This window comes from Cyprinodon tularosa, unplaced genomic scaffold (genome assembly GCF_016077235.1).
Source record: "Cyprinodon tularosa strain WSP-4 unplaced genomic scaffold, ASM1607723v1 ctg770, whole genome shotgun sequence".
In the NCBI taxonomy this organism is placed as follows: Eukaryota; Metazoa; Chordata; class Actinopteri; order Cyprinodontiformes; family Cyprinodontidae; genus Cyprinodon; species Cyprinodon tularosa.
In genome coordinates, this window is record NW_024039530.1 from 352256 (window position 1) to 418563 (window position 66308).

The window sequence follows — 66308 nt, forward strand, 5'->3', positions numbered from 1 at the left end:
CTCCCTCAAAACCCTGCCCGCTTTGCTTCCAGAAATTCAAAACACATCTCTTCGTTGTGATTGGCCCGCCAGTTCTAGGGTCTGGGGCATTGATTGAGGCTAGACCACTCACAGGCAAAAATTATGTTGGCCGCTGGTGGGTGGGGCTAGTTTACTAGGCTACATTCTTCTAATAAAAATAGATGACCTATTTAAATTTTAAGCAGGGCTGAGTATCGATTCAAATTTCAAGAATTGATTCAATTCAGAGCCCTGCATTGGACTGGCGATCTGTCCAGGCTGTACCCCGCCTCTCGCCTATAGACAGCTGAAGATAGGCACCAGAACCTGTCGCAACCCCGCTTAGGATGAGATGGAGAATGGATTAATTCAGTTCGGTTCCACTCAAGTCTGATCCCAAATTGGATTGGTGGCATAAAAAACTCTTTTTACGTGTTATCTAACAATACATGACTGAGATATACTGCAAAGTAAAACTAGTTTTATATTAGCATTCAACAGAAAATCTGTTAAGTAGTTAATAGCAGCTGTAAGAGCACTGGAAACCTTTGGTTATATAAATCCATTTTTAGGAATTAATATGAGAGTCAATTAACACAACTTTAATTCTCAGGCTGTAACACTGGTTATAGCGTATCCTAAAGATGATGATATGGATCTATACTTTAAATCTGCATCATCATTCAATTGATATCTCAATATGCATTAATGTAGCTACCGTTTCACCTGGTATGGAAACTTTATCCCCCACAGTTTCTGTGAATTTAATTCAAACAATTATTTTGAAAATTGTTTGAATGGGTCAACAACAGGATTTTGTACAAAACACATTAAAACCATGTGAACTTTTAACAACAAACAATTGATGGCAAACATAAAAGTACATAAAAGCTAATTTATCCCAAACACTAAACTTTAAAGAGACAATAATGCCAGCCAGAGAAATTATATTAATGGCCATAAAACCTCCTCCTGTTACCAATATAATTGAACAACAACCACAAACATTTATCTAACCTGCTTTGTAGCATGAAGGGTGGGAGGACTCGGGTTTCTTGAAAGTTTTTTTAAACGTTATTTCTAAGTAGAAGAGTAAAGATTAGACCTTAATCAATGTACCCATTTCTGACCAGCTCTTATTTTTTAGATTGGCAGTTCAATTGCTAAATATTTAGATTGTGTTTGTAATCAAGCATTCTCAGATTCAAGAAACTGAATTAATATAATTTCACTGACAGCTTGAAGCAGGCAAAAAATTATCAAAACACCTGCCCTGACTAATGTGATGGTCATGTTATTGTTATGTTAACGGTTGGCCATTTTCAGGCTTTGGGATAGTACTGAAACACAGTACACAGAATTTACAAATTAAGTGAAAAGCATAGCAGTAAAACCTTGACATGATAGAACTAGCAATATTAGAGCTAAACAGCATAGATATCTTATCCAGAAGGAAAAAACAGAAAAAAAGAAACTGGGGAAACTCCTTCTTACCACTCTTGCCACTAAAAAAATAGATGTTTGCATTCATCAATATAAAAAAGACTGGTTCAAAAGTAGGGATGCACGATATAATCGGCCCCCTATCGGTATCGGCCTGTATCGTCCTTAAAACTGAATATCGGACATCGGCCACCCCACCGATATTTAACCCGATATTTGATCAGCTTCTGAGTTTCTAAAGTCTAAAAAAAAAAATAAAAAATACTAATTCTTCTTCTTCCTCAAAACCTTATTTTTTACAGACTTAAAAACTTTTAAAGACGAGGGAAAAAATATTGATACATTAAAATATCCCAATATCTTCATATGCTGATATATTGCCATTTAAAAACACCATATCAATCTCTTTTACTAATGAAATATTGCTATATGTCATCGTTATGCTACGAAATCCCCCGAAAATTCACGAAATGTTGCCATATTTTTATATGTTGATATATTGACTAGGTATCGATCTATTTTACTAACAAAATCTCACAAGAATTTGCAAAAATCATGAGAGTTTGTAACAGAAAGATGAAATTTCACGAGATTTTAACAAGTAAAATAGATCCATACCACGTTTTTAAAAATCAATTTGATATCAGCATATGAAAATATATTTGAGTATATTATTTTTCAAAGTGTCAGAAATGGATAACAAAACTGCTATTTTCAATGACTACTTATTTTTGTCCAGCTTTAAAATCGGTATCGATATCGGCTACATGAGTTTTAAAATATTGGCATATCGGATATCGGCCAAAATCCCAATTTCGTGCATCCTTATTCAAAATGTCAGCCACTGAAAAGTTCACAGGAAAAAAATCCCTGTTGATTTAAAAGCAGACAAAAGCCTGCCTCAAATTAAAAAAGGATGGATGATCGCTTCTGAAAAAATAATACTACGTACACTTTTGAAAAAATAATACTTTAACTTTATGGTACCTGTGCATTCTATTACTCCTTGCAGAAATCTAACCCCATAGGCAAGAAAGAACATCAAACAGAGTGGTGGCAGTATGATGATATGGGATGCTTTACTTTTTTAGGTCCTCTCCTGACTGATAAAACTATGAATTCTCAGTATTATCAGTGTGACCTTAAGCTCAAGGACACTTGAGTTATGCAGAACAATGATCAGACGCAAATCAGCAATTCCACCTCTATACGGTTAAAAAAAATTCCAGGGCTTTGATTGCCCTGGTCAAATATACAAGGTTTGTTCATGATATGCAGCATGTTCATGTTACTATATATATATATATATATTATATATATATATATATACACACATATATAAATCCAGCAATTCAAACTGGTAAGTACTAAATAAACTAACTTCAAACTGAAATCCAACAATATGTTGTTTATGTCTAAATTACTTCTATAATTGTATTAACCTGCTCTGTTTGAAAGGTATTTACTGATATTTCAATAAGCATTCAAAGACATCTATATTATGTCATTTTGTTCAGTTAAATATTTTATTGAACATGCAGGAATATGAAAAATGACTTGTAGGAAATGAGTCTGCAGAACAAATGATACAGAAACTACCAGCTGCTGAAGAGGCTTCAGCCACAGCTTTCTGTCAGTGTCTGAAGTTCAAATCAGAGGTTTTAGATTAGTTGGGATGACATTTAATTCTTCCAGAGGTCATAAACTCATTTGATAGTTTTCCTCACGTTCTGAACAGGATTATTATTATTTTTTTAACCTAATGCTGTTATTGATCTATTAGTTCCAGCAGTGGGGTAGGTACTGTCAGAGGAAATGTGGTGTTAATGAGGAATAAATCTCCTGTGTCTTGTGTTGTGGAGATCACGTCATCTCTTGGGCCTGTAGACCAGTGTGAAAGGCCTCATGCATTATTTATTGAGGCATTTCTGTGCAGAGACAAGCGGAGCCGGTAGGATGGATGAAGCCCAGTTTCATAATCTGCTTCACACCAACCATAGACGCATAGAGATATTCTCCAAACAACGTGGCGCGCGCTGGCGCTGTGACGCGGTCGGTGTCGCACAGACCGCACACAGGCCCTGATGGATGAAGCAGCAAGCAATCAATCGATCGCCGTGTTTACTGAAGGATGTCATTACGGTAATGGGATGGGAATAATATGGCAGCAGATGAAGCGCTCTGGGCGTCGTTGCTGCGATCGTTTAACTCACCAGATATGCGCCAACGGTGCCCTGTGCCAGCATGAGCGCACATTCCGCCACCAGGAAAATCTTAATGTTGGAAAAACAGGAGGTCTTCTTCTGATTGTCACCCTGCTCCGGGTCGTCCGTGGTGCTGCTTCTCTCTGTGCAAATCTGGCTTTTAACCTGCATCCTTCAGGCTCAGGCTCCGCTGGGGTCGGTCGGCGTGAAACTGAAGGGGTCCGGCCCGGCGTGGAGCATTTGGTTCGGGTGGTGATGAAGCTGTCCTACCTGCGGGAAGAACCAGACCGAACGGAAGGTCTCAACGGGGATGTAGAGGAGAGCGCAGTCCGCTCAGGAGTACATAAACACAGAGACCGTCAGAGACATCGCCTCCTCCTCAGCAGTCCTCTCAGTGAATGTCAGCCTACGTAGCAGCGCGTGTATGGATGAGAGTCCGACACGCGCAGTGACTGGATGCTGCTTCCGGGAGGCTGCATTATTACCGCGCAGAAAGGATGCTGTTATCTATGGAAGCAAATCGTTACCATATTTCAAATGAAAAAGCATTTTCAGAAATGCTTTTTCATTTTAAGAATGTGGCTGCATTATTTGACTTATAAATGAAATTAGTAATAAATAATCCTGTTTGCATTTTCATTTTCTTCTTTAACATTGCTCATCCTTTTACTTAATTAAAATGAAAAAGAGACATTTGAGATTTATTTTTCAAAATTTACCCCAGCAAATACATAGCAAAATTCTATTTGAAATGTAAAATTTGAAAATGAAAAAGCATTTTCAGAAATGCTTTTTCATTTTAAGAATGTGGCTGCATTACTTGACTCATAAGTAAAATTAGTAATCAATCATCCTATTTGCATTTGCATTTTCTTCTTTAAGGCTGCACATTTTATGCCATAATCAAAGAGAAAACACAGTGGGGAAAAAACTGGAGAATAACTATAACCAGGTTTATTTTAAGGAATAAATAATTAAACCTGTAGAGACTCACATGAGGAAAGCTGCTATTACAAAATATTCAATTAATTTATACAGGTAACACAATCATATTCTTCAAAAATATTTCTATCTAAGAAAAACCAGCATGCAAATAGTAACAGTGGAGAGGAAAAATTCCTTTGAACACGAGGGAACCTCCAGCAGAACCATCTGCTGAGGCCAACTGGGGTTCTTTTGGGATCTGGAGATTCTCCAGCAGAGTGCGCTGTGGATCCTCCTGGGCTGGAGCCCTCCAGCACAGCTGACGCTCATCAGCTCATCAGGAGACCGGCCTTTATTAGCAGCAGCCAGACCTTGCTTCGACGCCGCAGTGTTAGCCAAGTTTGGTTAGCGAACCTGAGCCTCTGAATTTACAGTTATTTTCCTAGAGAAACCTTATTCTAATTGCCTCTGTCTTCTCGCTCCTAGGAAATCATTCTCTCGAGAGAAGCTCTGGATGAGCTTAACCTGAATCTGCCTGCCTGCCCTAGAGAGCCAAACCTGAAGACTACATTCTGGAATCCACCTGCTGCTCTTGGGAAAGAGCTAATCACTTCAACCAAGGTCTGTTCACTGGAAGTCAGAAGTAAGACGCTGCTGCTGCCAAAGCACTCTGCTGAACCAACAGTCTCTGGACCCAACCGGTTCCCTCTCTCGGAACAAACCTGGACCTCTTCTAGGTATCCACTGAAATATCTGAAAACCCATTTAACTTATCTGCATACCCAGCTAACCAACTATCCGTCTCTGCAGAAGCCAGATAATCCTGCCCGGACAGAACCTGAATCTTGTCTTGTTTGTGTGAAACTTTAATAAACTCTGTTAAACCTTTTACCAAGTCTCGGTGGTGTTCTGCATGTGGGTTTATCTCTAAACCGATCATGACAGGTTCAAGGAGACAGAAGCAGAAGAAGACATAAACGCAATAAGTTCTTTGGTGCTCTGGCCCCGGCAGAAAACTTCAATGCTGTTAATCAACATATGCTTGGATGAGACCTAGACCTGGACCTAGAAGAGGATTAGAGTCGTCTTCCCCCGGGGCCTGGGCACTGGTGGTGGAATAAGCCAGAGGCTGAGTGGGACTGAGAATGGGGGAAGAGATGGGGTCGAGGTGGGTGAGAGTTTGTTAGCATTCGGGAGAGAGAAGCTGGGACAGGAGCTAAATGAAGGGGATCTTGCAAGATGGTTGGCTTCTGTCGAGGTGCCGCCCCCGAGCTGATAGACTGGAGTAGAAAGATGGACAATGCAGGTGGTTCAGGTGAAAGTGATAAGAGTCTTACAGATTGAATTTACGCTTAAAGTCGTAGAGAAGCGGCTGTTCCAAGGTTGCATTTCGGAATTCCCCCGAGTGATGCACGACTTTACACGAGTGAATAAAGTGAATGTGATTGGTCGTTTATCAAAGGGGTGGGATTGTTGTGGCGGAAGGTTCGCAAGCAAGTTTGATTGTGGCCATTTCCTCTGAAGCATCTTGCTAACAAGTTAGCAACGTAGTGCTAGTAGGTTCCCAATGGGAAATTCCATTGGGACCAAGTAGCACTAAATTGGTGACTTAGAAACGACACTGTCAAGGAACGCTATGGACAGCGGAAATATGCAAAAGGAGGAGAGTTTAGTATCGTAGGTCGTGGATGAGTCTCCTCCGTCATCCATTTTTTATTTAGAAAAGGAAAGCGGGGACGAAGATGTTGTGGAAGAGGACGCCAGGGCGGCAGAAGCTTGGTTTGGTGTAGAAGGCTTCCAGCCGTACATGTTTGAGCCCTTGCCTCGCAACGCTGCCAGTTCTGTTAGCTCTACGCCTGCCGAAGACACAGACGTCCATCCCCGTGAACACTGGGACGCAACTCAATGGGAAAGGAAAGGATTCTGATTTCAATCCATGCGTATATTAGCTGCGACATATGAATCAAGATGCTATGACCGAAAAAATTTGATTGACAGATGACCGTTGATATATGATTGGCCGAATTTAGGTGTTCAAGCTGACGTATAACTAACTGGCCTGTATAAGATAACGAAAAAAAAAAAACAGATTTTAAGACAGGATTTTATTTTTTTTTTATAGTGATTTTCTCAATTTTGGGACAATATGGTCTGATAAACAGTAAATTGACGTAGATATTTAAGCCAGAATAATTTGACATTTAAATATGATTTCCCTAAGACTTTAAGTTTCATTACCAAAAATACTGAAAAGAGATGACAGGGAGAGGTAAAACTAAAAAAATCAAAAATGATTGAAATCTTGTCAAAAACACAGAGTAAAATAAAATAAAGTATAACTGGGAACCCAAAATAAACTCTAAAACAGAACCAAACAGTCCAGAATGGCAGATCATGAGGGGGAAAAAATACACTGGCTAATATATGGAGTTTTCAGCTTTGCTATATAAGCTCTTTGAATAGATAGAGATAGGTAAGAGTTTCTTTCAAGTCTGACAACCGTGATCTTAATATCTTTCCAAACCCATGTTTTTGTTTTTTTACTTACTAGGGCATATCGGTTGTTTACAAAGCCAGAAGCTTATCTACTAAGCTATTTTCTTTGTGTTTCATAAATGAATGAAGTAATGAATGAGTAATTTTTATTTCACACAATTAAGTAAAATAGCAAATGTAACATATCCACACATTAAGTGTAATTAATGATGCATATAATTACTACAGTACTGATTTTTCTTTAAAGGACTATGAAGTAGCAAAACTGATCCAATCATACCACTTTTACTATCTATAGTCCTTAACACCAACAATTTTCTTAATATTCTATATACATGTAACCATAGGTATAAATTCACACGTGGCTTAAACACATCTTAGACAGATTTATTTTGTCTTTTTGTAAACACGAGTGTTCACAAAAAGACATTTTGTTTAAAACAGCTCTAGAGAATATCATCTTTTTAAAGGGCAGCATTGAAAACAGTTATAAATACATAAAAAAGTAATATGAAAATATTACTGTATATTTACATTTCTATCATAATTTTTTATATATATATAATAAAATAACCATGAAATTAAACATTAAATTTAACGTCTTTTCTCCATTTTATGTTTTTTATAAGAAAATCAGTTTGAGTCTTTTTTCTAAACAGCCTCATGCTTGGACATTGATTTAATTCAACTCTTTCACACCACGTTTTGAAATGCACATTAATCTCATGTTTGTTAGACTACGTACAATTTATAAAAACAGATCATCCCTCTAACTATACCCTTACTCTCTCTAAAAAAAAAAATCTTTGTATGCCATCTGATAGCTGTTTATTTCTAGCATTATAAATAGATTGTGAGAGGTGAAATTCTACCAAATTAGAAAACGCAAGCAATGAATGAAAGTTAAATTAGTGTGCTCATGATAGCTGGCTTTATGTCCTGGGTTATTGCCTGTAGGTGTTACCTCAGCTTTTTATACAATACCTTAAGGTATGGTAAAATCTGTAAATAATAATATATATATATATTATTTTTTTTTTTTTTTTTACCTTATGATTCAACTGTACTTTGTGAAACTTCCTCTCAACTCCTTTCTGCATCTATGGAGCTCAATCACAGTTATCTTTGGGTTCTCCTTGATCTCTCTCACCAAGGCTCTTCTCCCACCATTCCTTAGTTTGGCTGGACGGCCAGGTCTAGGAGGAGCTCTGGTCCCAAACTTCATCTATTTCAGGATAATGGAGGTCACTTTGCTCTTAGGAACCTTGAGTGCTGCACAAATTCTTTTGTAACCTTGGTCAGATGTGTGCCTTTCCACAATTCTGTCTCTGAGCTCCTTGGACAGTTCCTTTGACCTCATGATCACGAGCTGTAAGGTCTTATATAGACAGGTGTGTGCCTTTGCTAATCAAGTCCAATCAGTTTAATTAAAAACAGCTGGACCCCAATGAAGGAGCAGAACCACCTGGAGGAAGGACAGCATGTAAGTTAAATATGAGTCACAGCAAAGGGTCTGAATGCTTATCCCAGAGTTTAAAAAATGTATTCATAAAAGAATATCAGATCAATTGTCAGTTTTTACAGCAGAAATGGTGGCAGTTATATTAAGCTTGCAATGGGTGGAGGAGATTCGACCAATCAGGGTGGTGGTGTGCACAGATTCTAAAGCAGTAGTGGAAAGTATTAAGGGAGAAGGAAATAATAGAAAAGATTTGGTATTAGAAATTCATCATATTTTATTTAGATTATATAGGGGTGGCATTGATGTTTGGTTTTGTTGGGTGCCAGCACATGAAGGAGTAAAAGGCAATGAAAAGGCAGATAAATTAGCTAAAAGGGCTTTAGAGGGGGAAATAACAATTTCAATTCCTTTTGGAAAAGGGGACGGGAAATCACTTATTAAAAGTAAAGAAATGGAGGAATGGCAAAAAATATGGAACGAAGATAGGAAAGGAAGAAGATTATATGAAGTGCAAAAGTCAGTTCGAATTCGAAGCATTAATGAAAGAAACAGAAGAGAAGAAATAATAGTTAGTAGATTAAGAATAGGTCATACCTACTTAAATGACATGCTTTATTTAATAGGGAGGAAAAATAGTGATAAATGTGAGAAATGTGTTGAAAAAGAAAATGTAGAACACATACTGATGAACTGTAAGTTATATGAACACGAAAGGGAAAAATTAAAGAGAATAGTTAGAAGTATAGGGCATGAATGGAATCTTAAAGGAATATTAGGAAATGAAGGAAACATAACAGATATTCATAAACTAAGGAAAGCATTGTTTATGTATCTTAAGAATACAAAATTAAAAAATAGAATCTAATAGATGTGAAGTAACGCTACTACACACTCATGTACAGTAGGTGGCGGTATGCACCTTAAAGTTGCTTGTGATCCGCCATAATAGGAATAAGAAGAAGAAGAAGAAGAAGAAGAAGAAGAAGAAGAAGAAGAAGAAGAAGAAGAAGAAGAAGAAGAAGAAGAAGAAGAAGTAGAAGAAGAAGGGTCTGAATGCTTGTGAGCATTTGATATTTTAGTGTTTTTTTTTATTTACAAAAATTTTCTACATTTCTCTTTTTTCTGTCAACATTGCTCTGCAAAAAATAGAAATCTCAATAAGTTAGTTTTTCTTAAAATAAGTGCATTTTTCCTTGAATTGAGGAGGTAAGTGAGACACTTTGCCAATGGAACAAGAAGATTTCCTTTTAAAATAAGAAAAAACAATGTTATTGTCTTATTTCAAGTGCATAGTATCTAACTATCTTATTTTAAGAGTAAAAATACTAATTCCATTGGCAGATCATCTTATTTACCTGCTCAAATTAAGGGTAAATATACTTCATTTAAGAATTTTTTACTTATTTCTGGATTATTTTTGCAGTGTGGGTGCTGAGTCTACATTAACGCAGGAAAAAAATCCAAATCTAGATTAGTCATTTTTTCTTAAAATAAGTGCATTTGTTCTTGGATTGAGGAGGTAAAACAGACATTTTACCAAACGGAACAAGACAATTTACACTTAAAATAAGAAAACACAATTGCATTGTCTTATTTCAAGTGCATATAGTCTAATTATCTTAATTTAAGAGTAAAAGTACTCATTCCACTGGCAAACTATCTCATTTATCTACTTCAATTAAGGGTAAATACGCCTACACATATTTCTAGATCGTTTTTCCATTGAACAAAAAATAAAATTAACTTTTTTGATTTTAGCAAATGGCTGCAATTAAACAAAGACTGAAAAATTTAAAGGGGTCTAAAAACTTCCTGTATCCACTGTAAATATTCTTATCACACCAGGATGATAAAGATTATAAATTTAAAAATCTCAGAATATTACAGAGAAGATAAACAAGTATTTTAGCTTGCTTTATGTTAGCAAACTGCTGCAGAGTCTTGGTTTATGTAGGGAAACTTGTAAATATCTTAGCGCTGAGTCTGACAATGAACAGCTGCAGAAAGTCTACCTCTTTATGATTAACTGTACACTCTTTAATGGTGTAAATGTGAGACATGTGACTGAATTACAGTAGTGAAATCAATTAAATGCAGTTTATAGCCCCAATTCACAACATGTCATCTCTAGGCATTTTACTTAGACAATTCAATCATCCAGTCAGATCGCTGATTGCATCGAGTTGACAATCCATCACATGTATTCATACAGCAACAGTGGAGAGGAAAAAACTCCCTTTTAACAGTAAGAAATCTCCAGCAGAACCAGGCTCAGTGTGATCAGCCCTCTGTCAAGGGCAAGTGGGGCTTCAAGGAGAAAGAAGCAGACATGCAAACGAACAGAACTTATCTGTAAAAACTTTCTATTCTAGAAAGTACATTAGTAAACCAGGTCCTCGGGTAGCTCAGTCTGGGAGAGAAAGAGTTAAGCAGAGGAGTTCTAAGCCAGTTTTCCTGTAAAACTGATGAAAGAGAGCATATACAGCTATTCAGTAAAAGTTGAGCCAATAGCTATGTCTGGAAGGGAAAAAGAACTAAGCACTAAGACACAGGTCCAACAGAAGGTGTTGGATGACAGCCGAGCTGATATTTTTCCTTAGGATGGTGTCACAGCCAAACAGGAACAGACCCCAAGAAGCTACTATGTTGTGAAAAAAGCAGAAAGAACATAAAGTTAGTTGAGCTAACAAATAGCTCAAAAAAGGAAAACAAAGATAGAATAAAGCAGAATGATGTGAAGATGTCCCTATGTCTTCTAGGAGTCTTAGCCTATAGCAGCATAACTACAGAGATAGCTCAGGATAACCTGAACCATTCTAGCTTTATCAAAAAGGAAAGTTTTCGTCTAGTTTTAAGAGCAAACAGTGCTTGACATGTTGGAAGAAAATTTCCAGACCCACTTGCAGAATCACTCAGTAGACCGGTTAAAGTTTAGAAGATTTATTTACAAGGTTTAACAGAAAACCAAATCCTCTTTCTGGCTTGTCTATGGAGAAAAGAGGCAAATTAATAAAGTTGATTTTGGCGTGGGAAGTTAGTGGAGGGAGGAAGGAATTACTTGACTGTTGTTGGAAAAAGCTAGTGATGGGTCCAGCAACACCGACGTGTCGGTGCATGCGTCGATCCCATAGAACAAAACACTGTATCCGTGCGTCAGTCGTTTAAAGAAAGTTATTGATACAGGAGTTGTTTCTAACTGACTGGGTGTAAAAATGTATCTGTCAACATGATGCATGTGCTAAGAAAATGTCTCATCTTTTGCGGTTCATCAATAAAATTATTAAGAATTTTGGAGCAGCCTTAAAGGAATAGTAACTTCCGCCATTGCGTTTTTGTTATTATGTTATTTTTATTTTCTTGTTTCTTTTCCTCTGTTATCACCCAACTTATCTGAATTAAACCTAATTTCAAATTGACACTAAGTTTATTTAATGAAATTTATTTTTTGCAAGTATTTACTGTTTTTACTGTACTTATTGTTTTAAAATTATGATTTAAATGCCTAGTCCACAAGCATCCTCATTCACATTTTCCCCTAAACTATCATGTTATATGTTTATATTATTTATTGGCTGCATCTAAAAATAATATATATTTAATATTTTAAATTTAAACATATGAAATAATACAATATAACCTACAACAACTTCAATGACATCATTGTCACAGGTAATCAAATCAATTCAGTTCAGTCTGTGATATAAGCTGCCTGCAGTGTCTTTAAAGGTCCAGCAGGTGTCAGTGTTCTATGAGACAGTATCAATACAGTTTGGCAATGTGTAGAAACGCATCATTAACCCATCACTAGAAAGAGCTGGGAAGGAGATCTGGATCCTGAGACGATTTTCCTGGTCGGAGAGAGAGAGAGTGAATTCCAAACGATGTTGTTTCTCTGTTGATCAATATGCTGGAGAGTGGGCAGGCAGATGAGGGAGACAGAGGATGCCACAAAGCTGCAACCGGCAGCAACACAAGTCATTCTTCCTTTCAAAGTTTTCAGAGAGACACTGTAGATCAGAAAGCCCCCATAGATAATCATGCAACGGAGAGTGATGATTCTTCTATCTTCTTCTTGTGAGGTTTTATGGCGGTTGGCAAACTTGTGAAGAACATTACTGCCACCAACTGATATGGAGTAAAGCAAGGAAACAGGAAACGATTCACCCCAGAAACAAACAGCAAAAAAAAAAAAAAAAACTGTGTAACTTAACCCAACATAATAAATACTTAATCACATTTGCCCTTATTTTACTTTATCTTTAAGTCATCGTCACTTTGCCAGTTTCTGATGGTCCTATTGGTTTTCCCATCATGCTTTCAACCATTTCCCAGTTTAAATCTTTCAGTTGCAGATATTTTTCTAACAGCTTTCACTATTATTTTGATTTTTTTCAGTTTTTCTTGTCTGTGCACTACAATTGATCACTTCAACTATGAATAGAACTAAATCTTTAACAATTAGTGAGTCTTCTTCAATTTTTGGACATTTCTCCAGAGGTTTTTAATTTGCCATGTGTTGAACTATTGGCTTGTTTTTTTTCTAACTGAGATGGGATCCTTTTTGCAGCTTCAGCGTAAGTTATTCCAAGCTCAAATTTCAAATTTTTTATTTCCTCAGACCTTTTGCCTGCTTCACAGCCACGATAAGCAGCAGTATGTTCTCCACCACAATTACCGCATTTTATTTGAGCTTCTTTTCCACATTTTCCGTATTCATGTTCTCCTACACACCTTCCACATCGCTATTTTCCTTTACAAACTGCTGCTATATGTTCAAAGTTTTGGCATTTGAAACATCTCAAAGCTGGAGGATTGTAGATTTTAACATTATATGTGATATAACCGATGAAGGAGAGTGATGATCCTGCAGCTGCTCCTTTTTCAACACCAATCAGTCTGATGAGAAGATTGCCACCAGGTGTGCAGCTATCAGAGCTGATAGGACTCTCCAGCAGAGATCTTTTCTGTAAACAGGAACTCTCACTCTCACACATTAAAAAAAAGCAAACTCCAGAATCCTAACCCCCGGTCTCATTGACAAAAACTGGTAGTTTGTTCCACAAGAGAAGAGCCTGGTTACTAAAAGATCCACCTCACATTCTACTTTTAGGAATCTAGGAACCAATAGTAAAACTACAGATTGAGATCAAAGTTCTCTGTTGGGACTGCAAGGAATGATCAAATCTCTGACATAACATGGAGCTGGTTTCTTCAGAGCTTTATATGTGGTGTTGGAGCTATTTATTCTTTATTTCTTTATCCATTTGAATTGTGTTAATTTATTCCTAAATTTATATTTTTGGATTATTTATAAGATTTATTTGCAGGTTAATAATAGTTGATTCTATTTATCGTTTTTTTTTTTTATTATTTTTCTCATTTATTTATTTATTTATTTATTGTTCTGAGGTAAGACGTAATGTGGATCAGTCCACTTCCTGTAAGTGTAGGGGCCTGGTACGGTGGCCCAGAGGTGTCAACATTAATACAAAAACCACAACAGAATAGCTGCAATTAAAATATAAAACTACAACGGTAATAACGCAACAGCTGGTTGTTATACACATAGACATTATATACGTAGACGCCTCATTGGACGCTGGCTGATGTGCCTAAGGGTGGCCATTTTGGATCAGTCCACAGCTCAGACAGCTGCTGTCAAAAGGAAAGGGAGACTCCTTAGATCTCATTTTAATCACATGAAAGACGAGCCTAGAGATAATATTACAATAATCTCTTAAATGGCACAACCCCTTAAAAGACGAAAAACAAATTCTGAAATTACCTTTCAGTTAGATTACACATATTAATTCAGATAAAAATACTTTAAAAAAATTTTAAAATGAACTCAAACTGGATGAAATATATGTTTATATATATTTTGCAATAAAATATCAATATGATAAACACAAAGCTTTATGTTAATGTATGATCATGTTTAACAAATATGATATATTTATAAAGTGTCTTAGAAATAAAATATTATTCCGTATTTTTAAGGATAGCTCTTTGATAATATTATGATCTACAGGGGAAACTTAGTTGTAATGTGATTTACAAAATAGAGTGATTGACAGTGATTGACAAAAACATGTTTGTTTTTTTGTTAATTTTTATTTATTTTTTCTTGCATCTAACTGAAGTGTTTTTGTCCTTATAAATTTGTCTAAACTTCAAATGTGAACATTAGTTCTTTAATCAGTTAATGTGTGAATATATATATATATATATATATATATATATATATATATATATATAAGTCCTCAAACTTGGAAGCAAAGTCCAATGGTTTGTTTGTTCACTTTTTACGAGTGAAAACATTTACAAGACATTTTTTGTTGCAAATACTGTTAAGAAAGTTCATGAAATTAGTGAAAACAATAAACAACATTCAATGTTCGATCCTATATTTACAAACAGAATATATAAGGAATATAGCAATTAGAAAACACCAAGGATCAAATTCTTATAAGGAAAGTATTGTAACTCTATGTGCAAAATTAAAATACCGTATGTGCTATCCAGCTTCTTTCCTTTCTAATGTTCCTTTAAACAATTAAGATGCCCATCAGAGCTGATTTGCTAGAATCTGAGGGAAAGACAATCCATCAGGAGAAGTGTGGACTCAGCAGACAAGGCGTCCATTTCTCACTGCGCCCCTCGGAGTAGCAGCAGTGATTTAAAGTCCGTCACGATGCCTGCTGATGCAGAGCAAGCCCCCCTGAGGACATTATTTTAGGAGGCCTCTTAATCACAGGGTTCACTGAAAGAAGAGGTTCATAACGCTTTTGTACTCAAGAAAACCAATAAATATTCAAACACAGATGTAGATGCAACATAATCTTGCAAGCCATTCAGTTAGATGTTTCATTTTCCATGAGATAAGCTGTGCAATAAGCCAGGCTATGTTTTACAACTACACAACAGTAAAAGATTTTGAGAGGAAAAACACAGTATTAGCTGTAGGTGTCAATTGTCAGAAAGATTAGGCAAACAAAAGTTGTTTTTGGAATCACTCTTTATTGTTTTAGATAATTTTTAAGACCTTTAAATAAAAGTGTCACATCTCACAGTACCATGTCTGCATACAAATGTAATGTCTAAACATTTTTCTTCGAAACTTAATAACAGCAATTAATCCTACTGCTTCTAAGATGATATGCCATTGATTGTAAGATTTATAATCAAAGAAAAAATAACTTATTTTTGTGTAGCAGAATTGTGGGTTTCATTAATGAGACAGACAGACAGGATGGATAGATACTGCAGATGTCTATATGTACTTTGTTGAATAAATATAGATGTACCCTGGACCCCTCCCTGAGCTGTCACCTTATCGTGGTGGAGGGGTTTGAGTTTCCCAATGACCTTAGGAGCTATGCTGTCTGGGGGCTATATGCCCCCTAGTAGGGTCACCCAAGACAGACAGGTCCTAGGTGAGGGATCAGACAAAGAGCAGCCCAAAGGCCCCTTATGACGAGTAAAATAAATGGACGCGGGTCACCGGACCCCCACTCTGGAGCCAGGCCTGGAGGTGGGGCACCCTGGCAAGTGCCTGGTGGCTGAGCTTTTACCCCTGGCGTCCAGCCTGGCACAGCCCGAAGAGGAGACATGGGTCCCCCTTCCAATGGGTTCACCATCTGTAGGAGGGGCCATATGGGTCGGGTGCGTGTGTGTAATGGGTGACAGTCGAGGGCGGGGACCTTGGCGTTCTGAACTCGGCTGAAGAAGCTGGCTCTTGGGATGTGGAATGTTTCCTCTCTGATGGGGAAGGAGGTCTATGTTAGTGCGCAAGGTTGAAAGATTGGGACTAGAGACAGTTGGACTTACCTCGACGCATGGCTCTGGCTCTGAAATCAGTCTTGTTCACACAGGCTGGACATTCTTCCACTCTGGAGTTGCCCCTGGTGAGAGGCGCCGAGCAGGAGTGGGCATACTCGTTGCCCCCCATCTTGGTGCCTGTACGTTGGGGTTCAACCCAGTGAACGCGAGGGTTGCCTCCCTCCCAAACGTGTAGGGGGACGGGTTGTGACTGTTGTTTGTGCTTACGTGCCAAACAGCAGTTCAGATTACCCACCCTTTTTGGAGTCTTTAGATGGGGTACTGGAGAGTGCCCCTCCTGGGGACTCCCTTGTTCTTCTGGGGGACTTCAATGCTCACGTGGGCAATGACAGTGAGACCTGGGTTGGCGTGGTTGGAAGGAATGGCCCACCTGACCTGAACTCGAGTGGTGTTCTGTTGTTCTATGCTCATCATGAATTATCCACAGCGAACACCATGTTCAAGCATAAAACTGTCCAAATGTGCTCTTGGCAAAAACTCGAGTGTGGGAAGGGTTCAGAGAGGTATGGAGAAAGATTTTCCTATGGCTTCGAAGCGATTCTGGTCCACAATCTGGCATCCCAGGACTTTATTTATTTATTATTTATTTTCATATCTTTGCAAAGAGAGAACACTTCATCATATGGCCCTTATGGGACAGTATTCAGCCCTGTTCTGCCTGGGCAGCATTTGTTCCCCCTTACTTACAACAATGGAAAGTAGTCAGAGTCAAAAAATTACAGACACTTTGGTTTACAGTAACATGTTATGAATAAACCTTGAGAAAGAATCTGGCTTGTTTTGGGAAGAATCTGTCTGGTCTACAAACACCCTCACACAGGGGAATTATGTGGCATTGCAGGTGAAACAGACTGAGTGAAAACTTTTATAGTGATTAAATTGGACAAATTAATATGTGAAATAAGAGACATTTTAATTTTCCGACCACACTGCTAATGTTTGGACATTCAGAAACCAAAGATCACAAACCATGTTTACAGACTAGGCTGGTCTGCAGAGTCCTCCCTTCAGAGGTTTATTTAGGCTGAGCAGTGCAGACCCCAACCCATAATCCTCTTTCAGACACACCTGTAGAGGAGAGTATAAATATCCTGAGCTGAACAGAGCCAGACATCAAGCTTCAAGGAGTCTCTCCACAGCAGTTCTCTCTAGAAGCTCCTGAGTCTTTGAGTCGAACCCGAAGATGATTTCCTCCACCAGCCTCCTCCTGCTGCTCCTGCTCGGCTTCTCTCGGGCTTTTCCTGTTGAAGAGGAAGGACCCCAGGAAGAGGAAACCCAAGAAGGAGAAGACACCGTGGACTTGACCACCAGAATTTTGAGCGCCAACAACGGCTCCGAAGAAATGCTGCTGGGAGGAGACATACTGGTTCCCAAAGACAGGAATGCAATGAAGTGCTGGTACAACAGCTGCCAATGGGGAAAAGCCTCCAATGGCTATGTGGTGATTCCTTATGTAATTGGGAGTGAGTTCACCAGTTATGAAAGAGGGACCATCGAGGGCGCCATGAGGGCCTTCGCCAGTAATACCTGCATCCGCTTCGTGCAACGTAGCAATGAACGTGACTTCATCAGCATTGTAAGCAAACAGGGCTGCTGGGCTCAGCTGGGGAGAACCGGAGGCATGCAGGAGGTCTCACTCAACAGGGGGGGCTGCGTGTACGGCGGAGTGGTCCAACACGAACTCATCCATGCTCTGGGCTTCAATCACGAGCAGACCCGGAGCGACCGCGACAACTACGTAAGGATCAACTGGCAGAACATCATCCAGGAGTCCGCCTACAACTTCCAGAAGCAAGACACCAACAACCTGAACACTCCCTATGACTACTCCTCCATTATGCACTATGGAAGAGACGCCTTTGCTGTGGCCCCCGGGAGGGAGACCATCACCCCTATCCCCAATCCCAACGTCCAGATCGGCCAGAGGCAGGGCATGTCCTCCTGGGACATCAAAAGGATCAACCTGCTCTACAGATGCTAGAAATGTAGAAGAGGAACGTAAATGTTCTGAAAATATTTCAGAGGTTCAGGGGAAAGAATGAACACCTGAAATAGTTGAAATAAAGGCAATGTAAAATCCCATAGTTGTTCTGTTTTTGCTTGGGACATTTTTACAAGTACACAATCTGATTTTGAGCAGGCGTCAATTTATGGCTTGGTTATATAAAAAGAAAAGTTCTCCAGAGTTATATTTTTGGATTTTCTTTTTTTTTTAAGGGTTCTGTTTACTTTTAATTTTAGTTTTCTCGTTTCATTAACGAGGTTTTCTTCTAGTTATCACTTACAATAAAGCAAATTCTCTCTAAAAGAACTAAAATAAAATCATCACATCTAGGGCCCGACCAACCCAAGCTGCTATGTGGCCCTAAGCAAACTTCTATTGTTTCGACCTACTAATTTCGCTAATTATGTCTATTTCTGCAATCAACAATGATAAGATCATACACATACGTGCTATAAACTCAATGCATCTATGTCAGAGCTTTTTACATTCTTCAAATTGTGTCCATCATCTAGCGTTTCCTAAATTTATGAAAGAAACTAGTTTATCTAGCCCAGTGATTCCCAACCGGGAGTAATCCTACCCCTAGTGGTCAGTGAGTACATTGCAAGGGGTATGTAAAAATATTTTATTTCTTATAATATTAATAATAACTGAACTTTATTGATCTCACCTTGGAGAAAAGGAGATAGTTCTCTTTGTAAATTATTGAAGTTTATAAGCAATCTAGTACTTGAGTAAATATGGATAAAATATACAGCAGTTTCCTTTAAATTGTGGATGTGGGGACTGAGTGTAGAATCACATCAAATGGTTTGTTTTCTCTGTACCTGGTGCTTTTTTTACTCCCAGTTTCAGTCCATGTTAAAGTTAAGTTAACTAATCAGACCTCAGTCTAGTTGAATAAACTTCTGTAGAATTTAGGAGTAATTAACAAACCCAAATCTTAAATCTTGTAGCTTTCAGCTATGCCTCACAAACCTATAGGAGGTCCACAAAAATAAAATAGAACCATTGCATTTTATTTTTCAAAAGATCAGCCACCCAAGAAAGGAGCACCACATACAGAGAGGATGTGCAGAACAACTCAGTTATCCAGGATTGATGGGAGGAACCACAGGGATGTTCTCATTTTTATATTTCTTATATTATTTATTTATCCTTATTTTGGTTTGTTCAATATGTTTAAAAAAGGTAATTTCCATCACATTTTCCAAAATGAAACATCCAGAGAAGTGCTGTCTTATACCATGGTAAGTTTTAATAAAATCTTCAGCCTCCTAGAAGGTCTGAATTGTTTTGCTGTTTTGTCAACTGTAAAAAAACTAAAATAAAAAACTAATAACATAATCACTTAAGCTTTTTAATCATTAGCCATTAACAAAATATTCAGTCACAGTGTAATTTGCATAGGATCTGATACATTTGTTGCTGTATTAGTGCCAGTAATCCAGTATTAGCTTATTAGTTCCCCATTGTTTATTTTACTTGAACTTAACAGAAGAATTACCGGTAATAAACAAAGTTGTGAAATTCTTAGTTTACAGTATATATAGGATGTAAGTATTTTAGTAGGGCCCATTCCTCTTTACTTAAATTCTTTGAAAATCACCAGAAAATATGTAAATTGTGAGAAAAATGTTCCATATAACTACAGATCAGCTATTGTGACTCAGTAACATTTACTGTTCTATCAAGAATTCCACATTTTGCCACTTTGTTTCAGTTAAATCCTCTGAAAACCTCCAACCTATAGCTGCAATTATCCTCAAAGCCTTCACTCTAACCCTGACATCTTTTGTAGGAGCCTAAATTAAGTTTATTTGAGTTTGAATGTGTATTTTTTATTTTATCTAAAAATATGCAAATTCATAAGTAAGATATTGTTTTTGATTTAATGATTCAAAGGGATTTAAAAGGTTTTAAAAATGTTATTTTTATATGTTCAGTTCATTGATATTCTGAGTAAAATATGACTTTTATTGTGACATTTCAAAAACCCATGAAGGGGAGTGGTTTATCCTCATGCCAGGTGAGAAAATGCAGTGGGAATCAGAAGGAGATTGGAGCTCAATATTTTTTTGACCTCACCTTTCCCAGGCTCCGTTGGACTTTAAAGGATTTAATTTAGTGGATGCATTTTATGTTTTCTGTAATGTTGCGTTAAGTTTTCAAGTAAATCGTTAAAATCAAGAAGTGGACTCGTGGATTTATTTTCAGAGTGTTTTTTGATACAAGGGGGGTCTGACGAGCGTCAAGCTAAAGCTTCAATAAGGACAGTAAGAACCTACATCTTTAAAAACATCTTTATTTATAGTGGCAATTACTGCATTGTTCTCATTTCTAGAATATAACATACTTTTATCATTACGAATTAGCATCGATTTTGATAATTTAGGGAATTGAAATTTGTTGTTTGTGTTTTAGGTTCAGCTGGAGGTTTCTTCCTGTTCAAAGGGAGTTTTTCCTCTCCACTGTCGCTACAAGCATGCTTAGTGTGAGGGATTGCATTCGAGTCAATGAGTCGATGCAATCAACTGGTTTTCCTTAGATAGAAAACTTTGAATCAATTTGACTGGATGATCTGGTTGAACTGTAAAGTGCCTTGAGATGACATGTGTTGTGAATTGGTGCTATAGAAATAAATTTAATTGAATTGTTTATCTACATACTACGTGATCTAGGACCCAAAACTGATCCCTGGGGGACTCCACAAACAGTCTCCAAACACTCAGATAAATTAAAACCCATTTTTACAAATAGTTTTCTCTCAGATAGATAACTTTTAAACCAGTGCCCCTCTCCTAATGCTGTAATGCTGTAGCTCGTTAACGAATAATGAGTCGTTGATTGTATCAAAATGCTAAAATCATCACATGCTTTCTTAACATGCATAAATACAGCAGATGTATATTTTTCTTTATCACATGCCTCTTTAATTTCATCTGTCGCTTCCCATCATTGCAAATGAGGTTGTACTGCTTGCTTTGAATCCATATTGACTCTGGTTTAATATTTCATATTGATGTTTGAAACACAGACAGTAAATTGATGGAGTTTTTTAAGACAGTACACAATTACTGCTTGTAGTGGGAAAAAAGTATTCAACTATTCACCCTAGTTAAATAAACATAGATCGAAGGATTTCACTCAGTCTGCCATTTTTTTCATATCTTTGCAAAGAGAAAAAAGTTCATCATATAGCCCTTATATGACAGTATTCAGCCTCACTCAAGGGAATTTTGTGGCCTTGCAGGTGAAACAGACTGAGTAAAATTTTTATAGTGTGTAAATAGGACAAATTAATATATGAAATAAGAGAAATTAAAATTTTCTGACCACTCTGCTAATGTTTGGACATTCAGAAACCAAAGATCACAAACCATGTTTACAGACTAGGCTGGTCTGCAGAGTCCTCCCTTCAGAGGTTTATTTAGGCTGAGCAGTGCAGACCCCAACCCATAATCCTCTTTCAGACACACCTGTAGAGGAGAGTATAAATATCCTGAGCTGAACAGAGCCAGACATCAAGCTTCAAGGAGTCTCTCCACAGCAGTTCTCTCTAGAAGCTCCTGAGTCTTTGAGTCGAACCCGAAGATGATTTCCTCCACCAGCCTCCTCCTGCTGCTCCTGCTCGGCCTCTCTCAGGCTTTTCCTGTTGAAGAGGAAGGACCCCAGGAAGAGGAAACCCAAGAAGGAGAAGACACTGTGGACTTGACCACCAGAATTTTGAGCGCCAACAACGGCTCCGAAGAAATGCTGCTGGGAGGAGACATACTGGTTCCCAAAGACAGGAATGCAATGAAGTGCTGGTACAACAGCTGCCAATGGGGAAAAGCCTCCAATGGCTATGTGGTGATTCCTTATGTAATTGGGAGGGAGTTCACCAGTTGGGAAAGGGGGACCATCGAGGGCGCCATGAGGGCCTTCACCAGTAATACCTGCATCCGCTTCGTGCAACGTACTAATCAACGTGATTTCATCAGCATTGTAAGCAAACAGGGCTGCTGGGCTCAGCTGGGCAGAACCGGAGGCATGCAGGAGGTCTCACTCAACAGGGGGGGCTGCGTGTATGGCGGAGTGGTCCAACACGAGCTCCTCCACGCTCTGGGCTTCAATCACGAGCAGACCCGGAGCGACCGCGACAACTACGTAAGGATCAACTGGCAGAACATCATACAGCAGTCCGCCTACAACTTCCAGAAGCAAGACACCAACAACCTGAACACTCCCTATGACTACTCCTCCATTATGCACTATGGAAGAGACGCCTTTGCTGTGGCCCCCGGGAGGGAGACCATCACCCCTATCCCCAATCCCAACGTCCAGATCGGCCAGAGGCAGGGCATGTCCTCCTGGGACATCAGAAGGATCAACCTGCTCTACAGATGCTAAAAACGTAGAAGAGGAACGTAAATGTTCTGAAAATATTTCAGAGGTTCAGGGGAAAGAATGAACACCTGAAATAGTTGAAATAAAGGAAATATAAAATCACATAGTTGTTCTGTTTTTGCTTGGTACCATTTTACAAGTACACAATCTGATTTTGAGCAGGCGTCAATTTATGGCTTGGTTATATAAAAACAAAAGTTCTCCAGACTTATATTTTGGGATTTTCTTTTTTCTTTAAGTGTTGTTTAGTTTTAATTTTTGTTTTCTAATGAGGTTTTTCTTCTAGTTATTACATACAATAAAGCAAATTTTCTCTAAAAGAACTAAAATAAAATCATCACCTCTAGGCAGCTGTTCTGTTTTTGCTTGGTACCATACATTGACATAATTTTGATTTCAGAAGTGGGGGGATGCAAGTGTATTTCAAGATAACTGTTAAATATTAGTTCTGCATGTTTTCTAGTGTTTCTTCTTTGTTTGATTCTTCCACTGTCTCTTGCATCGCTGCTATCCCTCTCTTCACAAAATATTTGGATGAATGACATGAACAACTGGACAATTTGGATTGCAACAATCAATGTAGATTTCCTAAGACTAGTGAAACCCAACTAAACTAAACTACTATGTACAAAGAGGAAGGGAAACATGGTTGAAAACCATATCACAGTTTAAGATGGATTTTGAGATTGAAAACCAAAGTTTATCTGGAAGAATTTGGAATATGATCAAATTAGCTTTTCACTAATTTAGAGAAATTGGTATGTTTTCAGACCAATTCACAATGCAAATCCATGAAGTGAATAAAACATTCTTTGGCCAAATAATGTTTTATTTGATGATTTGCTTAATAAAGAACCAATAACCTTTAGTTAATGATTATTTACCCTAACACCAATGTTATATCAGTGTTTAAACCCTTAGTGAACTAAAGCTTGTGTCACGTTGGGTCTAAGGAGCTCAACCCAAATGCAGAACACCACGAAGACAGAGTAAAAGTTAACAACTGTTTATTGAGAGATTCACACAGTAAAGTTATTTGCACTGATACTGGAACGGGTCCGGGACTGGAATCACAGGGCTCTCTGCAGAGAGGGACAGTTTGATTAGCCAAGTAGCAGAGGAGTCTTGACAGAACTTGTAACTGATCTGTACCTGACGGTAGTTCAGACTGAGCATTGGAGAGAGGGAACCAGAAGGGTCCAGAGACTGAGGGTTCAGCAGAAGGTTTAGCAGCGGCAGGGCTTGACTTCAGACTTGAGAGGTTCAGACCTTGAGTTGATCTCCTAGTTCTCTCCTGAGAACTAGCTTGCAGATAAAGACTGTTGATCTTCAGGTTTGGCTTTACAGAGCAGGCAGGCAGGTCTTTGAATGTCAGCTCCTACAGAGCTCCTGAGTCAATAAGGTCTTCCTAGGAAAGTAGAGAGGACAAAGGCAGGTTAGAATCAGGTTGGCCTTTAAATTAGTCAGAGATTCAGGCAACAGGTTTGGCTCAGGCTTGCTAACCATAACTGTTTAACACTCTGGCACTGAAGGGAAGTTCAGCCGCTGCTTATAAAGCTGGTCTCCTGATGAGATGATCAGGGACGCCCTCTGCTGGAGAAAGGTGGCAGATCTCCAGATCCCAACAGCTTGTCCAAGCTTCAGCAACAGCTCAACACATATTCCGGTATCATAGCGTAGCATGCAGTCCATTCTGTTAGCATTGCTTTTACTCATCAGTAAACACATGAAATTTATTAACATCATCAAAGCACATATTGTTTGACGGTCGCTAATTATGCCAGACCTGCAAACCTTTTAATCCATGTCCATTGGAAGGCTTGAGTTTCATCCAGCTGCAGCTCAGCAGTGTTGGGATCTGGAGATCTGCAACCTGTCTCCAGCAGAGAACTCTGTGGGTATCCTGGGCTGGAGCCTCCAGCACGCCTGAGGATCATCAGCCCATCAGGAGACCTCTTACATAAGCAGCAGACAGACCTGTCTTCGGCGCCAGAGTGTTGACCAGTTTTGGTTAGCGGGACCTGAGCCTCAGCTTACTTGAGAATCTCTGTCTACTCTAGAGAGTAACTAGATTCTAACCAGCCTCTGTCTTCTCTGCTCACAGGAAAGCCCGACTGAAGTCTGTAGCTCTGGAGGAGCTTTGCTTGGAAATCTGCCTGCCTGCCCTAGGAAGCCAAACCTGAAGACAATCAGCCTGGATTTCCTCACCAGCTCTCAACGGTGAGCTAGGACATCTACTCAAGGTCTGAACCTCACTAGCCTGAAGCTAGACGCTGCTGCTGCTGAGCTCTGTGCTCAACCCACGTTCTCTGGACCCAACCGGTTCCCTCTCTCCATTGATCAGACTGAACCCCATCAAGGTACAAACCAGAATTATACTCCTGGCAAGTCATCATCGTTGCCTGGCTAACTAAACTTTCCATCTCTGCAGATACTCTGTGATTCCAGTCCCGGACCAGTACCAGAAGCTGCTCATAAATATTATTGTTTGTTCTTCCTAAATACATCATTGAACTCTTTATCAGTCTCCTGTGGTGTTCTGCATGTGGGTTAAGTCACTTAAACCTATCATGACAGAACACTCCGGCCAACAGATTAACTCAGCATTTCACCTCCGGAGGCTGATAGGAGATAACGCTAAGCAGCTCCGAGGACACGAACAAACCTTCAGTGAGTTTCACACATGTTTGAAAAACCAGACTCAAACTTTACAGGAGCTAGCAGGCTATGTGAAAGACGCTAACGCTGTGCATAACCATATTCCTGTTCCGGAGCCACTTCCGCCTCAAGGGTCCGAGACAGTCACATCACTTCCTGAATTCCGTCCGAGCCTCCCTGAAAGATTTTCAGGTACTCAAAGCAAATGTAAAGGATTTTTGTTCCAGTGTCGATTAATTTTTGAACACTCACCCGCCAGTTTTTCCAATGATAATGAGAAAATTGTATTCATTCTTTCACAACTCACTGGCCGAGCTCTTGAATGGGCGAGGCCAGGTTTTCCTCTGAAACCAGTTTTTCATGTACCTTTTCTGAATTCATAACTGAATTTTCTCAGGTTTTCAACCAAGATTCTGACAAAACTATTGACTCCCGAGCCTTGCTTAGTTTAAAGCAGGGGAATCAGACGGTGTCAGAGTTCTCCATAGACTTCCGGGTTAAAGCCGCAGCCTCAGGCTGGAATGAGTATGCACTTAAAAGTGCCTATTTTAAGGCTTTAAATTAAGACATCAAAGATGAACTCGCTACAATTGACGAACCAGCTAGTTTGGAGGATCTAATCAGGTTAACCATCCGGTTGGATAACCGACTTCGAACTAGAAATAGTTCTAGGCAAAGAAGCCTAAATTTTTCTGTTGCTTCTCCTGCATCTAACAACACCTCTGTTTGTTCTGGATCCCCAGAGCCCAGTACCAGGCCAAGGATTAAGAGTCAATCGTCTCCAGCTCCTGTTCATCCCACTCACTTTTTCTCCTCGTCCTCAGAAGGAGCGAAGATCGAACCCATGCAGATTGGGCATACAAGGCTTTCATATGAAGAAAGGCAACGAAGATTCAAGGGGAATCTGTGTCTGTACTGTGGTGAGCCTGGCCACTTTATTGCTACATGCCCGGCTAAATCAAAAGCCGGGGTCTGTCAGAGGATGTCCTCACTTACTGTTACCTGCAACCTTATTTGCTTCTGATCAGACTGTCACTTTGTCAGCCTTCATAGACTCTGGTTGTGAGAGAAACCTCATTGATTCAAGCCTGGTTCAGCAGCTGAAGATTGAGACTATTCCATTGAAGAAAGCTCTCAGAGTTTCAGCTATTGATGGGAAGAAGCTGCATCAAGTCACTCATCTGACACGACCATTAGAGCTTCTTATCTCTGGAAACCATCGTGAGACCCTAACATTTTTTGTTTTTCCCTCAGCATGTTCTTCCCTGGTGCTAGGATTTGAGTGGTTGGAACGTCACAACCCCCATATCAACTGGGCTGAACGCCACATCGAGTCTTGGTCCACTTCCTGTCACGTCTCATGTCTACGTTCTGCGGCTCCTGCTATTCAGTCCCCTAGAGGTGGGGGGGAGATGGACTCTCCTGACCTTTCTTCTGTTCCTCCCCGAGTATCATGATTTGGCACCAGTCTTCAGTAAGGTCAGTGCGACGTCTCTTCCACCTCATAAGCCATATGACTGCGCCATTGATCTATTACCAGGAGCTCCCCTCCCCAGCAGTAGATTATTCAATATCTCTAAACCTGAGCGTGAAACCATGGAGAAATACATCAATGAGTCACTTGCTGCTGGTATTATTCGACCATCTTCATCCCCTCTTGGTGCTGGTTTCTTTTTTGTGGGAAAAAGGACGGTTCTCTCCGACCCTGTATTGACTACAGAGGATTGAATCAAATAACCGTCAAGAATAAGTATCCCTTACCACTACTAGCATTAGCTTTTGAACCTGTCTAAAGAGCGACAGTGTTCACCAAACTTGACTTACGAAACGCATACCATCTCCTTAGAATAAGGGAAGGAGATGAATGGAAAACAGCATTTAAGACCCCCATAGGCCAATTCGAATATTTGGTCATGCCTTTCGGTCTTACTAACGCTCCTGCCTGTTTCCAAGCTCTAGTCAACGATGTCCTCAGAGACTTTCTGAATGTTTTTGTTTTTTTATACATTGATGACATCCTGATCTATTCAAAGAACCTCTCTGATCACAAGAAACACATTCGTCTGGTCCTTCAGAGACTGCTAGAAAACAAAATCTTCGTAAAGGCTGAAAAATGTGAATTTCACCAACCTTCTGTTACGTTTCTGGGGTTTGTGCTCGAGGGCGGGCAGGTGAAGCCATCTAAAGACAAAATTAAAGCAGTTCTGGACTGGCCGACTCCCGAAAACCGTAAGCAACTTCAAAGATTCCTGGGGTTTGCCAATTTCTACAGACGTTTCATCCGAAATTATAGCCAAACAGCTCTACCCCTCACGGCTCTGACTTCTGTGAAGAACACCTTTCAGTGGACACCAGAAGCTGAAGCAGCATTTAGGAAACTCAAAACTCTTTTTTCCAGCGCACCCATTCTGATCCAGCCTGACCCCTCTAAGCAATTCATCTTAGAGGTGGATGCATCTGACTCCGGTGTAGGAGCTGTTTTATCTCAGCAATCAGATTCAGACCAGAAAACTCACCCGTGTGCTTTTTTTTCACGCAGACTCTCACCTGCCGAACAAAATTATGATGTTGGAGACAGAGAACTACTTGCCATCAAACTAGCCTTGGAAGAGTGGAGACATTGGCTCGAGAGCGCCGAACATCCTGTCTTGGTTTGGACAGACCACAGAAACCTGGCCTATTTACAATCGGCAAAAAGATCCAACCCACTTCACTCTCGATGGTCTCTGTACTTTTCCAGGTTCAATCTTATCATCTCTTACAGACCCGGTTCCAAAAACATCAAGCCTGATTCTCTCTCTCGTCTCTACTCCTCTGATCAACCTGAAACACCCGAGCCTGTTCTCCCTGCCTCGTGCACGGTTGGAGCCGTTTCCTGGCAGATCACTGATCTCATCAACCTAGCTTTGGCCTCTGAACCTGACCCAGGTAATGGTCCTCCAAACAAGACCTACGTTCCATCTTCTGTAAGATCTCATCTCATCCAGTGGATGCACGCAGCCAAGTTCTCAGCCCATCCTGGTGTGAGTAGAACAATCGCCCTCATCACACGACGTTTTTGGTGGCCGTCCCTTCACAAGGACGTGAAGGAGTACGTGCTGGCCTGTCCCATCTGTGCCAGAAACAAACCCACACACCAACCACCTTCTGGGCTGCTGCGTCCTCTACCTGTTCCGACTCGTCCATGGTCCCACATCGCTGTGGATTTTGTTACCGGTCTCCCTGTCTCCAGAGGTATGTCAGCCATTTTAACCATTGTTGACCGATTTTCCAAGGCCTGTCATCTGGTTCCCTTCAGGAAATTACCCACTGCATTTCAGACCGCCCAGCTCCTTGTGAAACATGTCTTCCGTCTTCACGGCATACCTCAAGAAATACTCTCTGACCGAGGTCCCCAGTTCATCTCTCAGGTCTGGAAAGCTTTCTGTTCTGCTCTCAACTGCAAAATCTCTCTCACCTCAGGCTATCATCCGCAGACCAATGGGCAAATGGAGAGGATGAACCAAGAGCTCGAGTCCACTCTCCGTTGCCTCTCTTCAAACAACCCGACTGACTGGAGTCAGTTTCTGGCTTGGGTTGTATACGCCCATAACTCGCAAAGATCTGCTGCAACCGGTCTGTCTCCCTTCCAGGTATCCATTGGTTACCAACCTCCACTTTTTCCGGCAGACAAGAGAGAGATTTCAGTCAGGTCCGTCCACCATCACATCCGCCGTTGCCATAGAACCTGGAACGAGACCATCACTGCCCTCAACCGCACCTCTGTCACCAATAAAAGGTCTGCTGATTCCAAACGTCGCCCTGCTCCGAATTATACCCCTGGACAAGAGGTATGGTTGTCTACCCGAGATATCCCTTTAAAGTCAATGTCTAGGAAGCTCTCTCCAAGGTTCATCGGCCCGTACAAGATCGCCCAAGTAATTAATCCATCTGCCGTCCGCCTGCACCTGCCATCATCTCTCCGGATACACCCCACCTTCCACGTCTCACAAGTCAAGCCTGTCCTCACCAGTTCCTTGTGCCCACCATCTGACTCCCCTCCACCCGCCCGGGACATTGACGGCCACCCGGCTTTCACTGTTCGCCGGATCGTGGACTCCTGTCGTTGAGGTCGCGGTTGGCAGTACCTCGTCGACTGGGAGGGCTACGGTCCGGAGGACCGCACCTGGGTTCCTGGTTCCTTCAAAGGGAGTTTTTCCTCTCCACTGTCGCTACAAGTATGCTTAGTGTGAGGGATTGCATTCGAGTCAATGAGTTGATGCAATCAACTAGTTTTCCTTAGATAGAAAACTTTGAATCAATTTGACTGGATGATCTGGTTGAACTGTAAAGAGCCTTGAGATGACATGTGTTGTGAATTGGTGCTATAGAAATAAACTGAATTGAATTGTTTTTCTACATACTACGTGATCTAGGACCCAAAACTGATCGCTGCAGGACTCCACAAATAGTCTCCAAACACTCCGCAATGCTGTAGCTTGTTAATGAATAATGAGTGGTTTATTGTATCAAAATGCTAAAATCATCAAATGCTTTCTTAACATGCATAAATACACCAGATGTATATTTTCCTTTATCACATGCCTCTTTAATTTCATCTGTCGCTTCCCATCATTGCAAATTAGGTTGTACTGCTTGCTCTGAATCCATATTGACTCTGGTTTAATGTTTCATATTGATGTGCGAAACACAGAAGGTAAACTGATGGAGTTTTTTAAGACAATACACAGCAAAGAAACACAAGAGAAAAACTTCACCAATGAAAAAAATCATAGTGGGAAGTGCACTACTTCTGATGAAAGTGCCAATCCTCTTGACCTCATATCTAACCAAAGCACTACACCCAGACTTTACTGCTTATAGTGGGAAAAAGTATTCAACTATTCACCCTAGTTAAATAAACGGAGATAGATGAATTTCATATCTTTGCAAAGAGAGAACACATCATCATACAGCCCTTATGGGACAGTATTCATCCTCACTCAGGGGAATTGTGTGACCTTACAGGTGAAACAGACTGAGTAAAAACTTTTATAGTGAGTAAATAGGACAAATTCATATATGAAATAAGAGAGTTTTAAATTTTCTGACCACTCTGCTAATGTTTGGACATTCAGAAACCAAAGATCACAAACCATGTTTACAGACTAGGCTGGTTTGCAGAGTCCTCCCTTTAGAGGTTTATTTAGGCTGAGCAGTGCAGACCCCAACCCATAATCCTCTTTCAGACACACCTGTAGAGGCAGGGCCGTGCAGAGACCACTAAAGGGGCAGGTGCTCAAAAAAAAAAAGGGCACATCTTATCGCATTTTAGGACAGAATATTAACAAAGTCACATAGCTTTCAGAGTTTAATGAACAATGATAAATTACAAAATTGTGAGACATACAATCAAAGCTAAGGGAAATCTCTACATAGAACATAGAACTATGCATATGTAAAATATTTTATTAGTAATTTCTTTCTGCAGGTCTATTTTGTTATAGGAAAGTATTACAATATTCAAACCTGCAATTTAGCCAAAGATGTAAATCAGAGCTGGACCACCAGACATATTTTGTCTTTACAGAATTAAACTGTTAAAAATGCATACAAGGGCACAATGCAACCTTTTAGTGTACTGTAATCTATAAAAAAGAATGTCTGCCTGGTTTGCTGTACTGATAGTGGAGATGGAGACAGTCCATTCAGAAAAGCAGAGCTGCTGCATCAAACTTTAACTAGAACTGCAGAAAAAAAAGAACAAAACAAACATTTTATTAATGCATGTCACCATGAGAAAAGCCTACTCTGTTTGTGTCTTAGTGTATTTTGTAAGTACCTATATACATTTTCTTCAATCTTTCCTCTTCGTTTTTTCTTGCCAGTTTCTCTTTTCTTTTTTTCCTCATTGTCTCATCTTTTCTGTGTTGAGTGAAGGTCAATGTCTTATTTATTTCAGTCTCTTGCCTTTCTTTTTCCCCCAAACTAAATCCAAGATTATGATCCAAAAACTTATTTTCCGTCATGGTGATTTAACTGTTTAAAAACAAATTCCCATCTTTTAAGCATTTTTGCTATTTTTGTTCTCTTTTGTTCACAGCAGCAGTTTTCTGTTAGCCATGTCTTTAAAAATGTTAATAACCTCACTGTGAATGATTGGCACATCCTTCTCGATTGCCAACAAAAAGGTCTGACAACCGATCCTCCTTGCATAAGCTGCACAGTTTTGTTTTCACCAGCTTCATACATTATATCTATCATATATCTATCATGGTAGTTTTGGATGAGTTCTCCTTTAAGATACATTTACCTAACGCTAGAATAAATGAAATGTACATCATGCAGCAAAGGAAATTAGAAAATCAGACATATATCCATTATGGAGATGATAGGTTTTTGACGGGCGATGTGCCCCTATTGCATAAGTAATACTGAAGAATGTCCTACTGTCATTAACGACACAGGGAAGCTTTTTAGTTATCTTGCTTTGCTAGCAAAGTCATTAGCTAGCAGCTAGCTCATAGCACAAGAACAACAGCCTAATGTCTGTATGATACAAATACTGAATCGATAGATAAGAACAGCTTTTCCTCACCTGGCTGTCTCCTCCCGCTCAGTAGTTCTTCAGAGAAAGAACTACTTTCCTCCGTTTAAACCGCTACTCTTTGCTAAAGTAGAGAAATTATACAACGTTCAAAGTTTTCCGTTGTCTGACAAGTAGGAAGCCTACTCCAGTATTTTCACCAAAAATTATGTTTTTTAATTCACAAAAAAACTGTTCTGTAATCATTACAGAACAGTTTTTTGTGAATTAAAAAACATAATTTTCAATGTAAAAGACTAAAAGCACAGAGTAAACAGTGTTTTAGATCAAACAATACTGCATCATCCAAGGGGCTCATTTGGTTTCACTTACATGTCTATTCAGGTTGACATTGGAGAGGCGGTGCAGACTGAAGACATAGCCATCCGTCCGATCATGGTTGATCTTGCTTAGGGCCAAATGAGCAGCGGCCACAGTGTAATGTGGAATATCCGCTACCTTTAGCTCCGCAGTTAGCCGCCTTATCTGACTGTGCGAGAGGCAAGTGCGTCGTCACCGGCAAAAGGTCAAAGGTAACAATGTGATCGGAGGGCTTATTGTATTGTTTATCTTGCCAAAAAAGAAAAGATAATAATAATAATTTAAGTACATGTGTCAAATAAATAATAAATTATAATAAAAAAAAAAAAAAAAAAGGGACCAAAAGGGCACATTGGGATCATGGAGCAAAAGGGGCAGGTGCTCAAGCCCCCTTAGCCCCCCCCTCTGCACGTGCCTGTGTAGAGGAGAGTATAAATATCCTGAGCTGAACAGAGCCAGACATCAAGCTTCAAGGAGTCTCTCCACAGCAGTTCTCTCTAGAAGCTCCTGAGTCTTTGAGTCGAACCCGAAGATGATTTCCTCCACCAGCCTCCTCCTGCTGCTCCTGCTCGGCCTCTCTCAGGCTTTTCCTGTTGAAGAGGAAGGACCCCAGGAAGAGGAAACACAAGAAGGAGAAGACACTGTGGACTTGACCACCAGAATTTTGAGCGCCAACAACGGCTCCGAAGAAATGCTGCTGGGAGGAGACATACTGGTTCCCAAAGACAGGAATGCAATGAAGTGCTGGTACAACAGCTGCCAATGGGAAAAAGCCTCCAATGGCTATGTGGTGATTCCTTATGTAATTGGGAGTGAGTTCACCAGTTATGAAAGAGGGACCATCGAGGGCGCCATGAGGGCCTTCGCCAGTAATACCTGCATCCGCTTTGTGCAACGTAGCAATGAACGTGACTTCATCAGCATTGTAAGCAAACAGGGCTGCTGGGCTCAGCTGGGGAGAACCGGAGGCATGCAGGAGGTCTCACTCAACAGGGGGGGCTGCGTGTATGGCGGAGTGGTCCAACACGAACTCATCCACGCTCTGGGCTTCAATCACGAGCAGACCCGGAGCGACCGCGACAACTACGTAAGGATCAACTGGCAGAACATCATCCAGGAGTCCGCCTACAACTTCCAGAAGCAAGACACCAACAACCTGAACACTCCCTATGACTACTCCTCCATTATGCACTATGGAAGAGACGCCTTTGCTGTGGTCCCCGGGAGGGAGACCATCACCCCTATCCCCAATCCCAACGTCCAGATCGGCCAGAGGCAGGGCATGTCCTCCTGGGACATCAGAAGGATCAACCTGCTCTACAGATGCTAGAAATGTAGAAGAGAAACGTAAATGTTCTGAAAATATTTCAGAGGTTCAGGGGAAAGAATGAACACCTGAAATAGTTGAAATAAAGGAAATATAAAATCACATAGTTGTTCTGTTTTTGCTTGGTACCATTTTACAAGTACACAATCTGATTTTGAGCAGGAGTCAATTTATGGCTTGGTTATATAAAAAGACAAGTTCTCCAGACTTATATTTTGGGATTTTCTTTTTTCATTAAGTGTTCTGTTTAGTTTTCATTTTAGTTTTCTCATTTCATTAATGACATTTTCTTTTAGGCCTGATTATCACTTACAATTAGTGTTGCATACTGATACCAGTATCAGACGGGGCCCCAATCCAGCAATAAAATGGTGGTATCGGTATCGGCGAGTACCAACAAATAGGGCACTGATGCCATTTTGAGTGCCAAAAGTTTATTCAACGATTGTCTTTTTCCTGCTTCACAAAGGTAGGCAGCAGCTTGACAAACCATGATGGCAATTATTTTACATCCAAGTAGTATGCAGTTCTTCATATATACACACACGCATCAATTTAAACAGATGGTATATGTATGGACCGATATTGCACAGCCAGGTATCGGGGCAAAAAAATGCCATCGGCGCAACACTATTTACAAATAAAGCAAATTCTCTCTGAAAGAACTAAAATAAAATCATCAACTCTAGGCCCGACCAACCCAAGCTGCTATGTGGCCCTAAGCAAAATTCTATTGTTTGGACCTACTAATTTAGCTAATTATGTCTATTTCTGCAATCAACAATGATAAGATCATACACATACGTACTATAAACTCAACGCATCTATGTCAGAGCTGTTTACATTCTTCAAATTGTGTCAATCATCTAGTGTTTCCTAAATTAATAAAATAAACTAGTTTATCAAGCCCAGTGATTCCAAATCGAGAGTAATCCTACCCCTAGTGGTCAGTGAGTGCATTGCAAGGAGTATGTTAATTCAATTCAATTCAGTTTATTTCTATAGCGCCAATTCACAACACATGTCATCTCAAGCTACTTTCCAGTTCACCAGATCATTCAGTAAAATTGATTCAAAGTTTTCTATCTAAGGAAAACCAGCTGATTGCATCGACTCATTGACTCCAATGCAATACCTCACACTAAGCATGCTTGTAGCGAAAATTTTATGATTTTCTTGTGATTTCATGAACGTTCATTAAATTGTAAAATTTCAAAAAACGTATTAAACTACATTTACTGGAAAAAAACATGAATTATATTGCTAATAAAAGGTTTATATGTAAATAAAAACAATATTTGTGCATATTTTCCTGCAAAAGTTGCAAAACCTAATTCTTTGGTGCCAAGCTTTTATTCTATCAAATGTTCTGTGATGCAGGGATCAGTGGATTCATAGAAAAGTGTCATTTTTTCTTGCATAAAAAAAGCCAAACACTGCAACTTGAGCCATCTGGTCCTTCTAACTGTGTCATCTTGACAGTGAAACGAACTTCATCTTTTTGTCATTGTTGTTTTAGTGAATCTTGACTTCTTTAAAAAGCAGCTGAAGACATTCTCAAACAAATTAGCTTTTTTTTCCTTTATTTTTTCCCTCCAATATTTCAAAATATTGTATTTATTTAATCACATGTTTGATTTAACTTAACACCAAATGGTGGCATAAAAGCACTCGCTTTAAGTAGTTTTATTTTTACTTCTACAGGCTTTTTTAAAATTCTTTTTACCTCAGTAAGGTTGTTGGATCTTAGATCCAGTGTATGGAACAAAATGGCAGATCCAGCCACCAGACCAGCAAGAAAGAGCAAAGAATACTAGAATCAATCAAAAAGTTTGGTCCTGTTCACTGTTAGATGGACAGAAGCAAATAGCTGCTGGGCCACACAGAGTTCATCATTCAGTTTACAGAAGGGAAATGCTGCCCTCTGGTGGAGGTTTGAACACAAACATGTCTCTTGCTCTGTGGTTCTTACCAATGAGAGTGATTGAGTCATGAGAAAGGTCAAGAAAGTCCAAACCAGGAGCGCCGCTTAAACTGTGGATGGATGCCATCTTGTTATGAGCGAGTCGAAGAATCCTCAAACTGCTCATATTTTCACAATCCAATAATTATGTGTAATCTTCCTGAAACATTCAATGGAAACACTCAGTTACAAACTGTATTAACTGTAAAGTCTAGATTCAGTGTTCGCCCTTAAATCAACTTAGGAGAGCTGCTGCAACTGGCTGATGCCATAGAGAGACTGGAGGCCAAAGAGCTAAAGCAAGATGCCTTTAAAGATAAAAATTTTACAGACAATTTAAAAAGAGTGTATATAGTACCAAAAAAGCATGAAAAGAAAAGAAAAAATGTTCTCTTTGATCTCTACTACCGGCTCCGTAACAAAAAATGGAGTTCCTCTCCTCTGGACTTCAACCCTTCTTCTGGGCGAGGACTGAACTTTGCCAGGTTGGTGGCTTTCATGCTCATTGTTGTTCCTTATTTGAGTTTTGAAGTCAGTGACCTGAGCCTCTACTCCTGGCGAGAATCCAGTGACCCGCTGCAGCTGACGAGCAGCCGCTAGACGCTGTAATTAAATAAATGCTTTCATTTTGTTTTGAATACTCTGTAATTATTGTATCTGTGCTTTTAGAAACACAAGGAGTTTATTTTGTTTAACTCAGGATGAAACTTTTTTTGAACTTATTGATCAGACATGGTTCTCTGTCCTCTGGGTTTCATTTCATAATGAATCTAATGCTGAGCTGTGCTTTACATTCCCCACTACCCCTCACCACCACTCTCACCAACCCCCGAATCACTCGCAAACTCTGTCCTGCCTCCTTCCTCCCTCACAGTCACTTTGATGCAGGTGAGAGGCCAGCTGAAGAGACTGAAACTGAGGAAAGCCTCTGGACCAGACGGGATTCCTCCAAGGCTGCTGATCTCTGCGAGGTCCTCTACTTCTACAACCTGAGCCTCAGACCTCCTGTGTGGTATCGGCAGTGTTGGGAAAGTTCTCTCTCTATGTGAACTAGTTCAAAGTTCAGTTCACCCATTTTAAAATAATCTAGTTCAGTTCATAATTCAAAATTTTGAACTAAGTTCACAGTTCCAAAAAATGAACTAGTTCTTTTTTTTTATGTATTGCTCAATTACACCATAGACATGTAGAACCACAGACAGCAATTATTTTATCAGTTGTAACTCTGAAACTGTGCGTCAGATTTCATCTTCATATCCAGTTTTGAATCCTTATCCAACCAGGGTTTACATTAGCATTGAGGGGACAGATTTCCCCATTGTTGCTTTAATGCTTTGTTGCTGTCCATTCACTTCACACTAGTAGCAGCTGCAGCTTTCACCCCTACAGTATATTCTCAAAAACATCAGGAAAAATGTGCTGCTTGAATTGTCTTTTTTATGAGGAATTATTAAAAGAAAAACAGGAAAGTAGTCTTTAAGGTGCAAATGTTTTTAATTTTTTTTTTATTATTTTTTCAGCGTCCAGACTGCAAATTTATTATATTTTTTTTGCGCTTTATGAAACAAAGTACCCTATATTTTGTGGATGTACAGCTACATTTCTCATGTAAGTTTGCGTAGTTTTAACACAAACATTTATTTTCCATATTGCACCAGTACAGTTAATGAGCAACCTGTACTTGTGTGCTTGTTTGTTCTGTCTAAAATGTTTATTTTGAAATAAAGAGGTTAATAAAAAAAATATTTTTTGTCCGATTCATCGATTAATCGAAAAAATAATCGGCCGATTCATCGATTTTTAAAATAATCGTTAGTTGCAGCCTTAGTCTTTACATCTGAAAAGGGAAAACGATTTAAGCAGATCTGGATTTTGAATAGATTGTTGGGACGCCTTTTTAGCCTGTTCTGTGATCCTTTAATTGTTCTGTAAATGAACCAGTTTGTAGCAAACTCCAGCGGCTAAAGGTTTCTGGTAAAACTCTGTGACTGTTTCTAGATTCAGCTGCAAAAATCACAACAAAATGACTGATGCAGCAAACGTTGCTCAATTACCTCGACATTTTAAACACACAAAAAGCACACAAGTCAGATGGTTGTTTATAATCAAGGACCCCCCAGAGAATCAAGTCTACTGATTGGGCTGCTAGGATGTTTGGAAGGTGTTTCATCTGCACATCAATCATCCTGCAGAGAGGCAACGCCTGAGGACCACTATCCATCACAGAGGAGCTTCATTACCAGATTTGTCACTTGATGTTAAAAGAACAAAGAGCCAGAAAAGGTGGAATGACTAACGTGACGAAACTCTAAAATTATTTGGATCACAGAATGAACAGAAGATATGATGCTCAGAGATTGGAACATGGATCTTTCAATTCGTGGTCTAGGAATATTAAACACATCAGAACAAAAAAACACCGATGAGAAAGACAGTCTTAATACATTTTTAACACATCTTAAAAGTACAATATTTATATAAATGGTATAATTTATAAACATAAAAGTACAGACAGGGTTAAAACGTATAACAGAAAACAAACTGGAACCATGACACTGCAAAAGTTTTAGCAGATTTTCTTTTCTTTTTGTTCCTTCATTTAAGCACAGCTGGTGTTTTTGTCATGCAGGTCTTTCTTTTCTGAAACCAAAAATACAATCTCCTTTAAAGGGCCGGCAGCCAAGCTGCTCATATATCTTCAAAGTACATCAAAGGGTCGATGTCATTTCTGTGAAGTGCATTTTTCAGATGGGGTTTACATTCTTTCAGTAATCGAAGAGCAGAAAAGAATAAACTAGAACAAAATAGAATAGGATAAGGAGTGTATCATCTAAAGGGTAATTGAGAGGATGACTTTTTTGAGCTGGCAGGCGAGATTTTGAAATTCACCACTTGCTACACGAATGATGGATGGAAATGAAAAAAGGGTTTCAGTTCTCCCAGTGACTCATATTGGTTATGAATAATCTCACTTCAGGACACTAAAGCACAACTATAGGAGGAGTGAGTTAGCAGCTCTGGAAAGCCATGATTCCAGCTAAAGAAGTTTCACCTTGCTTTAGAATCCAACATGTCTGCCATGTCTTTATGTCAACACACATTGTCCTTTACCTGTCTCTGTTTGAACAATAACATGTTATTAATGAGTATAAAGGCCCCGTTGTATTGCTAACAGTAAATAGCCTGGACATTGAAGACAACAGTCCACAGATATTAAACAGTTTTCTACATTTGATAACATAACATGGACTCGGACTGGACCTTGATCCATTTAAATCACCTGCTGGGTTATTGTAACCTCGTGAGACAATCCTGATCTCGCGAGCTTTCAAGGTTTCACTCGCAGATCAGTCTGGAGACTCTCCGTTAAAGAAAATTTGGAGCCGTTCACCAAACGAACGTCCAATCAGCGTTGGCTTTGAGGCGGGTTGAGGTGTGACGCAACGAGAAGCGCGATAGTTCAGTCTAAAGAACATGGCGGCTTCAGCCGATGAAACTAGCGTTAGCGTGGCTATCGAGCAAGTTTTATCGGAATTACAGAGTATTTCTTCACTGAAAGAAGAGCAAAACACTGCTCTGGAGGCTTTTCTCATAGGAAAAGATGTTTTTGATCTTCTCCCGACTGGTTTCAGCAAGAGTTTGATCTATCAATTGGCTCCTCTTGGTCGTCGCTCTGTTAGTACGTCATATGCTTCGTTGATCTGATTGGTTTATTTGGCCCGTCTATCACCAACATAGGCCAATCAGCTAACCAGTATTTTCGCCCCTTCCCAAAATTACTTCAACGGAAGGTTTCCAGATGGATATGCGGAGTTTCCTCCAGCAAATCAAAACATACATGTGAGGTAAACTGGGAGCTCGTAGCTCCATCTAAGTTGGAGCTTTGGGTTTTTAAATCATTCAGTCATGTTTAAATGTAGGTCGGTAAAGTGGCTGACACTGTTATACCACTGTTATCAAACCAAACCGTTTATATTACCACTCTTTCCAAGTCCAGCTGGATTCCAAGTTTGAAGCTGAACAATTTTATACTTGGATTTTAGATCAGAATTTTCAGGTTCCAGGTAAAAATAATGGACTATATGTCCCATTCCTCACTTTTGGGAAATTCAGCCCGCCCCTTTGTCTCCTGTTTTTCATTGCTGGAAAAACTGATTAAACCTGGTTGTGTGTGTGTGACTTGAGTAACCATGACAAGAAATGCCAGACAAACCTGGATGTGTGGGATCAGTTCAGGACCTAGTGGAGTGGGAATATAGCCCACTGAGTGAACCGCAGCCGGAAGCTGCAATTCATGGACGTTCATGGAGGTTGTTGAAAATAAATATTAAATGTCAAAATACAACATGGTTGTTTAGAGTCTGAAATGTTCTAACCATCTCATTCATGTTATTCCAGTTCAATGTTCTAATTTTCAATTTCCAATTTTCCATTTCCAAGTCTAATGCTGGATCTAGACAACCCAGAAAGATGTTTAAGTCTGGTGTGAGATATTGGAACACCTGGAAACACAGGAAAATATTCTAAAGTCTCAGCAGGGGTGTTTTGTGTTTGCTTAGGAAGTTAAAGCCTGCACAAAATAAAATCAGACACTGTGGGAAAACCAGTGAAATTTGTTCATGGTTGTGTTTGGAGAATTCCTGATCTGGGATTTTGCCACTGAATTGATGCATAGTCCAACTAAAATAGACCGGGTCTCTATCTCAGTTGGAGCTACGCAGGCCCCCTGCAGAAAATCATGTCTGGTGTGATCGTCTCCATTGACTACGAATGAGCTCTAAACTCTGGATTTGGTGTGTTCAGGACCCAAGGCTCCGAAGAGGCTAACTAACAAACTCCCTCCAAAGGCAATTTAAACTTTCCTTTTAAATGTTAGCTTTGTCGGGACCAAATATACATATTTTTAGATGGTAATAGGAAGCCGGAACACCTAGAGAGAACCCAAGCAGTAAACAGGAGAACATGCTCAACAAACAGCACTCAGAAAATCCTGGCCAGAACTCAACAGATACACCTCATTGATTATAGGCAGCATTTATCGCCATTCCATCCTTAATCTGAATATAGAGAACTGGATCTTCACTTATTAAAGGGTTACAGCTTCAGAACTGAACAAGACTGACCAAATGGAAGACTCCAAACTGGGAAATTCACATCAGAGTTGTCCAAAATCGGTTCTCAAGAACTGAGATCCTGCTGTTTTAGATGCTTCCCTGGTTTAATTGACTTAAAGATGATTCATTACAAAGACTTTTCAGAACTCTATGACTAAAGGAGGCACCTTATCCATCTAAATTAGGTATCAGGTTATCAGGTAATCAGGCAATCAGGCTAAGGGACATATTGACCTATAGGACACTGACCCTTCGGGACGAGTTGGACCTAAAGAACAGCATCTAGAAGGGTTTAGAGTTTAAAGGGATGGAGAGTCTTCAATTAAAATGTCTGTTTTAAAATGGCCAATGTCCGGGCAGCATCAGAAAGCACTGGGATGAAGTGTGAATCGATGCTTCTTTCTGGACATCAGTCCATCACTTTCCTTTTGGAGACAAGAACTCTTCCTGTGAGATATCGCTGACCTCGTCGTGTTGCTCCTGCTTCCACACCCGCTCATACTCCTGCTTCAGCTCCTGGTATGAACGGGAGAAGGTGTGGAAGATGGAGGTGGCTGGGAATGCCATGATGAGGATGCCGCTCAGGATGCTGATAAGCGCCACTATCTGACCGGGGAGGCTGCGTGGAACCATGTCGCCGTAGCCCACCGTGGTCATGGAGATAATGGCCCACCAATAGGAGGCTGGGATGCTGCTAAAGCTGTGGTGGGGGTGCGCAGCAGCAAACGGAGCCAGTTCGCTCTCAGCTAGGTGGACCAAAGGAGAGAAGAGGGTGACCGCCACGCAGACAAAGAGGAGAAGCAGGCCGAACTCCCTCATGCTGCGCTGCATGGTCACACCCAATGTCTGTAGGCCCAGAGAGTGGCGCGCCAGCCGCATGACGTAGAGGATCCGCAAGGCCCGCAGCAGCCGCAAGATCAGACTCAGCTTGTCTAGGTAGCCTCTACCAACCCCCATCACCGCATCATCCTGCACCTCCTCTCCAACGTCAAACACCAGCGACACATAGTACGGCAGGATGGCGATGGCGTCGATTATGTTGAGCGGGCCGCGGGCGAAGCTCAGCTTGCTTGGAGCATTGACAAACCGTAGCAGGAACTCCAGGGTGAACCAGGCCACACAGACCGACTCTACAACAAACATGTTGCGACACTTCTGGGAGCATTCGCCCTGCAGAGGAGCAGAAACACAGAATTATATCAAAGGGACAACAGCGAGGAAACATGAAGCTTGTTCTTTAGTTTCTTTAGTTAAACTGAATCCTGGGGTTTAAATTACTAGTTTTGATGTCAGATGTCTCTCTTTAATGTCTTTTATGTGCAATTTGTGAATGAACTATGTTATCGGTACCTGCCATAGCAATGCATGGAGCATGAAGTGCCATGTGCTCTTTGCATTGCATGGAAGCACCTATTATTATTATGTGAACACAACAGACTCTTTATTGGTGCCTGCCATAGCAATACAAGGAGCACGAAATGCCAATGCCAAGTTTTCGATCTAAGGAAAACCAGCTGATTGTAAAAACTTCAGCAATCCCTCACATCAAGAACGCTTGTACCGACAGTGGAGAGGAAAACTCCCTTTGAACAGGAAGTTCAATCTGAAAAACTCACACGAAGAGAAAAGACAATTAGGAGAAATTTATTGATAGAATCACATTGTCTTTGGTGTTCAGACCTCGGCAGGAAAGATGGCTTGGGTAACACAGGTTGAGAGAACCTGTCCATGATGAGCAAGCATGAAGCGACAGTGGAGAGGAAAAACTCCCCGTTGGGAAGAACCTCTGGCAGTACGAGGCTCAACATGGCGGTCTTTTATCGGGCCGGTTGAGATGAGACCGGGAACGCAGTAAGAGTCCTGGATAAATGAAACTCTGATGAAGCTTTAGCTACGATGGTGGAGGAGGGGCTGGAGGTGGGTTGAAACGGGGTCATCTGAATGAAGTCACACAGCGCATCCGCCGCCTGCCTACAGGAGCAGACAAGTTGCTGATCAGAGGACTTTTAAAATAAAGCTTGGATGCAAATTGGCTTTCATGGAGGTGTGGTTCAAAGCTGATTGATTGTGTCGCAGGTGGATGTAGGAGAGCCATAAACCTCCAGCAGAACCAGGCTCGGTGTGAGCAGCCAAGCAGAGATACAAAAGGCAGCTGTCAACCAGCTCCACCAGCGGCCCCTTAAAAGAAAAACACAGCCAGGTAGACAAGCGCTGAGCCAGCTCCCATGTCAGAGGATGAAAGAGAGCACATCCAGTTAGTCACAGTCAGAGAACCAGGACTACACTGAAAAACAGGCCGATCTCCAACAGAGAGATCCCTAATATTATGCCAGGTTATACTAAAACTGGCATAATATTAGAGACTGAACGAATAACGAACAACACCCGCAGTTTGGGAGAATAAAAATAGAATGAAGCAGAATGATGAAAAAGGGGTCCCTATGTCCTCCAGCAGTCTAAGCCTATAGCAGCATAACTATAGATATAGCTCAGGATAACCTGAGCCACCCTAACTATAAGCTTTATCAAAAAGGAAAGTTTTAAGCCTAGCCTTAAAAGTAGACAGGGTGTCTGCCTCACGGACTAGAGAGGAAAATGATAACTAAAAGATCTGCCTCCCATTCTACTTTTAGAAATTCTAGGAACCACTAGTAAACCTGCAGATTGAGAGCAAAGTGCTCTGTTAGGAACATAAGGAACAATCAGATCTCTGATATCAGATGGAGCTTGGCCATTTAAGGCTTTATATGTGAGGAGGATTTTAAATTCTATTCTGGATTTAACAGGAAGCCAATGAAGAGAAGCCAGGATAGGAGAGATATGATCTCTCTTTTTCATTTTCATCAGAACTCTGGCTGCAGCATTTTGGATCAGCTGTTGCCTCTGGTTGAATCTGGGTAATCCGTTTCTGGTCATTACAGTTTTTTATGTTTACAAAAGGTTTTTCACACCTTTATTTTTCAATGCTTAGGCTATGGGATGATCATATTTTCCATCAGAGAGACAGCCTGGGCAGAGAATCTGTCTCTGTTGGGATGGATTTAGTAAATGTTGCTCTGTAGCGCCGACACAAAAGGAAAAGGTCTAAACAACCTCTGTCCAAGATGTAAACACTGTAAAAATGTTAGATATTCTTAGATACCCTAGGCCTGTACAGGTCCTGGATAAGCCCTGATGATCATCCCGGCGTCTCGGGAATCAACACCAGGTCAGTGTTTCATTCATTCAGAACACCAGCAGCCATGTTTCTATCTGATTTGTATGGAGGTTCTTCGTTAGTCTACGTATGACCTGAAAACCTAACTTGCAGTGAAGCTGCACAGGTTCCAAGCATCTGTTGCTATGGTGACAGTGACTGGTGCTGTAGCAGCTGATGCAACTTAATGAGGCAGAAACTTACAACAGGAGAGGAGTGTTAAAGCCTTTCAAAGTCCTCTAAATGATCAGGAATGAAAATTGAATTTATTTCTCTCAGGAACTATTTCAATTCCAAGGTCAAGCTTCAATAAATGGGAAAAACATATGAATTTGACACATCTGAGCACATTCCCATAACAAACTGGATTTACAAATATATGAGAAAATACATAATCATTTAAGAGACGTTGATCATTGTTTTCTTCTTACTGTAATGTGATAAATCTTTTAATAAGTGAAGATATAACAAAACAATAGATTCTGGGGAACAGCCAACACAAACGCAAAGATGGCAGAAATGAGGGAATGGTAAGACACATTTATCCTATTCTGCATAATAATCCTTTGTGTGCGACAGAAGCAGCTGATAGCAGCTTTCGTAAAGTGTTAAAATCTATATTTTTAATGTGGAGCTTTAAACACCATCACCACAGGAAGGACTTCTTTTAAAGGAAGAAAATTATTATTGAGTTAGGTGTCATTACAGCTCTTTCAATGAGACCTCAACCACCTTTCCGTCTGTTGAAAGTAAACTGTAATACATGTTGACCATTCAGTCAGCAGGAAAATAGCTGCAGGTGTGGGATGGTTAGGTAAAATGAACTCATCTTAATGTTTTACTTGAGCAGAATGAAATCCAGCTCTCAGACTCAGACCTTCAGCAGGTCGGACCATAGCTGCAGCCTGTTTATCCATCCTCCTACAGAACAAATGAATGCCAGAACTTTCTGAAATTAAATGAGGAAAAAACTGAGGTGGTTGTTTTTTGGAGCAAAAGAGGAACGCTTAAAAGTCTGTGCTCAGCTTCAAACGACAATGTTAAAAACAACAGACAAAGCCAGAAATCTCCGCCAGATGGATTTGCTCCGCATATCCATCTGTCAGGTAGGTCTGCCGCGGTTTCCGTAGAGTCGTGAACGCGCTTTTAGGAAATCCTATACACTACTGTTTATGCTCTAAAAACATTCTAAATGACTTCGTTTCAAGTAAATTATGGACGCTACCCACTCAGGACACTTGGAATACATTGGACGAGCAGTATGGAGGAATATTGACACGTTTTTTGTGGACTTTTATGGACCTTTCTGCCTCGGGCACCATAGACCTCCATTATTTGAATGTCAGCAGACAGCAAGAAGCCTCCCAGATCTCCAGATGCATTTGAGAAATTAAAAAAAGTACTCCAGAGTGTTGTTCAGCATGGGGGTGAGTAGAAATGAAGGCTAATCATGTTTTGGGTGTACTATTCCTTTAAAGGAGACTGAGACAAAGAGGGGGCTAACGAGGGGATTGAAAACAGGTGAGGGCAGTGCAGAAAACAGAGCTAGTTAAAGAGGACACAAGGGGGCAGCAGAGGACAACAAATGGAAAACCAAGAAGACTGGAAATAAAATGATAATCAAATAACTAGGATAATTCAATTCAATTCAGTTTATTTATATAGCGCCAAATTCACAACACATGTCATCTCAAGGCACTTTACAGTTCAACCAGATCAAATTGATACAAAGTTTTCTATCTAAGGAAAACCAGTTGATTGCATTGACTCATTGACTCAAATACAATCCCCCACACTAAGCATGCTTGTAGCGACAGTGGAGAGGAAAAACTCCCTTTTAACAGGAAGAAACCTCCAGCAGAACCAGGCTCAGTGTGAGCGGCCATCTGCCGAGGCCGACTGGGGTTCAAGGAGACAGAAGCAGAGATACAAAAAGCAGCTGTAAAAGGCGGCCCCGTCCAGGAAACACACAGCCAGGCAGACGAGCTCCAAGGCAGCTCCCATGCCAGAGGACGAAGAGAGCACATCCACTCAGTCACGGTCAGAGAAACAGGACCACACTGGAAAACAGGCCGATCTCCAACATCTATAAACAAGGGTGTTGATAGAAGCAGCACAGCTGATGTTTCTTTCCAGGATGACGTCACAGCCAAACAGGAACAGACGAGGCAAAGCTACTCTGAGGAAAAGCAGAGAGAGCAGAAGGTTAGAGATTGAACTAACAGATTCTGCAGAATAGGAGAACAGAGAGAGAATGAAGCAGAATGATGAAATGGGGGTCCCTATGTCCTCCAAAAGTCTAAGCCTATAGCAGCATAACTATAGAGATAGCTCAGGATAACCTGAGCCACTCTAACTATAAGCTTTATCAAAAAGGAAAGTTTTAAGCCTAGCCTTAAAAGTAGACAGGGTGTCTGCCTCACGGACTAAAACTGGTAGTTGGTTCCACAGGAGAGGAGCCTGATAACTAAAAGATCTGCCTCCCATTCTACTTTTAGAAATTCTAGGAACCACTAGTAAACCTGCAGATTGAGAGCGAAGTGCTCTGTTAGGAACATAAGGAACAATCAGATCTCTGATATAAGATGGAGCTTGGCCATTTAAGGCTTTATATGTGAGAAGGAGGATTTTAAATTCTATTCTTGATTTAACAGGAAGCCAATGAAGAGAAGCCAGGATAGGCGAGATATGATCTCTCTTTTTAATTTTCATTAGAACTCTGGCTGCAGCATTTTGGATCAGCTGAAGGCTTTTAACTACAGTTTGTGGACTTCCTGATAGTAAAGAATTACAATAGTCCAGCCTTGAAGTAACAAATGCATGGACTAGTTTCTCAGCATCACCCCTGGACAGGATATTTCTAATTTTTGCAATGTTCCTCAGATGAAAGAAGGAAATTCTAGAAACCTCTTTGATGTGGGATTTAAATGACAGGTCCTGATCAAAAACAACACCAAGATTTTTTACTTTATTATCTGAAATCAGTTTAATCCCATCCAAATGAAGTGACTGGCTAATCAGTTTCTTTTTCAGAGACTCTGGTCCAAAGACTATAACTTCTGTTTTGTCTGCATTCAGAAGCAGAAAGTTAAGAGTCATCCAGGTTTTTATGTCTTCAAGACATGCCTGTAATCTATGTAATGGGTTAGCTTCATCTGGATTTATAGACAGATATAGCTGGGTATCATCAGCATAACAGTGGAAATTAATCCCATGCTGTCTAATAATTCTACCAATTGGGAGCATGTATAAAGTAAAGAGAATTGGTCCTAGCACTGATCCCTGTGGTACTCCACAGGTAACCTTTGAGCGTGTTGAAGATCTATCATTAACATGAACAAACTGAATTCGATCAGATAGATAAGATTTAAACCAGTCTAGTGCTGTTCCTTTAATTCCAACAAAATATTCAAGTCTTTCTAAAAGAATATTATGGTCAACTGTATCAAATGCAGCACTAAGATCCAACAGGACGAGCACAGATACAAGTCCATTATCTGAGGCCATGAGAATATCATTAGTGACTTTCACCAGAGCTGTTTCAGTGCTATGATGAGCTCTAAAGCCAGACTGAAACTCTTCAAAAAGTTCATTATGGTGGAAGTGATCGCAAACTTGTTTGGCAACTACTTTCTCAAGAATTTTGGATAAGAAAGGAAGATTGGATATAGGTCTATAATTGACCAAGTCATCTGGGTCAAGAGACGGTTTCTTAAGCAGAGGTTTAATTACAGCAACCTTAAAAGCTTTAGGTACATATCCCTGTAACAGAGATAGATTAATCACATCTAAAATGGAGGAGGAGATCAAAGGGAATACCTCCTTAAATAACCTGGTTGGAACTGGATCTAACATACAAGTTGAAGGCTTAGATGAAGACAATAATTTTGCTAATTCAGAGAGTTCAACTGGATCAAAGCAGTCTAAACCCAGTTCAGATTCCATGACTACCTCAGGTACAATCGCGGATAGAGGAGTGCTTATGATCTTATTTTTAATAAGATCAATCTTATTTATAAAGAATCCCATAAAGTCATTGCTGCTAAGAGCAGGTGGAATGGACGGTTCAACAGAGCTATGGCTCTGGGTGAGTTTGGCAACTGTATTAAAAAGAAATCTAGGATTATTCTTATTCTCCTCTATTAATGAGGAGAAGTATGCTGCTCTTGCTTTACAAAGGGTCCTCTTATACAGCAGTAAACCATTTTTCCAGACTAGGAAGGACTCTCGCAGGCCTGTGGAGCGATATTTTCTCTCCAGTTTCCTAGCATTTTGCTTCAAAGTACGCAGCTCTGCATTAAACCAAGGAGCAAGCTTTCTATTTTTAACGGTTTTCATTTTCAAAGGAGCTGCGTTGTCTAAGGCAATACGCAGAGAACTAGCAACCCCATCAACAAAATCATCAACCTGTGAAGGGGAATAAGCTAAACTTTTGCACTCTGCAGCACTGCTCAGTGACACAGAGGAGAGAGAAAGTGAAGCAGATTCTTTAAAATTTATAACTGCACTATCTGATAAAGATCTACTAAAATTGAACCTTCTTTTGGGGGAGGAGAACTCTGTTAAAGTAATCCTGAAGGATATTAGAAAGTGGTCAGAGAGGACAGGGTTGTGAGGAAATACTGTTATTTCTTCACATTCTATGCCGTATGTCAGCACAAGATCCAAAGTATGAAGATGAGAATGCGTGGGACTATTCACATTTTGAACAAAGCCAATAGTGTCTAAGATAGCATTAAAGGCTGCTCTTAAGCTATCGCCTTCAATGTCAGCATGGATGTTAAAATCTCCCACTATATAATGAAACATGGTGAAAAGAAAACTAAACACTAGAAATCAAGGAGTAAGGAAAGACAGAATACTCAAAAGAAAAACATAACAGAAACAGAAACCTAACAGATTCAGAACGCTGCTGCTGGAGTCCTCACTAAGACCAAGAGACTGGATCACATCACTCCAGTTCTGAAGTCCTTACACTGGCTTCCTGTGTCTCAAAGAATTGATTTCAAAGTACTTTTGCTAGTTTATAAATCACTAAACGGTTTAGGGCCAAAATACATTTCTGACCTGCTAGTCAATATGACCTTCCCAGACCTCTTAGGTCATCTGGGACAGGTCTACTTTCTGTTCCTAGGGTCAAAACTAAACAGGGGGAAGCAGCTTTCAGTTACTATGATCCTCACATCTGGAATAAACTCCCAGAAACCTGCAGGTCTGCTGCTACTCTCAGTTCTTTTAAATCAATGCTGAAGACCTTTCTTTTTGATGTTGCCTTTCTCTAAATGGCGCTCATTTCTTTACTGTTTAATCTCTTATACTGCACTGTAATTTTTATTCTTGTGTTTTATTCTGTTTTTATTTTTAACTGTTTCTTCTGTGTTTTATTTATTTTTTTAACTGATTTTATGTAAAGCACTTTAAATTGTCCTGTTGCTCAATGTGCAATACAAATAAAGCTGCCTTGCCTTACAGACTTTGTTTAAAAGTAAATCTCTAAGGTATGGGAACTGTAATCTAACAATACATTATAATCTCTGTGTTTGTGAAACAAACTATAACAAGCATTTGCAAAACAATGAAATTCTTACTAAATTAGATTGTACAATGCTTGGAATAAATTAAAAATAAAGACTAAATAAATCCTCTCATGCAGAACAACCAACCTGAACTTTTCCATCACTTCAGGGTTCCAACCAGATGTGTGATGAAATCAAAAAGACAAGCTCTGATAGCTACATTCCGCTTTAGAGCTACAGATCCGACTATTATCCTTACATCTAGTGTTCTAAAATGGCCTGGAACAACAAGGGACGTCTGATAGTCTTTTTTTGCGGAAATTTTTCCACTCAGTTTAAAGAAAACATATCATGCGGTGAAGTCCTCCCTTTTCTTTTTTATATCCTTCAAAACAAAAAGACGTGACTGAACTTTGCACAGACATGTTTATAGAATAAAATATTTGCCAGTTCTTATATATGAAACTGCTAAAGCTCAGATAGATGGGAGAATAACCTCAAGTGGCACTTCTGCCATTAGGAGGGTGCTGCGGCTTCTGTTGGTGAGATGTATCATGTTCACTTCCTGTTCAGACTGCAGAGTTGCGTTGTTGTTCAGTGTTGAATACTGTTGAATACTTACAGGGTCATATTTATTGCTATATATATATATATATGTGTGTATTTTTTTTTTTTTATGAACAAAACTACAACAAAAACTAAATCATGAAATAAAACAGCAAGATTGGCAGTAATGAGAGTGGAGACAGAAGACACTCAGACTTTACTGAAGAAAACCTGCTGCTGACCAGGTGAGCTCTGGGGAGAATGTCACTAGAGTCACTGAAATAGAGGTTGAGGAAACTCTCTTTCTGAACCGGAAAACTGGATTGTTTTTTTTTTTACTTTTCTGGAAGTTGTTGCAAATTTCATGACATGTAGTTGGCAACAGAAATAAAACTCAGGATGAATTAAAGAAGAAATCAAAACCAGGAGACACCAGCAGTGAAAAAAGAACAACAGGAGGAGTATATATGGGGGGGCCGAACAAAGACTGGGCTAATCAGCTGATATGAAACAGGTGTGTTTAGAAGAAAAAAGAAGCTAGGGGAAAGGAGACTGGCACAAGGGGGCAACAGAGAGCAACACAAAAAACACTGCTTAAATATAACTAGAAAGCGACTACAATGACACAAAATGGAAAATAATCAATTACCAAGAAAACACAGAATGACATAAATCAAAGTGTCATTAAAAAAACAAACAAAAAGAAACTTAAACAGAACCAAAAGGTCCACAAAGGACAGAATCATTACATAAAAACCTGGATGACTCTTAACTTTCTGCTCCTGAATGCAGACAAAACAGAAGTTATAGTCTTTGGACCAGAGTCTTTGAAAAAGAAGCTGATTAGCCAGTCACTTCATTTGGATGGGATTAAACTGATCTCATATAATAAAGTACAAAATCTTGGTGTTGTTTTTGATCAGGACCTGTCATTTAAATCCCATATCAAAAAGGTTTCTAGAATTTCCTTCTTTCATCTGAGGAATATTGCAAAAATTAGAAATCTCCTGTCCAGGACTGATCCTGAGAAACTAGTCCATGCATTTGTTACTTCAAGGCTGGACTATTGTAATTCTTTACTATCAGGAAGTCCACAAACTGTAGTTAAAAGCCTTCAGCTGATCCAAAATGCTGCAGCCAGAGTTCTGATGAAAATGAAAAAGAGAGATCATATCTCTCCTATCCTGGCTTCTCTTCATTGGCTTCCTGTTAAATCCAGAATAGAATTTAAAATCCTCCTTCTCACATATAAAGCCTTAAATGGCCAAGCTCCATCTGATATCAGAGATCTGATTGTTCCTTATGTTCCTAACAGAGCACTTCGATCTCAATCTGCAGGTTTACTAGTGGTTCCTAGAATTTCTAAAAGTAGAATGGGAGGCAGATCTTTTAGTTATCAGGCTCCTCTCCTGTGGAACCAACTACCAGTTTTAGTCCGTGAGGCAGACACCCTGTCTACTTTTAAGGCTAGGCTTAAAACTTTCCTTTTTGATAAAGCTTCTAGTTAGAGTGGCTCAGGTTATCCTGAGCTATCTCTATAGTTCTGCTGCTATAGGCTTAGACTGCTGGAGGACATAGGGACCCCTTTTTCATCATTCTGCTTCATTCTATCTTTATTCTCCCACTCTGCAGAAGTTGTTGGTTCAATCTCTAATATTATGCCAGTTTTAGTCTGTGAGGCAGAAACCTTGTCTATTTCTAAGGGTCGGTTTAAAACTTTCCTTTTTATTTATTCCCCCGTTCTGCAATATCTATTAGTTCAATCTCTAACGTTCTGCTCTCTCTGCTTTTTCTCATAGTAGCTTCATCTGGTCTGTTCCTGTTTGGCTGTGACTCCATCCTGGAGAGAAATATCAGCTGTGCTGCTGCCACCAACACCTTTGTTTATAGATGTTGGAGATCTGCCATTTTTTCAGTGTAGTCCTGTTTCTCTGACTGTGACTAACTGGATGTGTGCTCTTCATTCTCTGTATTTCTGCTTCTTTTTCTATGTCTACTTCTGTTTCCTTGAACCCCAGTGGGCCTCAGCAGATGGCCGCTCACACTGAGCCTGATTCTGCTGGGGGTTTCTTTCTGTTCAAAGGGAGTTTTTCCTCTCCACTGTCGCTGCCAGAATGCTTCATGTGAGGGATTGCCTTCGAGTCGATGCAATCAGCTAGTTTTCCTTAGATCAAAAACTCTGAACCAATCTGACAGAATGATCTGGTTGAATTGTAAAGTGCCTTGAGATGACATGTGTGGTAAACTGGCTCTATATAAATTAACTGAAATCAATTGGATTTAACATCGGGTTCTTAAAGCTTGCCACAGATTTTCAGTTAGTTACAGATCAGGACTTTGACTAGGTCATTTTAACACACAAATCTGCTTTGATCTAAACCATTCACAGCATCTCTGGCTGGATGTACAGGCTGGTTTTCCTGCTGAAGAGTGAAGTTCTTCCACAATCTTGAACAGTTTTTTTCCCCTGGGTTTGTCCTGAATCTAATCAGAGAAGCTTCATTTTCCCTGGGGAAAAAAGTAACCCCACAGCATTATGCTGCCACCACCATGTCTCACATAAAGATGTTCATGTAACATTTTATTTAAATTAAATAGTTATGTTTTAGTCTAATCACACCAGTTTGTTTACTTGTTTGCTGCATCTCCTACATGCCTTGTTGCAGGCTGTAAACAGGAAATTTGGTTTTTAATCCCACAGTATCATGCTCTAATAGCATGCTTCATTAGGGGAGGGGTCTGTTTAGGTATTAGTTTTCCACCAAATATGGCAGTATGTGTGTAGGATAAAAAGATGTATGGGGGCCTCGTCTCAGTATATTTGTTGTAAAGGTGTCCCTGCTTCCACACACCTGTCCCTTCAGACTTTTGATTCAGGTAGGGGACACATCAAGTTGCAGGACAGTGACCTTCAAAGATTTGACTTTCGCTGACCACTTGTGCATGATAGGTTAGTCTAAAAGAGAAATAAATCCAGGCCTGACAGAACCTAAATGCTGTACCCTCTGTCTGTTACATGTTAAGTGTTTAGTTAACAGCTTTTTGTCATTTTTTTATAACTTAATTCTTCAGATTTGCATTTTTTTAACAGATTAGAGTAAAAACTGTAGAGGTATTATGAAGATAATATTTCAAACATCTAGAAGACAGTCAGGTCTCTGAAAGCTCGACATAAATAAATCAGATCCGGCTCAGGACTTTTGCACAGTATTAGATATGGTGGCCCAGTGTGCATTTCTCCACAGTGGGTCCTTCAAATGGTACAAGACCTTTGTTGCATCGACAGTAAGCAGATTCCACTGAAATGTCTGTTAGGTTTAAGAGGGTCTTTAAATGGATAATGGGAAATCTTTGCTAAAAATAAATACTTAACTTGAAAACAACAAAACTGACCTTGTTGTCACTGTTAAGGAACAAAGCGAGAGAACGCTTTAAACTTACCCTGTTCTCCTCATCTCTGAGGTCCGGCATGGTGCTGATGCAGAGGCTGATGACAGTTACCAGAACCATGATGATCGAGAGACACGCAAACATTTTCCCGGCTATACCTGAGTGAGGGTTTTCCATCACTTCCCGCAGCATCAGCACCAGTCTGCGGTATCCTTTTTCCGTCTGTGGGGGTCTTTGCTTCAGCTTTATTCTTTTCTGCCTCCACTCTTTCTCTTTCCGCCGGCGCTCCACCACCTCATCCACACGGGTGATCATCCGCCGCCGGCAGCAGCGTTCCATGTGGCCCGGGTCCACGCCCCAGTAGTCAAGCTCATCATGCAGAGAAACAGCACACAGCTCCCGTAGAAGACGCAGTTTTCCCGCGGCAAGGAAGTTCAGGATGATCCTGAAGGCTGTGGGGTTCCTGTCAAAGAAGTACTCCCTGCAGGTTTCATCGTAGTCGTCACAAAGTCGAGCAATCTCCTCCGGGGTGGTGCAGGATCGAAGACGACCCAGTCGACTTTGGGGAAACTGCTCCAGCGTGCTCCAAGGGAAGGTATAGCGGTTTCCCCCTACATTGATGAGGACCTGCAAGGTGTGGTCGACCACATAAGAAGCCTTAGGGTCACGCAGCAGCAGGGCACGCTGGAAGTAGACCCCCTTTATGGTCTCAGTCTCAGGGATCTCAGTGAAGAAGCGGTCAAGACTACTGTCATCGCTGCTGATAGAGTATGTGCTGAAGTCATGGTTTGTATTGCTGATGATGGGCATACTGGCAAAATATTGGAGACAGGGATGGAGGAACTTTCTGTAGATCCAACCAATGGGGAAGATCTGCAAGGAGTAAGTATTTTAGCTGTAATACATTAAAGATTCTGCAAACATGTGCTACTCATGCATAGGAGGATGGGAGATTTCATATTTAATATTTCTGCATAGATATTCTATAGAGGAACTGTAAAAAAAGATCTGCCATCACCTTAGCTAAAAAAAGTTATAAAAACCCAAATTGACTTATACCTACAAGCCTGAACAAAACTTTTTAATTTTTCATTGCCATATAAAATTAAATACATTCAAAACCAAAGGAAAACATTCATTTTATTTTTATCTTTTTTATATGTCTGCATCTCAGCCTGCTGGACACTGGATATGCAAATCAGCTTTTTTAAAATAACAAAATATCAAGTCAGTTTTATAATAAAAAAAAAAATACATTTGAGAGTTGAATATGGATTAATTAAAGGAAAGAGCATTTACGATACAGATACATAAATACAGAGAAGAAAATATTTATTTGAAATTAATGCTATTTTGCAAGTTCTCCCACTCCACTCCACAAATCATGGAGGGGTTTGAAAATGTCATCATAGGTGCATGTCCACTGTGAAAAAATCTCTTTTTTTACTTTCTATTTGTATGATCCAGCTGCAAATAAGTATTTGAACACCTGTCAATCAGCTAGAACTCTGACCCTGTTAGTCTTCCTTCAAAATGTCCTCCTCCACTCCATTTATTATCCTAAATTAGATGCAAGTGTTTGAGGCCGTTAGCTGCATAAACACACCTGTTGTCAGGAATCCAGTTTGTGTGGTCTGTTTTTGTGTTTCCTTTCCTCCTCCACACAGCACCGCAGCCCGTTCAAGTACCGCAGGAAATCAGAGTGGCAGTCAGCTTCTCCGTTCACTCCAAACAGGAAGTTTGGATCAACTTTCTCCAAGAGGTCGTTCGAGCTTCACACCGAGCAAAGGTTTCATCTGCACCGCAGCCCGTTCAAGTACCGCAGGAAATCAGAGTGGCAGTCAGCTTCTCCGTTCACTCCAAACAGGAAATTTGGATCAACTTTCCCCAAGAGGTCATTTGAGCTTCACACCAAACAAGGATTTCTTCAGCACTACAGCCCGTTCAAGTACTGCAGGAAATCAGAGTGGCAGTCAGTTTCTTCATTCACCAGGGAACAACCGCAGCCTGAGTAACCCAGTCCACCCATCACCAAACAAGTCAATCTCTGGTTTAATCCTCACAGTTTGGATTCCATAAAGGACACCTTTCCCTGGAGAAGTGAGTCTGCAATCTTTTCCTCCAATTCTAAAACCTAAGATTCTAATTTCCCACTGAGCCTGAACTAACCGCAGTCTCTTCCCCTCACCTTTCAGTCCCTGTTGAGCAGTGCTCAGAGCAGCACTGGATTCCTCACATCATAACTAAATAAACCTATTTAAACTTTTCCCTGGTCTCTCTGTTTGGTCTTCTGCATCTTGGGGTCAGACCTTAGAATTAATATAATCATGACACCTGTCCACCCCATACAATCAGTAAGAATCCAACTACTAACATGGCAAAGACCGAAGAGCTGTCCAAAGACACTAGAGATAAAACGGTACACCTTCACAAGGCTGGAAAGGACTACGGGGGAAATAACCAAGCAGCTTGGTGAAAAAAGGTCCACTGTTGGAGAATTCATTAGAAAATGAAAAAGAACATGACTGTAAATCTCCCTTAGACTTGGGCTCCATGCAATATATCCCCTGGTGGGGTCTCAATGATCCTAAGAAAGGTGAGAAATCCTCCCAGAACTACGCAGGAGGAGCTGGTCAATGACCTCCAAATAGCTGGGACCACCGTTTCCACGGTTACTGCTGGTAATACACTAAGGCGTCATGGAGTGAAATCATGCATGGTACGGAAGGTTACCTAGCATAAACCAGCATATTTTAAGGCCTGTCTTAATTTTGCCAATGACCATTTGGATGATCCAGAGGAATCATGGCAGAAAGTCATGTGAGACCAAAATAGAGCTTTTTGGTCATAATTCCAGTAACTGTGTTTGCAGGAAGAAGAATGATGAGTACCATCCCAAGAACACCATCCCCACTGTGAAGCATGGGAATGGTAGCATCATGGTTTGGGGGTGTTTTTCTGCACATGGAACAGAGCAACTGCACTGTATTAAAGAGAGGATGACCGGGGCCATGTGTTGTGGGATTCCCTTTCCTCACTCAGAGCATTGAAGATGGGTCGAGGCTGGGTCTTCCAGCATGACAATGATCCGAAGCACGCAGCCAAGAGGTGTGGCTCTGGAAGAAGCATATCAAGGTTCTGGCATGGCCTACCCAGTCTCTAGGCCTTAAACCCAAAAGAGAATCTTTGGAGGGAGCTCAAACTCTGTGTTTCTCAGTGACAGCCCAGAAACCTGACTGATCTAGAGAAGATCTGTGTGGAGGAGTGGGCCAAAATCCCTCCTACAGTGTGTGCAAACCTGGTGAAACACTACAGGAAACATTTGACCTCTATAATTGCAAAAAAATGCTACTGAACCCAATATTAACATTGATTTTCTCGGGTTTTCAAATACTTTTTTGCAGCTGGATCATACAGATAAATTGTTAAAAAATTATACATTGTGATTTCTGGATTTTTATTTTAGATTATGTATCTCACAGTGGACATGCACCTACGATGGCAATTTTGGATCCTTCATGATTTCTAAGTGAGAGAAATTGCAAAACAGGAGGGTGTTCAATACTTATTTTCTTCACTGTAAATGATCCAACAGGAAGAATATGTGGCGGTCCAAATGTTTGCCAGTCCAGCCTTCCAGACCATTGAAACTTGTTTTATCTGTCCTAAGACAGAATATTACTCCCAATCCCCATCTTATTCAACTTTTCCTCAGCAAATCTCCCCAGCTGTTTTAAAACTCGCCATTTCTTAATGGAAAACGAAAGTCAAAAAATGTGTTACAAAACTCTATCTAAACAGAATAATACCTTCCTATATTCCCTCTAACCTGACTCCGCCAGATGGATTTGCTCCACATATCCATCTGGAAACCTTCCGTTGAAGTAATTTTGGGAAGGTGCGAAAATACTGGTTAGCTGATTGGCCTATGTTGGTGATAGACGGGCCAAATAAACCAATCAGATCAACGAAGCATATGATGTACTAACAGAGCAACGACGAAGAGGAGCCAATTGATAGATCAAACTCTTGCCTAAACCAGTCGGGAGAAGAGCAAAAACATCTTTTCCTCTGAGAAAAGCCTCCACAGCAGTGTTTTGCTCTTCTTTCAGCGAAGAAATACTCTGTAATTCTGATAAAACTTGCTCGATAGCCACGCTAACGCTAGTTTCATCGGCTGAAGCCGCCATGTTCTTTAGACTGAACTGTCGCGCTTCCCGTTGCGTCACACCTCAACCCGCCTCAAAGCCAACGCTGATTGGACGTTCGTTTTGCGAACGGCTCCAAATTTTCTTTAACGGAGAGTCTCCAGACTGATCTGCGAGTGAAACCTTGAAAGCTCGCGAGATCAGGATGGTCTCACGAGGCTATATTCCCTCAGCATCGTATGAAAAGGTCAAATCCCAGAGCCAAGAAGAAGGTATACATATTAGTGTTGCACCAATACCAATATCGGGTGGGGCCCCGATCCAGCACTAAAATGGTGGCATCGGTATCGGCCAGTACCAACAAATAGGGCACCGATACCTTTTTGAGAGCCAAAAGTTTATTCAACTATTGTCTTTTTCCTGCTTCACAAAGGTAAGCAGCAGTTTGACAAAGCCATGATGGCAAATATTTTACATCCACGTAGTATGCAGTTCTTCATATATACACACATCAATTTCAAACAGATGGTATCGGTATCGGTATCGGCTGATACCGCACAGCCAGGTATCGGGTATCGGTATCAGGTCAGAAAATGGCATCAGTGAAACACTAATAAATATCAAATCACTGATGTCCAAAAAACACCTGAAGCAGCAGTGTATCTCTCTGTAAATCTGATTTTAATCTGAATCCTGCAACGTATTGATTTTAACCCATTGTTCGCGTCAGAAGCATCAGGACGCACTGAAGGATAATCCCGCCTCTGTTTCCACTTTCTTTCTGGATCCTCTGACGCATTTTTCCTTTTCCATCAAATCTGCTGCTTTATTAGTCTCCGCTGAACCTGCTGAGAACTTCTGGACTCCATGATAGAGTGGGAGCCAGTGCTGATGTGAAGCTGCTCTTAAACAAACCTGTCATCTGAATAAAATAAAGTTGGATAAAAAGATAAGTGAAGCTGGGTCACCTGTCAGAGCGCAGCCGCTCCGTCCTCCTGCAGAAAGAAGCTCCTCCTCAGCTGGAGCTGGAGCTGCATCAGCTGCGCTGCTCCGACATCATGAAGTTTGCAGATGCTTTGATCCCCAGCCTCCCATCTGTGTTTCCACCTTTCCACGCCGCGTGAACAAAGAAAGATGCGATTATCTAACAGCGGCGCGCAACCAGAACCCGCTGCTGTGTTTTCATCTGGCTCCAGGACCGTCCTCCTCCTCCTCCTCCTCCTCCTCCTCCTCCTCCTCCTCCTCCTCCTCCTCTTTCTCTTTCTCTCCTCCTCTTATTTTCCCTTCTCATCAACAGGCTCTACACAAAAACAGACTCCTCTCCTCTCCGAAGTTTGGTGCTTTTCAGTTTTAATTTCACAAAGTAAAACCAGGTAATTGATTGGAAGCCAGATTCTTCAAATACATGAAATGCAGAGATTAAACATACAGAGTCAGAAGGATGATCTGATTTAGAGAAAACCTAATCCTGATACAGGCAAGCAGAGATGTGCGTAAAAGTGATGGAGTCAGAGTGGCTGCAATGTCTGAAATGGCCACTGGGGCCAAAAGGCCATCAGGAGAGAGACTGTGTTTAGCTGTACAGGCAGTAACCAAATATCCGACAGTCGATCCCTCCCTTCCATATCTACTACAGAGTATTAGGCCAGGCTAGATAGTTTTTCTTTCTTCTTTTTCGAGAATAAAGTAGTAACATTACGAGACTAAAGTCTTAACATTATGAGAATAAAGTCGTAAAATTACGAGAAAAATTTCTTAAAATTACAAGAATAAAGTCTTAACATTATGAGAATAAAGTTGTAAAATTACGAGAATAAAGTCTTAACATTATGAGAATAAAGTCGTAAAATTACGAGAATGAAGTCGTAAAAATTACGAGAATAAAGTCGTAAAATTACGAGAATAAAGTCTTAACATTATGAGAATAAAGTCATAAAATTACAAGAATAAATTCATAAAAATTACGAGAATAAGGTCGTAAAATTATGAGAATAAAGTCTTAACATTATGAGAATAAAGTAAAATTACAAGAATAAATTCATAAAAATTACAAGAATAAAGTCGTAACATTACAAGTATAATGTCATAAAATTACGAGAATAAAGTGGTAACATTATGAGAATAAAGTTGTAAAATTACGAGAATAAAGTCGTAAAATTACTAGAATAAAGTTGAAAAAATTACGAGGATAAAGTCGTAAAATTACGAGAATAAAGTCGTAAAGAATAAAGTCGTAAAAATTGCTAGAATAAACATGTAACATTGCGAATATAATGTTGTAAAATTACAAGAAAAAATTCATAAAAATTACAAGAATAAAGTCGTAACATTATGAGAACAAAGTCGTAAAATTACAAGAATAAATTCATAACAATTACGAGAATAAAGTCGTAAAATTACGAGAATAAAGTCTTAACTTTATGAGAATAAAGTTGTAAAATTACGAAAATAAAGTCTTAACATTATGAGAATAAAGTAAAATTACAAGAATAAATTCATAAAAATTACAAGAATAAAGTCGTAACATTACGAGTATAATGTCATAAAATTACGAGAATAAAGTGGTAACATAATGAGAATAAAGTTGTAAAATTACGAGAATAAAGTCGTACAATTACGAGAATAAAGTTGTAAAGAATAAAGTCGTAAAAATTGCTAGAATAAACATGTAACATTGCGAATATAATGTCGTAAAATTACAAGAAAAAATTCATAAAAATTACAAGAATAAAGTCGTAACATTATGAGAATAAAGTCGTAAAATTACAAGAATAAATTTATAACAATTACGAGAATAAAGTCTTAAAATTACGAGAATAAAGTCTTAACTTTATGAGAATAAAGTTGTAAAATTACGAGAATAAAGTCTTAACATTATGAGAATAAAGTAAAATTACAAGAATAAATTCATAAAAATTACAAGAATAAAGTCGTAACATTACGAGTATAATGTCATAAAATTACGAGAATAAAGTGGTAACATTATGAGAATAAAGTTGTAAAATTACGAGAATAAAGTTGAAAAAATTACGAGGATAAAGTCGTAAAATTACGAGAATAAAGTTGTAAAGAATAAAGTCGTAAAAATTGCTAGAATAAACATGTAACATTGCGAATATAATGTCGTAAAATTACAAGAAAAAATTCATAAAAATTACAAGAATAAAGTCGTAACATTATGAGAATAAAGTCGTAAAATTACAAGAATAAATTCATACCAATTACGAGAATAAAGTCGTAAAATTACGAGAATAAAGTCTTAACTTTATGAGAATAAAGTTGTAAAATTACGAGAATAAAGTCTTAACATTATGAGAATAAAGTAAAATTACAAGAATAAATTCATAAAAATTACAAGAATAAAGTCGTAACATTACGAGTATAATGTCATAAAATTACGAGACTAAAGTGGTAACATTATGAGAATAAAGTTGTAAAATTACGAGAATAAAGTCGTAAAATTACTAGAATAAAGTTGAAAAAATTACGAGGATAAAGTCGTAAAATTACGAGAATAAAGTCGTAAAGAATAAAGTCGTAAAAATTGCTAGAATAAACATGTAACATTGCGAATATAATGTTGTAAAATTACAAGAAAAAATTCATAAAAATTACAAGAATAAAGTCGTAACATTATGAGAACAAAGTCGTAAAATTACAAGAATAAATTCATAACAATTACGAGAATAAAGTCGTAAAATTACGAGAATAAAGTCTTAACTTTATGAGAATAAAGTTGTAAAATTACGAAAATAAAGTCTTAACATTATGAGAATAAAGTAAAATTACAAGAATAAATTCATAAAAATTACAAGAATAAAGTCGTAACATTACGAGTATAATGTCATAAAATTACGAGAATAAAGTGGTAACATAATGAGAATAAAGTTGTAAAATTACGAGAATAAAGTCGTACAATTACGAGAATAAAGTTGTAAAGAATAAAGTCGTAAAAATTGCTAGAATAAACATGTAACATTGCGAATATAATGTCGTAAAATTACAAGAAAAAATTCATAAAAATTACAAGAATAAAGTCGTAACATTATGAGAATAAAGTCGTAAAATTACAAGAATAAATTTATAACAATTACGAGAATAAAGTCTTAAAATTACGAGAATAAAGTCTTAACTTTATGAGAATAAAGTTGTAAAATTACGAGAATAAAGTCTTAACATTATGAGAATAAAGTAAAATTACAAGAATAAATTCATAAAAATTACAAGAATAAAGTCGTAACATTACGAGTATAATGTCATAAAATTACGAGAATAAAGTGGTAACATTATGAGAATAAAGTTGTAAAATTACGAGAATAAAGTCGTAAAATTACGAGAATAAAGTTGAAAAAATTACGAGGATAAAGTCGTAAAATTACGAGAATAAAGTCGTAAAGAATAAAGTCGTAAAAATTGCTAGAATAAACATGTAACATTGCGAATATAATGTCGTAAAATTACAAGAAAAAATTCATAAAAATTACAAGAATAAAGTCGTAACATTATGAGAATAAAGTCGTAAAATTACAAGAATAAATTCATACCAATTACGAGAATAAAGTCGTAAAATTACGAGAATAAAGTCTTAACTTTATGAGAATAAAGTTGTAAAATTACGAGAATAAAGTCTTAACATTATGAGAATAAAGTAAAATTACAAGAATAAATTCATAAAAATTACAAGAATAAAGTCGTAACATTACGAGTATAATGTCATAAAATTACGAGACTAAAGTGGTAACATTATGAGAATAAAGTTGTAAAATTACGAGAATAAAGTCGTAAAATTACTAGAATAAAGTTGAAAAAATTACGAGGATAAAGTCGTAAAATTACGAGAATAAAGTCGTAAAGAATAAAGTCGTAAAAATTGCTAGAATAAACATGTAACATTGCGAATATAATGTCGTAAAATTACAAGAAAAAATTCATAAAAATTACAAGAATAAAGTCGTAACATTATGAGAACAAAGTCGTAAAATTACAAGAATAAATTCATAACAATTACGAGAATAAAGTCGTAAAATTACGAGAATAAAGTCTTAACTTTATGAGAATAAAGTTGTAAAATTACGAGAATAAAGTCTTAACATTATGAGAATAAAGTAAAATTACAAGAATAAATTCATAAAAATTACAAGAATAAAGTCGTAACATTACGAGTATAATGTCATAAAATTACGAGACTAAAGTGGTAACATTATGAGAATAAAGTTGTAAAATTACGAGAATAAAGTCGTAAAATTACTAGAATAAAGTTGAAAAAATTACGAGGATAAAGTCGTAAAATTACGAGAATAAAGTTGTAAAGAATAAAGTCGTAAAAATTGCTAGAATAAACATGTAACATTGCGAATATAATGTTGTAAAATTACAAGAAAAAATTCATAAAAATTACAAGAATAAAGTCGTAACATTATGAGAACAAAGTCGTAAAATTACAAGAATAAATTCATAACAATTACGAGAATAAAGTCGTAAAATTACGAGAATAAAGTCTTAACTTTATGAGAATAAAGTTGTAAAATTACGAAAATAAAGTCTTAACATTATGAGAATAAAGTAAAATTACAAGAATAAATTCATAAAAATTACAAGAATAAAGTCGTAACATTACGAGTATAATGTCATAAAATTACGAGAATAAAGTGGTAACATAATGAGAATAAAGTTGTAAAATTACGAGGATAAAGTCGTACAATTACGAGAATAAAGTTGTAAAGAATAAAGTCGTAAAAATTGCTAGAATAAACATGTAACATTGCGAATATAATGTCGTAAAATTACAAGAAAAAATTCATAAAAATTACAAGAATAAAGTCGTAACATTATGAGAATAAAGTCGTAAAATTACAAGAATAAATTCATAACAATTACGAGAATAAAGTCTTAAAATTACGAGAATAAAGTCTTAACTTTATGAGAATAAAGTTGTAAAATTACGAGAATAAAGTCTTAACATTATGAGAATAAAGTAAAATTACAAGAATAAATTCATAAAAATTACAAGAATAAAGTCGTAACATTACGAGTATAATGTCATAAAATTACGAGACTAAAGTGGTAACATTATGAGAATAAAGTTGTAAAATTACGAGAATAAAGTCGTAAAATTACGAGAATAAAGTTGAAAAAATTACGAGGATAAAGTCGTAAAATTACGAGAATAAAGTTGTAAAGAATAAAGTCGTAAAAATTGCTAGAATAAACATGTAACATTGCGAATATAATGTCGTAAAATTACAAGAAAAAATTCATAAAAATTACAAGAATAAAGTCGTAACATTATGAGAATAAAGTCGTAAAATTACAAGAATAAATTCATACCAATTACGAGAATAAAGTCGTAAAATTACGAGAATAAAGTCTTAACTTTATGAGAATAAAGTTGTAAAATTACGAGAATAAAGTCTTAACATTATGAGAATAAAGTAAAATTACAAGAATAAATTCATAAAAATTACAAGAATAAAGTCGTAACATTACGAGTATAATGTCATAAAATTACGAGAATAAAGTGGTAACATTATGAGAATAAAGTTGTAAAATTACGAGAATAAAGTTGAAAAAATTACGAGGATAAAGTCGTAAAATTACGAGAATAAAGTTGTAAAGAATAAAGTCGTAAAAATTGCTAGAATAAACATGTAACATTGCGAATATAATGTCGTAAAATTACAAGAAAAAATTCATAAAAATTACAAGAATAAAGTCGTAACATTATGAGAATAAAGTCGTAAAATTACAAGAATAAATTCATACCAATTACGAGAATAAAGTCGTAAAATTACGAGAATAAAGTCTTAACTTTATGAGAATAAAGTTGTAAAATTACGAGAATAAAGTCTTAACATTATGAGAATAAAGTAAAATTACAAGAATAAATTCATAAAAATTACAAGAATAAAGTCGTAACATTACGAGTATAATGTCATAAAATTACGAGAATAAAGTGGTAACATTATGAGAATAAAGTTGTAAAATTACGAGAATAAAGTTGAAAAAATTACGAGGATAAAGTCGTAAAATTACGAGAATAAAGTTGTAAAGAATAAAGTCGTAAAAATTGCTAGAATAAACATGTAACATTGCGAATATAATGTCGTAAAATTACAAGAAAAAATTCATAAAAATTACAAGAATAAAGTCGTAACATTATGAGAATAAAGTCGTAAAATTACAAGAATAAATTCATACCAATTACGAGAATAAAGTCGTAAAATTACGAGAATAAAGTCTTAACTTTATGAGAATAAAGTTGTAAAATTACGAGAATAAAGTCTTAACATTATGAGAATAAAGTAAAATTACAAGAATAAATTCATAAAAATTACAAGAATAAAGTCGTAACATTACGAGTATAATGTCATAAAATTACGAGACTGAAGTGGTAACATTATGAGAATAAAGTTGTAAAATTACGAGAATAAAGTCGTAAAATTACTAGAATAAAGTTGAAAAAATTACGAGGATAAAGTCGTAAAATTACGAGAATAAAGTCGTAAAGAATAAAGTCGTAAAAATTGCTAGAATAAACATGTAACATTGCGAATATAATGTTGTAAAATTACAAGAAAAAATTCATAAAAATTACAAGAATAAAGTCGTAACATTATGAGAACAAAGTCGTAAAATTACAAGAATAAATTCATAACAATTACGAGAATAAAGTCGTAAAATTACGAGAATAAAGTCTTAACTTTATGAGAATAAAGTTGTAAAATTACGAAAATAAAGTCTTAACATTATGAGAATAAAGTAAAATTACAAGAATAAATTCATAAAAATTACAAGAATAAAGTCGTAACATTACGAGTATAATGTCATAAAATTACGAGAATAAAGTGGTAACATAATGAGAATAAAGTTGTAAAATTACGAGAATAAAGTCGTACAATTACGAGAATAAAGTTGTAAAGAATAAAGTCGTAAAAATTGCTAGAATAAACATGTAACATTGCGAATATAATGTCGTAAAATTACAAGAAAAAATTCATAAAAATTACAAGAATAAAGTCGTAACATTATGAGAATAAAGTCGTAAAATTACAAGAATAAATTTATAACAATTACGAGAATAAAGTCTTAAAATTACGAGAATAAAGTCTTAACTTTATGAGAATAAAGTTGTAAAATTACGAGAATAAAGTCTTAACATTATGAGAATAAAGTAAAATTACAAGAATAAATTCATAAAAATTACAAGAATAAAGTCGTAACATTACGAGTATAATGTCATAAAATTACGAGAATAAAGTGGTAACATTATGAGAATAAAGTTGTAAAATTACGAGAATAAAGTCGTAAAATTACGAGAATAAAGTTGAAAAAATTACGAGGATAAAGTCGTAAAATTACGAGAATAAAGTTGTAAAGAATAAAGTCGTAAAAATTGCTAGAATAAACATGTAACATTGCGAATATAATGTCGTAAAATTACAAGAAAAAATTCATAAAAATTACAAGAATAAAGTCGTAACATTATGAGAATAAAGTCGTAAAATTACAAGAATAAATTCATACCAATTACGAGAATAAAGTCGTAAAATTACGAGAATAAAGTCTTAACTTTATGAGAATAAAGTTGTAAAATTACGAGAATAAAGTCTTAACATTATGAGAATAAAGTAAAATTACAAGAATAAATTCATAAAAATTACAAGAATAAAGTCGTAACATTACGAGTATAATGTCATAAAATTACGAGACTAAAGTGGTAACATTATGAGAATAAAGTTGTAAAATTACGAGAATAAAGTCGTAAAATTACGAGAATAAAGTTGAAAAAATTACGAGGAT

The 66308-nt window shown here is 38.6% G+C and overlaps 5 protein-coding genes across 6 annotated transcripts in view; 3 read left to right on the forward strand and 2 right to left on the reverse strand.

Annotated features, from left to right (window-relative positions):
- LOC119773603 (solute carrier organic anion transporter family member 3A1-like) overlaps positions 1–3818 on the reverse strand; it is a 65071-nt gene extending 61253 nt beyond the window's left edge. The window contains exon 1 of the mRNA XM_038270659.1: positions 3657–3818. Coding sequence (XP_038126587.1) covers positions 3657–3818 — 162 coding nt within the window. The remainder of the gene's footprint in view (positions 1–3656) is intronic.
- Positions 3819–17462: 13644 nt separating this feature from the next.
- Positions 17463–18450, forward strand: LOC119773600 (high choriolytic enzyme 2-like). Its single transcript, XM_038270653.1, has one exon. The coding sequence runs from the start codon at positions 17555–17557 to the stop codon at positions 18350–18352; it is 798 nt and encodes a 265-aa protein (XP_038126581.1). The 5' UTR covers positions 17463–17554; the 3' UTR covers positions 18353–18450.
- Positions 18451–21888: 3438 nt separating this feature from the next.
- Positions 21889–22867, forward strand: LOC119773611 (high choriolytic enzyme 2-like). The gene has a single exon (XM_038270670.1). It carries the CDS (start codon positions 21971–21973, stop codon positions 22766–22768), a length of 798 nt encoding a protein of 265 aa, XP_038126598.1. The 5' UTR covers positions 21889–21970; the 3' UTR covers positions 22769–22867.
- Positions 22868–32755: 9888 nt separating this feature from the next.
- Positions 32756–33715, forward strand: LOC119773610 (high choriolytic enzyme 2-like). The gene has a single exon (XM_038270667.1). It carries the CDS (start codon positions 32842–32844, stop codon positions 33637–33639), a length of 798 nt encoding a protein of 265 aa, XP_038126595.1. The 5' UTR covers positions 32756–32841; the 3' UTR covers positions 33640–33715.
- Positions 33716–39307: 5592 nt separating this feature from the next.
- On the reverse strand, positions 39308–58694 carry LOC119773609 (potassium voltage-gated channel subfamily G member 1-like). Of its 2 annotated transcripts, XM_038270665.1 has the most exons (3): positions 58478–58694; positions 53413–54234; positions 41131–41883 (listed from the first exon to the last, which is right to left on the reverse strand). In XM_038270665.1, the coding sequence occupies exons 2-3, from the start codon at positions 54169–54171 to the stop codon at positions 41131–41133; spliced, it is 1512 nt and encodes a 503-aa protein (XP_038126593.1). In that variant the 5' UTR covers positions 54172–54234; positions 58478–58694. The 2 variants fall into 2 exon arrangements, with proteins under 2 accessions (XP_038126594.1, XP_038126593.1); XM_038270666.1 differs by lacking the exon at positions 58478–58694 and having other exon boundaries at positions 39308–41883; positions 53413–54171.
- Between the last annotated feature and the right edge of the window lie 7614 nt (positions 58695–66308).

Excerpts from the sequence above, each read along its gene's own strand:
- LOC119773611 (XM_038270670.1), top strand. The coding sequence starts at position 21,971 with ATGATTTCCTCCACCAGCCTCCTCCTGCTGCTCCTGCTCGGCCTCTCT.
- LOC119773600 (XM_038270653.1), top strand. The coding sequence starts at position 17,555 with ATGATTTCCTCCACCAGCCTCCTCCTGCTGCTCCTGCTCGGCTTCTCT.
- LOC119773610 (XM_038270667.1), top strand. The coding sequence starts at position 32,842 with ATGATTTCCTCCACCAGCCTCCTCCTGCTGCTCCTGCTCGGCCTCTCT.
- LOC119773609 (XM_038270666.1), bottom strand. The coding sequence starts at position 54,171 with ATGCCCATCATCAGCAATACAAACCATGACTTCAGCACATACTCTATC. Across the intron at positions 41,884-53,412 it reads TCAGAGATGAGGAGAACAGG|GGCGAATGCTCCCAGAAGTG; the intron begins GTAAGTTTAAAG and ends GCTCCTCTGCAG.